This window comes from Nelumbo lutea, chromosome 1, assembly GCF_056320005.1.
Source record: "Nelumbo lutea isolate HS-2025 chromosome 1, American lotus-T2T, whole genome shotgun sequence".
In the NCBI taxonomy this organism is placed as follows: domain Eukaryota; kingdom Viridiplantae; phylum Streptophyta; class Magnoliopsida; order Proteales; family Nelumbonaceae; genus Nelumbo; species Nelumbo lutea.
The window spans coordinates 114,955,564-115,027,652 of NC_142684.1; the positions used below are offsets into that span (position 1 = coordinate 114,955,564).

The 72,089-nt window shown below is 36.8% G+C and overlaps 4 protein-coding genes and 1 long non-coding RNA gene across 5 annotated transcripts; 3 read left to right on the plus strand and 2 right to left on the minus strand.

Annotated features, from left to right (window-relative positions):
* The first annotated feature begins 4,019 nt into the window (after positions 1 to 4,019).
* On the plus strand, positions 4,020 to 10,930 carry LOC148876923 (very-long-chain aldehyde decarbonylase GL1-9-like). Its single transcript, XM_088978491.1, has 2 exons — positions 4,020 to 4,997; positions 9,952 to 10,930. Exons 1-2 carry the CDS (start codon positions 4,767 to 4,769, stop codon positions 10,492 to 10,494), a joined length of 774 nt encoding a protein of 257 aa, XP_088834617.1. The 5' UTR covers positions 4,020 to 4,766; the 3' UTR covers positions 10,495 to 10,930.
* Positions 10,931 to 21,175: 10,245 nt separating this feature from the next.
* On the minus strand, positions 21,176 to 22,587 carry LOC148876924 (uncharacterized). The gene is made up of 3 exons (XR_016110002.1): positions 22,333 to 22,587; positions 22,038 to 22,119; positions 21,176 to 21,933 (listed from the first exon to the last, which is right to left on the minus strand). It is a non-coding gene; the product is annotated as an uncharacterized LOC148876924 (long non-coding RNA).
* LOC148876925 (co-chaperone protein p23-1-like) lies at positions 22,505 to 28,171 on the plus strand. The gene is made up of 6 exons (XM_088978504.1): positions 22,505 to 22,774; positions 26,310 to 26,496; positions 26,593 to 26,755; positions 26,859 to 26,896; positions 26,973 to 27,033; positions 27,894 to 28,171. Exons 1-6 carry the CDS (start codon positions 22,770 to 22,772, stop codon positions 27,965 to 27,967), a joined length of 528 nt encoding a protein of 175 aa, XP_088834630.1. The 5' UTR covers positions 22,505 to 22,769; the 3' UTR covers positions 27,968 to 28,171.
* A 1,932-nt stretch (positions 28,172 to 30,103) lies between these two features.
* Positions 30,104 to 33,982, minus strand: CPB (Subunits of heterodimeric actin filament capping protein Capz superfamily). Its single transcript, XM_088978519.1, has 8 exons — positions 33,692 to 33,982; positions 32,925 to 32,995; positions 32,714 to 32,827; positions 32,382 to 32,464; positions 32,198 to 32,271; positions 31,977 to 32,096; positions 30,479 to 30,574; positions 30,104 to 30,274 (listed from the first exon to the last, which is right to left on the minus strand). The coding sequence occupies exons 1-8, from the start codon at positions 33,818 to 33,820 to the stop codon at positions 30,191 to 30,193; spliced, it is 771 nt and encodes a 256-aa protein (XP_088834645.1). The 5' UTR covers positions 33,821 to 33,982; the 3' UTR covers positions 30,104 to 30,190.
* Positions 33,983 to 52,580: 18,598 nt separating this feature from the next.
* LOC148876927 (uncharacterized) lies at positions 52,581 to 56,807 on the plus strand. The gene is made up of 2 exons (XM_088983351.1): positions 52,581 to 52,653; positions 52,745 to 56,807. The coding sequence occupies exon 2, from the start codon at positions 52,913 to 52,915 to the stop codon at positions 56,324 to 56,326; it is 3,414 nt and encodes a 1,137-aa protein (XP_088839477.1). The 5' UTR covers positions 52,581 to 52,653; positions 52,745 to 52,912; the 3' UTR covers positions 56,327 to 56,807.
* Positions 56,808 to 72,089: the final 15,282 nt, after the last annotated feature.

The following is a 72,089-nucleotide window of genomic DNA, read 5'->3' on the forward strand; positions in this document are numbered from 1 at the left end:
TTATATTTATATTGATTAATAAAAAATGAGGGCAAATAGGGTGATTAGTAATTGATATTAAATGAGTTGAAAAGAGTTAATTTTAAGATATTCAATGCATTCAATTATCTCAAATTAAATCCAACATTTAAGGTATAAATTTGCATTCACCTTCATTGAATCATATATTTAAGGCTTCTTTGTTTCTTCTCATTATTAAATTCTATAATTAAATACATACATAATAAATTAATAATTTCAATAAAATAAAAACTTATACTTTTAAAATCTACTTGGAAAAAATAGTGTTTTCATATAAGTGATGGTAAGAAATTAAACCATTTGGATCAAATGGACCAATCCATGTTGCCACAATTAAATAATAAAATTCAAAAATATATAAAATGCAAAAAATATAGAAATTAAAAAAAATGAGAACGTTTTTAACATCATATATTTGACATATTAAACAATAATAAGTATGATAAACAATATTTTAAAAATTGACCTAGTGGCCGACCCGCTTTTTCCTTTGAGTCACAGGTCACTAGTTTAACTGTCAAGGTCAAATGAGTCAAACCGCTTTGCCTCAACACTATGTGTGTGTAAAGATATATATTTTATCAATAAATAGTATAATTATGTTTTGCATATATCATAGTTATGTTTTACATATATTACATATAATATATGCATTATATTACATTTATTTATGTTTTTCTAATTATGTTTTAAATTTATTATTTATAAAAAATACTAAAAATTACAATTTATGGCCAAAAAAGGGTTTTTTTTTACAAAAATAGCAAGGCAAGGTGTGTAATGGCCTTGGGATGTATAGATCTTGAAAAAGTTACTAAAAAAAAAAGATAACCCCAATCGGACATTGGAGTGCAAAGTTATGGCTTCCAAAAGTTTGTACATATTTAAGTGCGCAACCTACGACTTGGTTATTGGGTCGAACGAGTCAATGGTTGAACTGTCGAAGTTAGATGGTTTTTAACCAAAATGGGGAGTTTCAATAGAACCAAACCTAGAATGAAGGCCGAGTGACAGTTCAATTGGCTAGGTCAACAATAAATTGAAAAGATTGATGATAAATAAGAAATGTTTTTTATTAATGATGGAAATAAAATGTAAAAATTAAAACCAATTGGAAGTAAAACTATTTTCCTATTATCTCTCATTAAATCTCATATCTAAGGTATATTATCTTATTAAATCCTATATTTAAGATATATTTTTCTCATCATTAAATTGTACTAATTAAATCCATAACATTAATTTTAATAATATAAAAATAAATATTTTGAAAAATAATTTGAAAACAAAACCATTTTCTTCCCTCTCCGTGGTGGGTAAGCAATTCAACCATTTGGGGTCAAATCTGTTAATAAATAATGCCATAATTAAATAATAAAAATTAAAATATATAATAAAAAAATAAAAAGAACTAGGCATGTCATTAATATTGAATATTCATTATACTGAACAAAAATAAGTATGAAATGTAAGAAGTATTTTTGTAAGTGGTGAAAATGCAAAGCCAAAATTAAAATCAACCTAAAAATGAAATGATATCATAGTCAAATAATAAAATTTTTAAAAATAGAAAATACAAAGAATCACAAAAATAAATATTATACATCGGATATAATGTTATATATACATAAGATATAACATTATATATTTATAAAAAATAAAATATTGGATACATATATAATATTATACATTTACTGAACAAAAATAAATATTATACATAAGATATAATTTTATTGATAATGGAAACGGAATATAAAATTTAATGTCAACCTATGAATCAAACTATTTTTCTTTTTGGGCCATGGGTTAGTGGTTTGGGTCAAATGGATTAATCGATGATGGGTCAACGATCCAACTTTTTAAAGAAATTCATGATGTCATAATTGAATAATTAATATTTAAAAAATGATATAACACAAAAAATAAAAAAAAAAGTATAGAGCTTTGTCAAAGACATTTTGGAACATTTCTAATATTATATAATCATCTTATTAAATAAAATTAATTGTTAAAATAAAAATGATTTTTATTTAAGACAGAAATGGAATAATAATAATAATAATTTTTATTATAATTTAATTTTTCTATAGGTACATATTTAGTACAAGTATTTCATTTTATTTTTAACCATATTGTTACTTTTATTAATTTTCAATTTCTATCCTGACTATAATATATCTAAAATTCAAGTAATTAATATGAAAAAAATCCATACATGCAAAGCACATGCTTAATTACTAGTTACTATTAAAGTGTCTAAATCTTTTAAGTATTTTCTTAACATAGTGTGATTGATTCTACACAAATTTCACATTTGTCAAAGTAATTTGTTGAAAAATCAGAAATCAACCTTGTTGCTTCATTTTGTTTAAGTATGAAAGGCTAACATGTCCATCATGCCAACTAAAAAAAATCAACAATATAAACAAAAGATGTAGAAGCATTTTCATTTATGATTTCAAGTACATTTATTACAAATAGACCATTATTGAGCAAGGAGCCTCAAATCAAGTTTGTATGGATGTTGAGGACATGAAGAACATAAAAAAGGGATAGCTTTTCCTAGAGGTCAATTTCAAAAGAACATTTCATTTCCCAATGACAAGAGCAAACCTAGAGTTGCCCAAGAAAACTTGCTCACTCTCCTCGACGGGAATATAAGATTGAAAAGAACTTTGGTTACTGCAAATATGTCTTGTAGCACATGTGTCCACTTTTCATTCCTTGGAGTTTGCTAGCACTAGCAATAGGATATTACTTTAAGATGCAAGATGACAGAATAGTAAATGCAAGAGTTAGAGGTTTTAGTGACTGAGGTGTGTCTGAAACATTGTTCTTAATCAAAATCTCATATTCTAGATCAAATCTGATGTAGTACAAGAAATAAGTGGTGGAATTACACAATAAGTGAAAAAATAAGTACTTATTCCTGAATTATTTAAAAAATAAATAACATTTGAGATACTTATTCATAATTTTTGGGATGAGTCAGTCCCTAAAAATTTCAAAATGCCTATACTACCCCTGCAAATGGAGAAAATCCTTTGTCTTCTCCAGAGAGGGGGCGACTGACTTCTGAAATGACCAACAATGACTAGTGGTGGCTCGTTTTCGAGTTTCTTTGGTTTCTCTTTGCATCCAAATTCCCTCTTTCTTTGTATTTTTTAATTTTTTTTAATGCATGGCCTTATTCTCTACATTTTATTCCAGATCTAGTTTTTTGAACGTAAAATCCATTGGAAAAATCGCTAGCAACCAGGTGTTCGAGGTAAATTGGAGTTCAGGCGATAAATCGAAAGAAAATCAGGGTGTTGACAATGTAGGTACAATGTGGAAAAATTTACCATTAAGCCACTCATCTTTAAAAACTGTGGGTTATAGGCTTGTACGGTTGTGCCATTAATGGATGGTGTAAATGTAAATTTTCAACTCCTTTTGAAGCCTAAAGTTTCCACAATTGCATGCATCCATGCGTGTGTACGTGTATACGTGTAACAAACCTCTACCACGTTGTATTTTGGATTTGGAAACGAACGTTGTATTTCGGAAACAAGCGTAGATTTTGGTTCTGGTGAAACAGAAAGATCTTTATTCAGTTTAACGGTGCAAGTCGAAACCAGAAGCGGATCCGAGATCGGCTTCGGTCACTGTAAGGTCCGTTCGAACAGCCTTTTCAGCTTTGCATCGGAAACATATCTGTATACCACGTGCTAAAACGAGAAAGGATCTGCTGCTCAGAAGCCAAAGTCTACATGGCCTACATATTCAATCACGAGTGATGCTCACTAGTACGTCGTCAGGGACGCAATACACGTGGCGAATCCAAGGATCACAAAATACTGTGAGTTTGTCACGTCAGCCACCCAATCCCTATAAGACATGTCAGTTCGATTGGCAAGTGTTCGCTGATGACGTGGTGTTTCCTTATTGGCCAGATGTTGCGAGTGTAAGTGCATTACTGCAGATAGATAGACGATATGAACTCTACTCTCCCTTTCGCCCTCGATAACATCATAAGAATCAATTTTTCAATTTAACGAGGAACCATTTTCGACGTCCGATTGGAATCTTCTGATTCAATCGTTTGCTAACACACCAACAGAAGAAGGAAATCCGAAGTCCAACAAGTAAAAGATTAAAGATAGCTGTTGGTTTTCCAATTCCAGCTATTTTCCCGATAATTATCTCAGATATTTTTACATTTTTTTCAATTTCTTTTTTTCAAAGTTCTTCTCCGGCTCCTCCAAACTCCAAAGCAACTAAAAAAACCGTCCCATCTTATGTTATGTAATGGAAAAGAACCCTAGAGATTTCGCAACTTTGAATTTCCCATGGATCTGCAGACAAGTTCGAATCTTTCCACTCTTCTCAGAACAACCATCGTTGCTTCGTTCTGAATCCTCAAGTTTACTCCCAATGTGCGCTAGATCTATTTGAAAAACCTCTTCTGTATGCTGAAGTTTTTTTCAGGGTTGAAAAGCTCCTCATCGAGCCGGAAGGTCTATAATTGTTGTGCAATTTCGATATGGAACCTGAGCTCAAGTGCAAATTGGGAAGAAACCTGATATGGACTTGTTACTATTGATTGCAATATCCTTTCCTGTTTAGGTTCACGAGTTACAAATTTTGTCCCCGTTATTTTCTCTGCGATCTTGAGTGGAATGCGGTTTCAACGTTTATGATTCACTGTGAAATTCCGCCACCATTTCTTGAAATTCCTGTTTTTCTGCTAATTGAGCAAAAAGATGGTTTTGTGGGAAGGGTATTTGAGTGACGAAGCGATGGGCACTTTCGCGCCGATCGTACTTTATTGGTTGTATGCTGGAATTTATCAGCTCTTGCCGCCGTTGGATCAGTACCGCTTGCATACCAGAAAAGAGGAAGAAGAGAAAAACTCGGTCTCCCTTTCTGTGGTGATCAGGGGTGTTCTGTTGCAACAGCTCGTCCAGGCCACAGTCGCCCAGGCACTTTTCATGGTCAGTACCTGAATTTAGTCAGTGGTGCTGTGTGGAGTATCTTCTTTCTTTCTTCCTTCCTCCCTTCCTTATTCATTGATTTTGAATCATTATCGTGTTTCTCGATTTAAGTATGAGTATCTTTTCTGTTGCTTAAGAATGTTGTTAAAAAAGATAAATATATGGGCCACTCTTTAGATGCGGAAATGGAAGTTTGATTATCATTCTAACTGCATAATAAGTCAATGAATTGCCTATCTAGAGTATGCCTGGTCTTAACTTTCATTAGCGTGCCTAACCTCTAGCAGGTCTATGGCTTCCATGGAAGTATTTGGCGACTCTTAAAGAAATCCCGAACCCCTCTAGGCAGGCAGTACTAAGGAGTAAGTCTCTCGGCCATGGCTACTATGCCTTGGCAGGTACTACATTGGAGTTGATTTCTTGGCCATAGTTACTGAGTCCATCCCTGTATGTTGCTGGTCTATAAATGACTTATTGGTCCAGTCGAAGTTTAGCTGGATAAGTTTATGAAGATGTAAAAGCTTCCATAAAGAAGAGGTATTTGTAGGGCTGTGAATCTATGGAGCCAGCTAACTGGCCATATGAGCAAACCCCTTGTCCACTTCAGGCATGCCCTCTTACCTTGTATTGGACTTTTCATGTCTGAATGGCAACTGTTGACTTTCCTCTCTCTCAATAAGAAAGAATGAAAAAGAAATCAATTTAAAAGAACTAGAAAGTTACTAACTTTTTCATGTGGCATAAGTCCATTAGATTGAAACCTTGCAGTGAAATTCATGGCCCTGCAACCAGCAACCATGTGCTGCTGCTGTGTTGCATTTAAACGGAAGAATTAAAATCCAAACCCGACTAACTGGAAAGTGAACTTGTCAACCTGATATGGGTTACAGTCCAAGCTTACATGAATCTAGTTTGTTTGACCCTGTTCTCTAGGATTAGGTTGAGTTGTGCATGGTGACATTGCACATTTGTTACTATTCTTTTTTGCTCATAGGTCTATAAGAACTAAATTGAACACTTTTTTTTTCTTTTTTTATTCATATGCTGCCAAATATAGTAACATATGGTTACGTAAGTGCACTGCTGGGCCAGTCAAGTTCAATTTGAGGCCTCCAAAGTTTACACTGTTAAGAATTTATCCACTGTTCTCTTAGATAATTTCAAATGTTCTTGTTTGAAGTATGATTTCTTTTCCTGATTGTATATGATCCTGTCGCCTTACAAGTTAATGATGTCACTCTGCTACTATATAAATCAATTTGGATATTTTATTGCCAACTCTGATTCTTCATCTCTAGTGTGTTGCCTCTGTTCCTTCATGGATCTTATACACATTAGCCTTCATGTTTAGGTACTGTTGTTCTTGTTTTGTAGTGAAATCCTTGCCCTCCAGTTCTTTTTGGTCAATCTTAGCCCTCAACTTTAGTTAGTTCCATAATATGTTATTAAATGGTTGCAATGTTCATAGTGGGAAAATGAACATTTAACTGGTTCCTTCATAAACTTGGTGAAGAAAAATTCTTTTCTGTAGGATTATCTGATCATCATCCCCTAGGAATTGGCATAGGTAGCTTCAGAGGGGCTGTTTGATAACGACTGAAGTTGCTGAACTGAACAACTTATTGCTCTGTCATCTAGTGGATAAAATAATTAAATAATAAAATATTCAGGGTATAGAAATCTACCCAACTTCAATTTCAGCCATGAAGGAACCCACAACCTCCTTAAACTTTTCACTGAAAGACTAAACACTAAGCTTTTCTGTTCAGCCATTTAGTTGTATCAAATGGCCTTTGAGTAAAATTGTAAGTCCTTGCCCTCGAAATCAAATGGCATGCTGCAATTTTCTTTGTCTTGGTTCTTTGAATAAAGTGGTTATACAAATACCCATATCCAGCCACATAACTAAAATGCTTCCTGGAGGACGTGGAAAGAATTGTTATTTTGCATCACAGTGGGTAGAAATATTTTTTTATGCTGAAGGTTTTATATAGTTATAATTAACTAGAATGTGGTATCTTTTTTCCTGCTTGGTCCCTAGATACCATGATTGTGATTCAATACTTTATTGATGTTTTCTATGGTTGCAAAATTAGTAGAAGTCATTTTATTTTGGCAGTTATCAGCAACTTGTGGCATGACATGAAAAGGTTTGCTCAATTTGTCTAAGGGTTGAACCCCATCAACAATGTTTTAGTATCATGGACTCACTTGTTGGTCTCATCCAACTGTTTAAAGCCAATCCCATGGGAACATGGTTAATATGTTGGTGCAGATGATTTAAGATGCAAGCTGGATTATTTGTAGGTTATAGGTTAACAGTCTAACTTGGTAGAGACGAGTTGTGAAACCCGGCTGAATATAAGCACCTGCTACTTTACCAACTTACCAAGATGGTCAAACCCAGACTGATGCAAATACCTTTATAGAAAAAAAAGTAAACAAAGTTTAGTAGGTTCCTGATGCCCTTTTTTTTCCTTCATCAAATAGTGTGAAGTCTCACCCTTTTAATATGACTGCAACTGAAGCTAACCAAATATTTCCCCTCCCACAACCAGATGCTTCATTATTCCATCTATACACTTCAGACCTTCAAACTTTCTTTTGTTTTCTTGGCATAGGATTTTTTGTGTTCCAAGTATTAAATAGTTTGTATTTTGAAAATGTCAGCTTGTGTTGCTCGTCTGTCAATTGTATAGTTCAAAAAGAACAAAAAGGAAAAGAAAACCTAGAGTTGAAGGTTTCTTGTTTGCAGAGGTGTCTAGCAATCCTTGATTTGAGGTCTGCATTTAATTCTCTTTGAGTGACACTTGAGTTAATTACGAAAAGATGCATGCTAAACTGCAAATAGTATCTTGTTGTGTTGCATACGTACATCTCAGCAAATATATTGAAACAATTGATTACTGAACCCAATTAGAAATAATGGAATGATCTAGGAGCGCCTTATCCTTGCAGATTATAATATCTATCGGATGCCTTTTGGGTGGACTTGAGTGATATTATTTAACTGATCCAAATAAATGATAGAGTAAGATGATTGTTCCTGGGAGTATATACAAGTATATCAAACCTTAATTTACTAAAATAAAGTTTTTCTCTGCTCTGATGGATCCTTATGATAATAAACATTTTGCTATTGGGAAATATGTTTTAGATGTTTCCATCTATACTTGTGGGCACTTTGTTCTTATGGGCGTTGACATTGAGAATTTGAGATTGAGTATTATCATATTGTTTGTATAATAGAATCATAGGTTTGTTGAGTCTGTAGAGGTTCTAGCTCCGTACTCTTCTTATGGCTGCCACATCCTAATATCTAACATCAAATTTAACATTAGAAAGGGAAGGACCTTGTGTTCTGGGTCAACACCTTTCCATGGAAACTGAGGCCAGCAAACTCAATGGCAGTGATCGACAGACTTGATAGGGAATGGGTAAGACGCAAATCATATTGGGGGATCATCAAGGTTGGTGAGAGAGCAAGCAGACGTCTCATCATTATATTATTCATTATATTATTTATTTATTTGTTTTGTCACCTTCTGTCCTTCGAGTTGTTATATTTAATATAGGGTATTCTACTTCTGATCATAATCATCTGAAATTAAAGAAAGCTTCTATTTAATGACAGATAAAACACCTCATAGTTTCTCCTTGTTGATTACTTGATTGATCTATGAAATCATATAACTTGTAAGCAAATTTATCTCTGAGAATCTCATCATTTCTTTCAGATTTACAAAAATAGAGCAGATTGTCTATGGAGTAGTTTTAATTTTGCTAGCTGATCAAAAAATAATTCTGCATGGACCTACAGGCACACTTGTTCCACACTTGCACCTCTTTATCACCTTCCTAAAAAGGCTGTACACTCTGCCACCATGAAAATATTTACCCTCCATGTTTTAGTTTTTCTTTTCTTTATTTTTTTTCTATTTTCCTCTGTCCAATTCCATATAGAAATGAACTGCTTGATGCTGATTCAACAAATAAGATGAACAATGATCATGAAATGTGCTGAGGTGCTAACCTTCTCTTGCCTGCTTTGTGAATGAAATCTAATCTTGTTCATGCAGGGTCATCAACATGATATTTTTGTTTGTTTGTTTTCAAATTTCATTCACTTATTTCTTCATTGTCACTTTCTTTCTGGTTCTCTCTTCCTTAAGTAGCAGTTCAAGTCCAACTATCAAGTTATTGTAGATTGATATGTAGATGTACATCAAGAGCATAGGACAAAAGATTCTATGTTCATAGCTGTCATGATGTCTTGGTGATTCTAATTGATAATTCCATTTTCCCAAGTGATAAAAAACTTCACAAAGGAGAACCTTAATTTTAGGTTCTCTAATTTAAACATACCAATTAGCAATCATATAATTTGAAGAAAGATAGCAATGCTCTCTAATAAAATAGAAAAGGTACATACATAAAAAGAAACCGGATTGCAATTGAGCCCAACACAAATGACCCCTGTTAACCCCCTGTTTTGCTAATTTATAGCTACTCCATTAGCCAATCTTTGAACCCATTGAACTCTTAATTGTCTTCAATAATTAATTTGTCCAAGTTCATCTCTCTTGCAAGATGAACTCCTTGAAGTACTGCAAAGAGCTCATCTCTCCAGCTGTAGTATAAATTTCATGACTAATCAAATTATTTATCTTTGCTACTGATCAAGAAGGAAAATAAGATTTAACCTGAAAAATGTAGTGCATGTGTCAGAAGCAAATCCATTGAAAGATTGGTTAAATTCACCCATGAAATTTTCTGGTTGTTGTGGTCAGAAAAATATCACCTCTGAACCCCAACCTCCTGGACTAAAAAATATAAAGTTCACTCACAAAAAGGTTCTCCATGTTAAAACTCTTTTCTTGAGCATCTTGATTTCCTTTGCCTTCTTCAGTAAATGACTTCACCAATTGATAGCGACTACTGGGTTTTGGTGCAGTTGACCTCGCGGACAAGTTCATCTGGGATCACGGTTCAGCCCTCCATTCTGGTTCAGCTGATGCAGATCGTTGTTGCAATGCTGGTCATGGATACATGGCAGTACTTTGTGCACCGCTACATGCATCAGAATAAGTTCTTGTACCGTCATATTCACTCACAACATCACAGGTTAGTTGTCCCATATGCAATTGGGGCCCTTTACAACCACCCACTTGAGGGACTCCTACTTGACACCTTTGGAGGTGCTCTCTCATTTCTGGTATCTGGAATGACTGCACGGACAGCTGTGATCTTCTTCTGCTTTGCTGTCACCAAGACTGTTGATGATCACTGTGGACTCTGGCTGCCTGGCAACATCTTCCATCTATTCTTCCAGAACAATACTGCCTACCACGATGTTCACCATCAACTCCAGGGTGCAAAATACAATTATTCGCAGCCATTCTTCCCAATTTGGGATAAAATTCTTGGAACCCACATGCCTTATCATCTTGTGAAACGCCCTGAGGGGGGCTTTGAAGCCAGGCCAGTGAAAGATTAATGTGTTGATGAACCATCTAAGAATCCCATATTCGCATGTGTTGAACTGTTGATGTCCAGCCAACCTTTCTCTGCTTGAGACAATCCCAGATTAGCCGATTTGCACCAAGATGTGGAAAATCACTGCTATAAATTGTTTTGTGGCCGAATATTTCAGCACTAGTGGATCGGTCATTGATATTTAATTAGTTCGTTGGTTTGCACTTGCCTGTCAGTGTTTTTTGTGTAGTTGGCTATGTTAATAGAACTCCAACTACCCAGGGATTTGTACCTTTATTGCCACCAAGTTATTTTCTGTAGTATATTTTGTAGGTATTTTACTGCACTTCTAGCCGTGGGGAATGGGGATTGATGTACTTAACTTTGGAGAACTATTAAGAGCTTCGTTTCGCACAATATATAACCATGTGCACTAACCATCAATTTCTTTTCCATTAGAGGCATCTGTTCTAGTACAATTCAAGAATTGCTCTGTTCAAAACATATTGAAGATGGTTTACAAATATAATTTATCCTAATATTGTTTCTTTCTCCGGGGAATGGGTTGATTAACAAGGGTGCTCAGAGATGTATTGTGTCCATGTTGATCTTGTGGTCATCATGGGAAGGTTGTATTTGGTACCATTGTTGTTTCTACCTCAAATATTTTGATTTGACCAAATACAAATTGGTAAGAAATATGTATCGTCATATCACATTAGTAGCACTTTTTAATTAAAAAAAAAAAAAAAACCATTATGTGGGAGTCTAACGAATAAGGGGGGAAAAAGGCCGATGGTTGAAATGCCAAACTTGATGTAAGAATGGAAATAAATAGGGTTTATTAAAAAATATATATAAATATCACTTTGTATTAATCAAATGGCAACATGTAGGGTGTCTATGAAACTCATGAAAATTGCCCTTCTCATTCAGAACCCACCTAGCACCCTTGATCCTAAACGTAAACCCATTTAATTTTTCATTCCAATTTTCCAAACCCATCATGACCCATCTGACCCGATTAACATTTGGCATATCTATTATTGATATCATTCTTTTAATTTGAAATTCAAATTTAATTATCTTAATTAATGCTTATTAAATTCACCCTAATTAACTCTTTTTAACACTCCATTTACCATAGGGTAAAATATAAAAACCTCCTGTGAAGTTTCTAACAATCATAAAGACCTCTCCTGAGTATGGGTGGATTCAAATCGAGCCGAGTCGAATACTTGGCAATTCAAGCTCGACTCGTAGGAATAGTATCAAGCTCGAGCTCGATTTAAGCTAGAAACTTGAGCTCGAGCTCGACCATAAACCAAGTTTTCTTTTGAAAAATAAAAATTATATGTATAAAATTTTTTTTTTTTTATTTTTTAGACAAAAAATAAGAAATATAAAATTTATTTAATATTATATAGAAAAAATAATTATAAAAATTATTTACTGTTATACATAAAAATAAATATATTATTTTATACAATGAAATTATTTATTATATGTATGTATGTATGTATTATTTAATACTAAGATCACGGGCCTCACGAGCCGAGTTTTACTTGGGTCAAACTCTGCTCGATTACCAAACGAGCCTATATATTGAGCTCAAAGCTCAGTTTAAACCGAGTTGAGCCAAGCTTTTCACGAGTTGAGCTTGAATAACTCATGAAGGGCTCCGCTTGTGGCCACTCCTACAAAAGCTTCTCTATAGTATTGAAAGAACCTGTAATTATCTCCCTCTTATTATTGTCTTGGACAGAAAACCTTGGCCAAATGTATTACTTCCAAAAGAATTTCAGTTTTAATTAAAAAATTCACCAAGTAATATTGGAAAAGAATAAAGTAATTTTACTGTATAAAAATGTAATATCTAGTGAAGTTTGGAATAGCAAATCTGACATTTTTAATTATATTGAAATATGCCTTATAAGTTGTAAGGGTAATTTTGTAATTTGAAGTTTCCATTACTGGGATAAAGATGGAAGAGGGGCAATTATAGGTTTTTGTGAAACTACAAGGGAGGCTTTTGTTAAAGTAAAAATTAAGGGAAGGCTATTATGATTGTTAGAAGCTTCAGTGGAGGTTTTTATATTTTACCCTTTACCATAATTGACTCCATAACTAACCTTATTTAAGGTACCACTTATAACATTAATTAGTTATATTAATTATCCCCATCTCATAATTAACTCTATTAGTTCCATTTAAGTCTATTTAAAACTAGTCCTATGTAAAAGTAATACGTTGCTAAAAGGATTTCAACCTGAGTTGCTTATTCTAAATATACAAGTTATATTGATAAAAGGTACAAATATATATGAAATACAAGTTTATAAGCAATAAGTTTTAGTTTTTAAGTATTAAATAAAACAATAATTAATCAACTAGCAATTATAAATATTTTACATTTCATGTTTCAAAATGCAAAGTTCTAAAATTATTAAAATGACCAATTTAGAAGAAAGGAAACATATGAAGAATCATCCGTATAAATGATATCATTAAATTTACGGCCATCCAATAGTTTAGAAGAATGGAAACAACTTAATTGATTTGAGATATGCTAAAAAAGCCAATACAAAGAAAATAAATCCATTAGAAAAATAAATGAAAAATAACAAACTTGAGACATTAGATTTAAAATAAAAAAAAAATCCCACTTGATTTATCCAAGAGAAACTAATAAATTGATTGGCCCTTTTTTGCATTGAACTCTCTTGCAACAGTAAAAGAACTAATAGAACAATTGATTTTTCATATATTTTGAGCCATAAAACACACACACACACGCACATTTTTGCATTTACACCTTACACCTTGAAGCTTGAGGCCTATGCCTCATTTTGACAAAGGCTTAATCCCCACATCAAAGTTGTGAGGCTTAAGTCTGAAGGCAAAATCTATACACCTCACCTCAAGGCATAGGCTTTACACCTCAAGACTTAAACCTTTTAAACCAATGATGGCCCTTAACCTATAGAATTGAGAGAGAGAGAGAGAGAGAGAGAGAAAGAGGTGAGTTAATGAAAAGAGACAATGAAATAAGTCTTGAGAGTGATTAGCTATTTGGGTTAATTTGTTCAATTTTAAAAGCAATACAAAAATTAAAAATTAAAAAAAAAAACTATAAAAAGATAAACATCAAATTAAAGGAAATAGAGAAATTGATGACCCTCTCAAATTTATTGCATTTAATTGGATGGTGGGAAAAGGTTTTCCTCAAAAAAGTAGATGTACAAATAATACATGGACAAGTCATAATATTTTGTCCTTTTGTCTTGCATAAGCCTAACAGTTTTGGTTGGATCAATAAAACAGAGGATAACAAATCTTGAACTGCTCTATCATATTTTTATTTAATGGGGACAAATCAACTTCAGCTTTGCCAAAAATGAGGATGTGGAGAGGTTTAGGCCCTGTTTGGCTCGATTCTCATTCCCCATAATGAAATTCTAAAATGAATAAGAATGGGTATAATGAGAAAATATTATTACAAACCAAACACTTTTTCCAAAAAATGAATTTTTTCAGATTGACAAGTGCCCTATGCTGCTCATTTTCATGCTTCAGAAAACTCTATGTTAGCAATTATAAAACCGCCAACCTAGATCTCCAAACTGTTGGCATAGATATGTACCGATGAATGGCCGATGGCTAATGTCCGCCGAGGTAAGTTTCCATGGAAGTCCGCTAGTAAACATCTATGGCAGCAACTTTGTAGGCATATAGTTTCTTCAAAGAATGAAAATGCGTGATTATTTTTCATCCTGTAGGCAACCTCAATTTTTGTGATATGGCTGATTTTTCATTCTAAAAAGAATGAGGCCTATGGAAAGAATTTTGTAACCCAAGGCTCTAATTGCCCATTCTTTCCCTAAATGAGTAAGAATTAAAAGAATGGGACCCAAAGCAACGAGCCAACACTACAAGAAAAATGGTCTAAGGCGATGGTTGCATGACTGTCGTCTTAGGTGTGAAGAACAACGCCTTAGATCTAAGGCAACTTAGGTCTCATTTGACCACTGCCTTAGGCTAGTCTAAGTTCTACTTGCCTTCTTCGGTGATGGTCCGAACCGCCGACTTAAGTCCATTTGACCACCGGCTTGTAACTTGTTTATGGCTAAGTCGGCAGTTGCATGACCACCGGCTTTGATATTTCTTTTTTTTTTTTTTATACTAGCTTAATTTCATAACAAATCTCAATTTAATACTTGTTTAATACAAATCTCATGACAATTTAAGTAAAAATGCAATTAAAATCAAAATCTATTAATTGAATTATTAATTATTATAATATCGAAAACAAATTGTCTAAATACAATATCCAATTGACATGTAAAAGTACAAGGAATTTAAAAAAAAAATCACTTTCTCGGATAATGTAGAACATCTTCCAATGCAAATCCACTTAACATAATGGTTGAACCTGCAAATCATAACATATAAATTGTTAGGGAATGGAGTATGTTTATCATAAAAAATTGGTCAATGCTCAAAATACAAGATCAAGTAAAATGATGTGAAAATCTTTAAAAGAATATTGTTTTCTCACTTTGTAAGTGCTGACTTTGGCCAACTTGGAAGTTTGATACTTGAGCTGCAAAAGAATGTTGGTTTAAATTATTTATAAGATCAAAATTTTGCAACCGATGAAAATTAAAAAAAATGCAACTGATAAACAATTTAAAAAATGCAATGTAGGCAAAGAATGAGAAAAACTTTATGGAGGTTTAAACACACCATTAAGAAAGTGAACTAATAGTACAAATGCAAGAAGGTATAAAAGAATATTGCTTTCCTATGATGTGAGGGCTAATTTTGCTCTTAAACTTAGACATTAATCTCAATTATTTGACACTTGAATCACAGTTAATCTTTGCTATAGCAATTAAGAAGAGGAAGGTCTTTGCTAATGGCGCAAAACTATTTTTGACTAGGATGAGTAAGGAGAGCAGATTGAATGGCATCCTTCCAATCCCATAGCCTAAAGAGTTGCTATGGCTCATTGATGACAACTTTGATATAACAACCTTGCCAAAGCAAAGCACCCTAAGAGACGTATGCATGTCTCTTTGAACCCCTTTTCCCTAAAAAAGACATGCATGTGGTCAATTAATAAATCACATGATATGCACATGACCTGTTTGGATTCATTTGCATAAAAATGAATCGGATTAGATTCTTTGCCCATTAGATTTGGGTTGGATCAAACTTGGACTATTTGCTTATGGGCCCATATTGTGTTGAGTTGGATTGGACTATAAATTAGTCCATTGACACCCCTATTGATAATAGTTCATATAGTCAATTAGGGCATTGACAACAATTATGAATGAATTGGTTGCAATAGGAGTTTCACGTTTCATTACAACTGACAACTCAAATTGGGTTACAATTGGCCCAATAGATATCCCCTACCTGTACCCATGCAAGAATTATGTTTTGACATAGGAACTTAGGGGTAGAAGTGAAGGATCCGAGTATTACCCATGCAAGGATTATGTTTTAACATCAGAAAGAAAACGATAGAACAGAGGTGTAACGAGAATCTATTAGATTTTCCCTATTAATAAAGTTCTGGTTCAAATGTTTTGTTTGAAGCAAAATTAAGTACGTAAATGAAACAAATAGGAAAAGAACATAATGATCAAACAACAATTGCTTACCTGGCCTTTAGACTATAGTTTGATGATGTTCCACCATTTGCAATTATCTATTTTGGAGGAGATGACATCCCAAACAATTGCTTACCTATCATTTGCCTCATAACAAGATACTACACAAGACCATAAATGATCATCCTCCCATCAAGGAGATCGGCTTCAATCAGAACAAAATCCGTTCGAATACTGTTCGAACAGCCTTTATAGCCTTGCATCGGGAATATCTCCGTACTTCTATGTTTTATTTGATGGGGAGATATTCCCAATGCAAGGCTATGATGGCTATTAGAATGGACTTTGCTTTGACTGAATTCTGTTTCCCCATCAAGACCATAGATTGTACGTTCCACACTTGTGCGGTTATGATTCCTCACTAAAGTGTTACCCTTTACAAAGTAACTAAAACTAAATAGAAAGAAACACACTTTAAAAGCAGTTGCATAGGTCATGAAATCACCACTTCTATCAAATGGACCAATTCAAACCAATTCGATCTGAATCTGTTTCTCACCTCTCAGTTGTCAAACAGTGTTGCTACTCTTACACATTGAAAGGAAGTGTTTCAAATTTCCAAATACCACCTTAGTGGTTTTTGCAACTCTTGGAGTTCATGCATGCAGATGGTTTCTCCTTTGGTGGCAATAGCTTTAGCTGCCCTCTCTCTCTCTCTCTCTCTCTCTCTCTCTCTCTCTCTCTCTCCTTGTAAACCCCCACCCAATCAAAGAATCTGCAACTCTATCATATAGGAAGTATATTCTCTTGCTTGGTAGTTATGCATATGAAGCTATGACACCCATGCTGAACCTAATTTGCAACCAATTCTACAAGTTCTTGGAATCAATGTAATTATCAAAATAAGGTCTTGGAATTATGGTGGATTTTAGATTTCCCAGGGAATACTGTCATTTATAATTTGTTGGAATCAAGGTGGAAGTTGAACTTTAAGTCAATTATCTCCTCTTAGAATGCACCTAAGAGATCATGAACTAATGGTAATGCTTACTTCAACATATACTTTCACAAACAATTGAAGCCAGATAATATCAACTTAAGAATAACTTCTATGAGATCTCTGAAGCTTTGACTCTTTAGTAAGCATACAACAACCTTCACACCAACTCTAAGATAATGCATTTAAGAGACAAAAAATCAGAGCAGTATAGTACTGCTATATATGTTGAAAGAAAACTTAATAGAGCTATTGAAAATTTCAATTGCTTTTGGAAGTATGGTATTGCAAATGGTTTTATTAGGGGTTCCTAGTGGTTATTTTCAGTTTTCACAAAGAAAGTCATAACTTATTGTTTTCTTGTTTATTCAAGGTTGTAGTTGCACTTGGTTTTTGCTAAAAGGAATTCCAATGCTTTAAAATTAGTTTCATTTCCTTTTTTTTTTCATTTTACTTTCTTTGCCTAATCTCCCCATCCTAGTGGAAGCAACCAGTTCAAGTTGATTAAATGATGCCTTTGAGGAAAGTATTTTGTTCTTTTTTCCCCTTAGTTGACATGTCTTGTTTTTCCCTTGGGTCATGCTTGATAACTTCAATGAAGCCTCACAAATCATATTTGTATTACTTGGTTGCAACATATTACCTAAATTGTCTCTATCACCAACCACCTGATTTGCCTCAAATAATGGCTTTGTTGCATGAGTGGCTCACGTTGTGTGCCACTGGAAACATAATCATCAAAATCACATTCATTTGTGATGGTAAGGCCAATTTCATCAGATATCATCCCTTGTGACCAAAAGAACTTGTAAGTTGTAGGGATGTCCCTATCAAGCTTGAGAAGTGGATTATATAAAGGGGCTGAGATTAAAAATACCCCTGAACATTCACCTTGGACACCAAATAGATAATAATTCACATACAAATATACAAAAAGAGTAGTTTTAAAATTTACAAAGTTATCTTACAACTACTCCTTTGATGTTAATGAAACTTATTAGGAAAAAAAGGAACCAACTCTGTGAAGGCACCCCCACCAATCAAGGAACCACCCGAACCTGAATAAAGAAAATTCTCAGTAACATTCTGTATGCATTGGACCTATTAAGTTACTTTAGAACTGTTACCTCCTACGGTACTACTTAAACAGACAAGATCTGATACACTTCCTTTTTCCAGGGCTGGATGCTTTAAACATGTTACAGAGGAAACATCTTTTAATAGGGCATTCTTCATTTGGAAATTCTTAATATAAGAAGACCTCTGAGGACTATTTGTCCTTGACTTGTCTAAATCAACATCCTGAGGCAAGAATTCAGTTAGTTCTAAGAATCCCAAGATAAACATTCATAGCTTTTAGGTTATATTTTATTCAGAGCTCTAATTGTTGCAGAAGTTGGTCATCTAAAACTTTGATCAACATCAACTGTGAGAGGTAGTATGGGAAGAAAAAATGCCTATATTAATATTATTCCTTTTAATTATTAAAAAATAGTTACTTTATATGAGATCAAAACAGAGCATTCTTTATATGTAGCATTTTTAAGCATTCCAAATCACAATCAATCCGTTTGTTGAAGCGGTGGACGACACCTAGTAGGCGATTCATGGCTGCTGCCTTGTGCCTGAGAGTGTTTGGAAGCTCATTAAAACTTAAGATGGTTAAAAATAGGGGGAAGGAAAAATAAAGACTAGCGAATTCATAACACAATGCATATCCAACAACAGAAGAGAACACCTAAGGCCGAAATGCAAAGAGATTAGTGGAACATGCATGGAGCAAGGTACCGACCAGCTGACATCTTGATGATGAAAACGAAAAGTTCCTTAGAGATACCACATTGATCAGTTAGTGTAGTGTCCAAGAACCCAGAAGTTGAGATCATTTCTTAGAGTTAATTAGAGGAGATAATTTCAAAAACTGATCAGAGCTCTGCATGCATCAAAGAACAAAGTAGCTACTGTAGTGGTGCTGGAAACCAGCTGTTGTGCATAGCTACGTACCTAATCCAGAACAAGAGAGATATTCCCAATGTGTAACTAACCATGGATGATAAGGCCACAAACCTCCTTTGCTTCTCAAAATTTTTCTACTTTGGATGGACAGTGTGCATCTGCTATCTTTGACTTATCTCTCTCTCTCTCTCTCTGCAATTTCCTTGTTTTCTTCTTGTTACTTCCTCTTTGAGCAGTGTGAAGTGTCAACAGACACCATAACCATAGCTCGGGGAAGTAAGAAAGAAGAATCGCCAACAAAAAAAATCTCTTTTAGGTCCAAACTACACACAATAGTGATTGGGCGAATTGGACCAATTTCTTTATTTATGGGACCTCTTGCCTACTCCGCTTGACTAGACCCATGGCAATGGCATTGTTTGTTGTCTCGGAACCTTATCTATGGGTGATCAAGTCGTAGCCATTGACATACTTGATGCATCTCCTGATTTATTGATATCATGAGGATTCAGATACAGTGTAGTTTTGTGCTTTAGATTTTAATTAACTTTCTGGCATTAATGTTTGAACTTCTCTCTGTAAAGATAAAAACATATATAATAACACAATATACAAGAGCTCTACTTCCGATCCGCATAGTTAAAATCAGGAGTTTACAATATTTTTTCATATAGAAAACTTTCAAATCCTTTTTTCTTCTTTCAATTTTCAAACAAGGGTTTTCCCTACACTTATTCATAGCTGGGCTGGGCTTTGCCTCTTTGTTAACAAAAGAAAATGACTAGCTCAAGCCTGAACTTGGCCCAACCATTGGGGCTCGAATCTGCTACCCACAAGCTCTTCTCACATCTACATCCATGAGACATTACAGCTGCGAAGCGGGAGCATCTTCCTTGTCATTCAAGGGGAGATGGAGATGTTCCCAATACACGGTGGTGGTGATCTATGCGTAAGGATGTGAGAACAATTTGTGAGTAGCAGATCCGGAATGCAACTATTGGACCTAGATTTTGAGCCCAAGCCTAAAACTTATCTTATATGGATGATCATGAACTTAATGCCTTGTACTATGATATACACTAATCAATAAAAATTCATGAATTTTTACACGGCGAAATCATTGTTCATGTGGCTAATGATGGATCAATATATTATGTGCGAACACAGATCAAGTTGGAATGTGTTGAAAGTGATTTTTATTAACAAGCTTTTGGTGTTAAGTGTTCTTGATTCTCAAGGGTTGGGATCTCCTAACCTAGGGTGGATTTGAGCCGAAATGAGCCGAGCCAAATAGTATGAGGCTCAAGACTCTTCTACAAGGCTCAAGCTCAAGCTCGGTTCAAGCAAGAACCTTGAGCTTGAACTCAGCTCGAGTAAAAAATTCATAAGCTCGAGCTTGATTTTGAGAAAAAATATTTTATAAAAATAAAAAATTATATATAAAAATATTTTTTATTTGATATTTAAAAAATAAGAATTATAATAATTAATAATTCTTAATTATATATATATATATATATATATATATATTGGAGATGGCTCGTGAGCCTCAAGATAAACTAAGTTCTAATAGGCTCGAACTCGGATCTTTGCTACCCCTTATCTCCTACCAACATAATACATTCCAACCCCTACCAATTTTATCTAACATTTTCATCACGAGATTGAGACCCACCATAAAAGTGATAAAGTGAGATCGGCCATGAATGAGAAATGCCGTGTCAAGTCATGCTGGTGCTTGGTAGGTTGGTGGAATGGAGATAGAATCTACTCATTGGTAGGTTGGTGGAATGGAAATAGAATCTACTCGTTACATAGGCGGCCTCAAAGGCACCTCTTACCATGCATGGGGAACATCTCCCATACTAATTAATTATTATTCGTGGAAGATGTTATCAATGCATGGTGGATGTATATATCTCGGTAGAATGTATTTTATTGGCAGTGATTGGAACTAGATTTTCACTCATATGTAGGAATTTGGATCTATTCCTCACATAGCATGACTGTCTTGGCCGCATGGGGAACGTCTCCCGTACTTATACCTATTAGAGCAAATCTTTTAAATTAGTCGTATTATTCACGAAATTAACAAACGGTACTCTTACGGTTTAGATATTGTCTTGCGGTTTAGATATGAAATGTTGAATTTGCCCTTTACTATTCATCAAAATTTCAAAATAAAACCCGATAGACGAGATCATTGCTCTTCGTGGGAGAGGATGCCGGTGTTCCCCTTCAAACACTTCTCATTTCTCCAACAATGCGAACCCATCATCAACTCATCCTAAGTCTCATATCAACTTAGAAAATACAGAGCTCAAATGGTAAAGCCAAGCTGTTCAAAGGGGCACCGTAGCGGCGGAATCTTCCGGTGGGGATGAGATGAATTTGGCGGGTGGTCGTTCAAGCTACTGTGATCTCAAGAAGCTCGAAGCCGAGTCAAAACCAGCAGCAACGAACACCATGCTTGCCAACAGCCGCAGCAATTGCCAATGCAGCCATGGAAGCACAACTCGTTTGGGGTTTCTGACGGCCGATGGGTTTTGAGGCACTTGTTAAATCATCAATTTGGTTGCTGTGAGAAGGGACACACTTGTGAAACAAATCAGCTATGATTTGAATATAAACGTTCCAAATTGCCTCAAAATCTCTCCGAACCTCTCTAATCGGCAGTGGCGGTGGTGTTTTAGGTACGGGGAAGAGAGGAGATCGAGCACGCCGGTTCCAACAACAGAAGTGGCAGAGGCGCTTGGTGCCGTCTATGCACATCCCTGAATCTGCCCACTAGGCTGTTAAACCTCAACTTACGGGATCGTCACATCCCTGAATATGAATGATCGTTTCCCTTCCTTTTCTTCTTCTTCTTCAACCCGCAGCTCACCTCCTGCAACTTAGAAAATGCAGAGCTCAAAGACAAACCCTATAACAAGACCTGCAACACAACAAGACTTCCAAAGCCCAAAACCGTATTTGATATGAGACTCAAACCTGCCTCACTGCAGCTGCCGACGAGATGAATCAACGAATGGGTATTTTGTCCATTCATGCAAAACCCAGATATGCCAAACCCCTTCCAACAGCGGTGGTGAACATTTAAAAATTTTAAAATAATTAATACTCACATGATGTTACATGTAAATGGAGTGTAATTTTCACAAAAAAGTAATGGAGTGTGACGAAAAATTAACGATAAAAAAAAATCTTAAGCAAATGCAATTGTAAGAAAACTTAAAAATATAGTTTGTAAATTTCGTAAATAATAAGGGTAATTTAAGATATTTACCTATTTATTATTCATGGAGAAATGTTCCGGGTGATTTGTGTCTGTGAGATCGATCGGTGTGAGGCGTATCCAATTCCATCTCTTGATGCAGAAAATTTTTATTTTCGGTGATCCTACAAGGTGCAGTAGGCCGCTTTTATAATAGACGGTCTAGATTGGTCAAGCGATCCTTAACAAACTATCTAGCGACAGCAGAAGAATGAATGGAAGAATCTAGAAGGAGGATAGCAGAGGTATATTACCGTCTATAAGCTCAAGCCGATAACTTCCATCCTCTCTCTTTCATATTGTTGTGTTTCGACTTTCTTATATTTTTGGTAGCGACTAGCGAACTTTCGACCTTCGAGTAAACGAAAAACGCAGAGCGAAGGGTGGTTTCTTCTGCTTTATCAAAGTTACAAACAAAACCTTCCTCAAAATCCACCGACAATAAGAAGATGAAGTACGGGTTCTTCCTTTTATGCTCTTTATTCACATTTTTCCGCTATTTGCAGTAGAAATTTCGTTGTTGTACAACCTGTCTGTTCTGCATCTACAATCAATTTTAGTTGTTACTTTTCAATCGATTCATGGCCTGCTTTATTGATGGTTACAAACATGGGAGTTTGATTCGGTTCAGTAAATATGTTGGGTTAAGCACCTCAGTATCTTACTAGGCAAAGAGAGTGAGTGTTAGGGTTTCAGTGTGCTTCGAGCACTTTGGTGCTGCTCGAATTTAGTGTTGTTGTCTTCAATGTGTTTTTATGATTTTCGAGAACTTTCATGTTGAGTGACAAACTTCCTTTCCATAGATTTTGATGCTGTGGACTTGTATTTGGATGTTTCTTCATGTTTAGAATTTCATTTTGGTGTAATAGTTATTTCTGTAACTTCAGTCTTGTTATTGCTATGGAAAAGCTTGTATTGTGGTTTGAATCCTATTATGGCTTTTGTAGGCTTTTATTGTTTGCTTGGTTCTTTAGGTCTTTTTTTCTAGTTTACTGCTTATTTGGGAAAGGAAAGCTTTTAGATCCATGTTTGTATGCAGTTTGCTGTGATAATGTTTGTCGGGCCTCTAATGAGGCCTAATAATGACTTTCTGACCTTCCAGAAAAAAGTAAGAAACACAAATTGCGTTTTTAAAAATTAAATCAATTCATATAAAAGACCTAGAACCGTAATCAAACGTATTTCAGATTATTTATATTGATACAACATTGGCAACCCCGAGATCTTTAAATCATTTTACAGTCAATATTTTAGTGATTGCATGCATTCGAATTTCTATATTGAAATCCTGTGAAGCATAGCTGTTGATCCTAGGGCAGGAACTAGGTCATTAGCAATGCCTTTTCCATGTAACATGATGGTTTTGATGCAAACTATAAAAGTTATTTTCTTGTTGATTCATGGGCAGAAATGTTATTAGTTGGTTTGCTTGGTTCATGCCCCTTTAGTGCACCAGGTCTACCAAAGGTATCCTTCTATTTTGGTTTGCCACCATATATCTGTTTAATTTTTTAGTGTATCAATTTTCCTTTTCAAAAAAAAAAAAACTGAAAAGGCTCTGAAAGTAATCTGTGGTAAATTTTGTTTTTCTACTTTTGTAGATATCTGAATCTGAATATAGTGGAATTGTTCGGTAATCTGAATATTACAATGTCTGAAAAATTCATTTTACAAATTTACCCTTGAAATTGTTCTTTCAATCACAATAAGTGAAAATGACTAAAATACTATAAAATAATAAAATAGGTTATTAAATAATATTAAAAAGAATAATTTTATAAAATTAATTGGCCTCCTCCTCTCTGCAAATAAACCAACATAGTTCATTGTCTTCCACTTGACACCAAACAGAGAGCAGCGGCAACCTCCCTTCCCTGATCTCTTCCCCTTCCTTCAGCCAATCTTCTTTCATTCTCCCTCTCTCCCTCTCTTTTCCTCACTCTATCAAATTCAAATCACCGAAATCCCTGCTCTTGACAACGGCAACGAAGTCTCACAAGTGACAAGTGGTGGTAAAAGAGGTCAACCTCTTCCCGTTTTGGATTTTTAATCATTGAAATCATCTTCCTGCAATCTTTCCTCTATTTTCTTCTTCAACCAGTCATCCCCTTCCCCTTTTTTGTTTGGTTTGAAACCTCGCCGTCACCGCTGCAACCTCTGGCAGTGGTGACTCTTCCCAACATCTTTCTCTTCCCTCCCCAATACCAGACTGTACTACTTGCATCAAGGGGTGAAAAGTGACACAATGGTGAATCTGAGAAGGTATCCCATCCCTTGCATCAAGCGGATATCCTGAAGCACATCGCACGAGCGAAGCAGGCCGTCTTCTCTGATGAATCAAGAATGAACTACCTCCAAGAAGATGTAGCAGATCATCACAGTGAAGCACATCACTTTTGCTTTCTTGATTCATCAGAGAAGGCGACAACCTGCTTCTCTTGGTCTTCTCATCGCAAACAAGAGCATTTATTTGGGGGTTTCTTATTTTTCCGGATTTCTGCATAAAATTTAAAATCTCATCCTCCAAAGCAGGAGATCAATTGCAAAGGGAAGAAGACAGGAGGGTGCAGTGGGGAAATACATTTTGTCTGCTACCTCTAAACGCGCTCAGAGGTAGTGGGTCCTCTGAATAAATCAGAGGCATTTTCAGTGTTAGGAGGGTCATTTCAGAGACACTACCGAACAACCCTGAAGTGCTGGAAAGTAAAAATTTTGGTGTTCGGAGCTCAGTTCAGCACTACCAAATGCCACCTAACTATTAGGTATACATGCTTTAAGTTATGAGTGATCGTGATACATGCTTTCCTTTGTTAGGATTTTCAGTCATGATTTGATTGATTAAATGCTTGTAGACGATATTTTAATGTTGAATAAAGGAAAAGGATTTATTAATTTCCCTTCCTTTTGTTTTTCAATTAGCTTGTCACTTTCATGAATGAATCTAACTAAGTTACCTTTTATTTAGTGATTCGATTTGTATTTCATTCATTTAAAGCAAGGCTGAAAATATCAATACAATACACCTTGCATTGGTCATATCATATTGTATCTTTTAGTCACCCAAAAACTTTATATAAGGAGTATGAATATTTTAATGGATTTAATTTTTAAACTAAAATATGTATTAACAGACCCCCTTGCCAATTTGTTAGACAAAAAAAAAAAAAAAAGAAAAAAGTAGTTATGATGAAATGAAACTCTCAATACACAAATTATGCGTATTGAGAGGATTGATGCCATGATTTAAAGTAGCCTATTTACGAGACAAATTTTATTAAATGAAATTATTATGAACCAACTTGCAAATTGATTCAAGTCAAACCAATTCATAAATTACATCCATAAGTAGCAGCTTAGGTGACTACAGGTAGAAAGTAGAGACTTTGTGAAGTGTAAAATTAATTTGTTGTTTATAATATAATGAAATTACATCTCCAGTCCAGAGCTTATTGAATCAATACTATTCATTCTGGCCAACTTGAGTAGGAAGTAGGAACAGAACTAGGAGCCCTCCCCCCTTCCCCCTCCCCCTTGAACTTGATGGTTTCCAAAAGGACAGTCTGTGCTATGCCACCATAAACTAAACTGATTCAGCCAATTTGATGTTTGAACTTGATTGAGAGGGGGCTCTGGAAGAAAATTTGGTAAGTGAAAAACAGGACAGGAAGCATGTGTGTCTAGCCAGGTTGACCAGTTTTCCCTACACTCTGGTTTTCCTGGGGAGTCTTTCTTAGGTCAAGGATATCATAGTTTATCCAACCAACAATGGTGTGCTCAGTTAACAAAAATAGTTGTCAGATTTCAAGGCCCTTCAATATCTAGTGTTTATATCGTATAGACATATCCTTTTACTGACATCTGTCCATCAATTAATTGCTTATTGTTGATACAGGTTTTAATATTGTACTTATATTTGGATTGAAATGGCTTAACTATGTAGTTTTTATTGGTAGTATTTCTAATCTACCTTTTTGGACTCTCTGTTTTAGCCGACATCCATCATTGAAATGGGCCCAAAGGTCTGACAAGGTCTACATCACCATTGAGTTACCGGATGCTAAAGATGTTAATCTCAAGCTGGAACCAGAGGGCAAATTCTTTTTCTCTGCTACCAGTGGGGCAGATAAGACACCATATGAAATTGACATTGACCTGTATGATAAGGTTGATGTGGATGTAAGTATTCTAAGTGGAATAGCATTACCCTTCACTTGCTATATGAATGAATCCAGTCATCAACCAAGAGAAATGTATTAATAAGCATTATTGCAGGAGAGCAAGGCTAGTGTTGGATTAAGAAATATATGCTACCTTGTGAGGAAGGTAGAGAAGAAATGGTGGAGTAGATTATTGAAGCAAGAAGGGAAACCTCCAGTGTTTTTGAAAGTTGACTGGGACAAGTGGGTTGATGAAGATGAGGAGCAGGAAAGTAAATGTGGGTCTTAACTCTCTTATTCCTATTGAATATTCATTTTCTTTACATTCTTTTTTCATATCCTACTTTCGTAATCTAATTTATCTGGCAATTGGGATTGCAGCTGGAGCTGATATGGATTTTGGGGATTTTGATTTCTCGGTATGTAGAGACTTAGCATGTTAGATATGGTTGATGTATAGCACGGTGCCTCATGATTTCTCTTTCCTGCCTGCAGAAGTTAAACATGGGAGGTTCTGGACCAGAGGGCTTTGATGATGCTGCCGAGGAAGATGAAGGTTAGTCATGCTAAGTAATAGAAAATTATTCCAGATTTGCCTGATACAAATGAAATACTCGCTCTGTTCTCGACTGCAGAAGAGAAATATTTCTTCCCATCAATTCCCAACATGGCTTCCCAACGTGCAATTTAGCTCACCTAAAATTCTAGTTGTTGGACTGTTTTTTATGTGATATACTAAAAAGATAGAATCAGTAATTGGGTGCTTACTGCTTAGGATGCACAAGGTTTTAGACGGAATGCCCACTGGGAAGATGAGATGCTTCATCAATCCTACCTTCCAAACTTGACAAGTGTTACGCTTATTTGGTTGATGATTTTATTGTTTATGTTTGATCCACTTGTCTTGGATAAAATCTCCAATTCCATGGATGGAAACAACCACCGGGGACTGGGCACAGAGAGGGGCATAGGCTTTTTCTTCTTTCTGAGGGGTTTCGTACAGTAAAAGTGAAAACACACTACATGAACCTGGGGGTAGCGCATCATCGAAGTCCTCAAAAGTGTTTTTTTTTTTTTTGGGGGGGTAGAATGTTGTCCTCGAAGATGACCCTAGCTAGTCTATCCGGGGTATTTTATTCTTGTTGAGCCAATCCCAGTTTGTGCCTGTGCCCGGGGACAAGGCCTTTGACTTTCTCCCCTTGTTTTGTTAATTGAGTTTGGAGGCACCTTCCAGCTCCATCTTCCCATTTCCAAATGCTTGCAGTGGTGCGAATTGCTTCACGGTTTTGTCTATGATCTTGCTTCAGTAAGCTATATTTGTTTGTCACCATAATCAATAGATCTTACTGGGGTATTTAGTTTTGATTCTAAATTTATAGATGTTACTTAATTGGGTGGTCGGTGCCATTTCAACAGATGAAAGTGATACTGAAGAGGTGGAAGCCAAAGATGCCAAGGCAGTTGGTGATGAATCTGAGGCAAAAGAGTAAAGCATGCTTCTTCCCGAAATGAGCATGGTTTTGCACCTCATGCGCCATCAATGACAACACTCTCTGTAAAGAACACAAGTTTTGCTCCTTAACCAAATCTTTTTGGTCTAGATATCACTGATATTATGAATTGGTTAGACTGGATAAAATGGGGCTTTGAATCCCGAGTTATTCAATATAAACTGCATATTTTTGAGTTTTAAATTATTTTACGTATAGAAGTAGGAGCCATCCTATATGGCTGGCAATTATTTCAGGAGTTGTTTGTTTGTTTATTTCATCATCTTGGCGGGAACAAGGCTTGTTGCTTTCTCTCCGTCAGCATGGACAAGCAACTTTACCCAAGGGGACCAGCACTTCTACTCCACCGAAGAGCCGTTCACAGCTAGAAGGATGTGAACGGTGGGGAGGGGGGTGTCAGAAAATTGGCCTATTCAGAGTGATCTGATCGATATTGGATATACTCTCTTTCCATATTCTTATTCTAATAGAAGGGTGACTTAGTCAATTGGGGGTGGGATCTGTTCGCATAATACACTGGAACGTGGGAAATCCATGTCTCACATGAACCACTATTAACAACCTCCTTTAGTGGACAAACGATTTCCGCTGAGGCCTATGGATTGTCCCTTTTTCTTAGATATACGGGTGGTCGGCCCTAACTAATAATAGAAATTTAAAAGAACTATCGAAATATTGGATATTGACAGCAATGACGTCAGGCAGTGTATAATGTAGGTTTGTAAACTGTTATATACCCTTTTCAAGCAATATCCTGCCCACGATAACTCTGCCCACGTTACTGATGCAAATATGTACGCCATAAATACATACAAAATAATATAAAATGTAAAATTTTGCACTCAACATATTTGCATTTATACTCCTAAACTCAGCTTTAGGAGAACTATCCCTTAAAGTTAGCTGTTAGAAGGAAGAACCCAAGAACATATTACCCCACAACATCGGATACAACCGATGTGGATACATTAGCATCCCATACTAACAACATGGGACAAATGGATCATAACATAAACAGCATTCAGTTGTTATTACTCCAACAGAAATGGGGGTTGGGTTCACCTTGCTGCCAATTGGATTTCCTAAACCTTAAAGCAAAAGTAGAGCAACTTATGGAGCTCTTTATGCTGATATTTAAAACTGGATTGCTTAGAGTTGGAACCGGACAAGGAAAATGAATACAATTTTTTTACCAAATATATAAACGTGAAATTATGACTAAAATCCACTTAATAATTTTTTTTAAACTTCACCATAAATTAGGGGTGAGCAAAAAAAAAAAAAAACCAAAAAATCGAACCAACCGAAACCAAACCAAAAGTTCAGTTAACCAAACCAATTGATTCAATTTCAGTTCAATATTTAAAAAAAACAGTACCGGTTCAATTTCAATTAATCAGAATAGAAAACCAGCAGTTAACCGAACTAACTAATATACATATATTTATATATGTTTTATATTTTCTATACATTATAAATTAATAAATATGCATTATATATATTTATAATATATAATATATTTTTTATTATTTAAAATATAACATTATATATTTCTAATATTTTATTATATTTATATATTTTTCAAAACTCAGTAGCCCTGATTCGGTTTCAAAAATTAGCCCATAAATTCACTCCACTATCAAACTCCCCAATATAAAATCTTTTTTTCCAACTGTTGTACGCCTATAACAGGGCCAATTAGGCACCCTTGTCATACGGTCATCAGAACCATGCTACGATTTCCACAGTTTGTGATGAATGGGATACAATGGACATTAGTAAGCATTTCTGTAGGTGCTTTAGGGCTATGGCCCGAATGAAAATAACCCTTCATTGTTCCCAAGGCTAAGGATGACATTCTATTTATAGGATTCCAGACGGTTGAAAGGTTATAGATAACAATTAGGTTATGTTTCGTTTGAAAGAAAATAAGAGAAACAGAAGGTTGACGGAAATTCCTGGAGGAACTCTGAAATTTCTCTCTTCCAAATTTCTTGTTTCTCTTATTTTCTTTCAAACCAAAAACAGCCCGACTCATGCCCCTCGTAGAATGAATCTTCTACCATGGATTCATGATAGAGCCGCTACACATATTTTGCACAAATACTGTAAACATGTAAAACTAACTGTGATGTTATATTTATGAAACAGGGATACAAACAACTTGTTTATCCATCTCTTTACATGCCCATGGTATTGCCCTTAGCTGCTTGGCAATCTCATCTGCACCACTTCAGGAGACGGCCTAAGAGTGCAGATCATCTCTTTCGTCTTTCCAAAATAGACCTGCCATTTACAGTAGTGAATTAAACTCATCGATTCAGAATCTATTTTGAAAGACATCCATACATGTTACATAGCAGAAAAACAAATGAAACCGAAGGCCAAATAACATGTGTTATGGGTTTTACAGTGCTAGTACCGGGAAACAAGGTAGGGCCTTCACAACAAATACAGACAAGATAATCAAAATTACGGGCTGGTGCTTACTTGATCCAGGGAGTTTCTCAGCTTACTCTCCATTTCTTCGATCATCCTTCCCATGTTACAGAGGTGACCCTCAGCAACTGGTAGATCCATATTCATCTTCAAGAAACATAAAATAGTAAGTATTCTTACATTTTCATAATACAGTGGAGCATGGCTCCAAGTATCAATTTTTGTGTATCATTCAATTCAAAGTGATGATCCTCAAAAAAAAAAAAAAAATTCAGATTTCAAGCTTTGAACTAAGCCACCTGTGGTAAGGGTATTAACTATTAAGCACTGAAAATGGCCAATGCCCAAAATCCACATATTCAGCGTTTTGGTTACCCTGAAAACCAATACGTATGATGCTTTGAACCTTGCAGTGGAAAACTTCTGTGAAAGAAATGTCACCCACCGACTACGTGCCCTCACAGCATGCTTGGGGGCTGGGGCACATGCACATGCAAGTTTATAAGAATTGTTGTTTGGTAGGTTCACTTAACTAAGGCAATGACTATTAGGCTAAGTTTGGGAGTGTTTATTTTGTTTTGATCAGCTTCTGCAATTTTGTTCAATTCTTTCTTTTTATTTCTCTGCTATTCAGTGTCTCCTTTTAGCAGGGATCTTCCATCAATTTATTTTTTGGATAAACAATCTTCCTTCAAGGTATTAATGAAAGAATTCTGATTGTTATTAATTAAAGAAAGAAACTTAAACTTCACAAATTGGATCATACCAAAATTACTATTTAGGGCTGTAATCAGATTGGGCCCAGCTACATCTGCATCCGGTCTGATTATCAAATCTTTGGATCCAGATCTGATCCAAAATCTGATATGTCGGGCTTGGATTGGATTTTGATTTAATCCACAACCATTTTATTGTGCACAAAATGACAAAAAAAGTTTAAAAAAAAATAAATAATAAAATGTTGAACTTATTAGTTATACTCACATAGTTATATTACGCATACATAATAATAATTTTTATTTTTTAATCAGTCCCAGATTTTAATCTGATCAGATTATTAGCATCTGCATCCAACCTGATTATTAATCGGATGCAAGTTATGGAATCCAAATCTAGGATAATCAGATAGGACGCCAAATTGGGTATCAGATTTTTTGAGTTGATTGGCAGCTCTAGCTGTAATTGGATCGGATCCAGCTACTTATGATTACTGGATCATAATATCGTATACACAATGGGCCTTTTCTGAACATTTCTTATTTCTTTTCTTTTTCCTTTATAGGATTTCTTTCTGCAATCCAAGTTCAGAAAAGAACAATAATAAAATGATGACTTGTATACCACATCTCTAGTTCTCTACATATTTTGAAGAACTTTGACTGTTAATTGAAATAAAGATAGTCGGGAAAAATGAAACAGAGGAACAGGCTCATTTGATCTGAGGAGTGCTACACAACTCCCAAGTGGTTTAAAGCAGAAAACGCTGAAGAAGAAAACAAGCAATTAAAGATGAAAGCTTCCTACTAAACTATTCCAAATGATGAAATACCTGCCGTCTTATTGATCCTGATAAACTGAATGTGCTTGCCGACTCTTCATTCGTGGTCAATGATAGCATGACTGTACTGGTTAAGCAGTAACGAGCCATTCCATCTTCCTCTACTCCTACCTAATTGGAAAAATTTAATCTTACAAAAGAATCAACAGAAAGGATAACAAAAAGAACGACTAATAAATATTGCTTCCAAGTATCAATACAATGGTACCCACCTCAATTACATGAATAGCATCCCATAAACCTTCTTGCAAGTAACCCCTACGGCCCTGACCTGACCTTGAGCCATCTTCAACAAGTAATTACTACATATTAGAAAAAAACAAACTTTTCCATTTCTTCTTTACAGGTAGAAACATAGTTTAATTTTCTCTGTGCAGGCATATTGTAAAACCTAACCTTTTTTTACTAAGAAGCATGCGACAAAACCTTCATTGTCATCCTCCCACACATATACTGATGAAATACCGCCTTCATAATACCTACCAATTTAGTGGTTAAATTTCTATTACTTCCTCGGAAACAGAGGTGTCTTCCTTAAAACCTTATGCAAGCTCTAATTACATTCCAGCAGGCAGAATAGAGGCGCGCCTCAGTAAATGATATTTTAGAATAATAAAAGTAATCACCAATCAAAAAAAAAAAAAAAGAAAATAATCAAATGTTCAGTTATTCTTGAAACAATTTATTATCAGAACAAACCCAAGGGTGAGGTAGGTCAAAGATCTCACTGGTCACAATAAATTGCAAAGACGCCATTTGCTTCGACTTCAAGTTTCCTCAACTCTGGTGATGGTTGCTGCCCATCTCCCAATGGCGGATGATATTTGTTTGACCAAGGTGATCTACAAAAATTCATCGATTTATAAAATGTCTACGGGAAACCAGAATATCTCAATACCACTTTCAGGAGCAACTATTATTGGAATAGTTAGCAATTACCTATAGGAATCCGCATCTCTGTTGTAGTCACACAATATGAACTCTTTTCCACACTCTATATCGTAGGATACCTGTTCTCTTGGTCCAAAGAAGATTTAAAATATTAAACGGAAGAAAGAGTAAAAGGATTAACCTTCCTTCCAGAAGAAAGAAGCTAGAAATAAGCCAATTACAGGAATTGAGTGGGAATGCAGATGAGCCAAATCAGTGCAAAACAAGGTAAACGCGCTTGAATATAGCATTTGTTGCCTTCAACTTGTACTTTCATAACAGGGAAAAGAAAAAAGACAAACACACCAAACATCAAAAACCGCAACAAGTACTAAATTTTAAAAGGATTCCTCTTTGCAAGCTAACTCGAGACAGTGGAAAATAACATTACAGTGCATTCAAAAAAAAAAAACTACATAAACCAAAATATGAGAAAGAAAGATAAATAGGCTGAGAGGGACGGGCGGGCCTATAAAAAGCAAAACTGAGGCAGATTACAACTAACAACAGTGAGTACTGATCAAGCAATCAACCAACTCACGTGAACGGCATCATTTTGCACAAACAAGCCAAATAACCGAATAACAAAGAGCAAGCGAAAGAACTCAAAACTCTATGAGAAATTAGAAATAAAGATTGTACAAAAGTTGAAGGGAGAATAACAACTTGGATTAATTTCTTCAAGCAAGGAAACTCCGTAAAGCACGAACCGATCTAGCAACAAAAACCAGTCAAATGAGACAGTACTAGAGAGCTGCAAGAGAACAAAAACGAACCTGGAGCGGCTGATCAACTTGTGAGAGGAGATCTGAAGAGTGTTGAGGCAGGAGACTCAAAAGGGCAGAGAGAGCCGTGTCTGTGTGCTTTGGGTGGATCCTTCGCATTAAGTCCATTGCGGTCTCCATTTCTTTTTACAAAGAGTGCGCAGGTGAAGGTGCGTGCACTAGATAAGATTTCTCAGAAAGAGCCGAGAAGGAAAGGACTCCGCAAGTTGAAAGCAAAAGAGAGAGAGAGAGAGAGAGAGAGAGAGAGAGAGATTTCAGACAAGGCGCGCGTTCTTTGATCCTGAGCTTCTCTCGCGGGAACCGTCTTTTATACCTTGAGATTTGTTTTTCCTAAATATGTCACAGGTAAATCGCGAAACATACTATTAAGGTGAATCTCGAGGAGTCAAAATGCTAGTAACCGTTGGATGTTTTGGTTACAGTGATCATTGGCGACAATGACTGAAAAATCGCCTGATAACACAACGGGCTGTTGCCTGCAACACCTTCTCAGGTGATCCATTAATGCCACGTGGCAGATGCAGCCACTCACATTGAAACTCTTTTACTACCAGTAGACTTTCGTTCCTTTTAAAGAAAAGGGGACTGGTCCTATTGACGGTGGATGTTGAAACCACCTCATCCAGATTACAAACAAATCGAAATCCTCACAGCCCCGCGGATTAGTGACGTGTTAACTTCTGATTGTCTTTGTAGGTTGTACACGAATTGATTGACTCTCGCTCGCTGCATGACACGTTGGTTAAACCTAGAAGACCCTTACTGGGTGAAGAAACGTGTCACATAGGGAGAGCCCGCTTGACAGCCCAAGCTGTTTTTGGTTTAATAATTCTGAAGACCCTTACTTGACAGCCCGCTTGACTCTTTCTGCTGGACGATAAACCAATAATAATACACCACGTAAGCTTTGTACACAATTGAAGTTTACAAAAATGCCTTTGAGACATTCTAGTTCTATGCTTGGGCCATTTTAGGTTTGATGAATGGGCTGCTTCTGGCCCATATAGACCCATGAATTATGAAAGCAAGGAAGAGTCAAGGGAAAACAGGAAATATATATATATATATATATAAAAAGAGGAATCGAGTGGTCATGACTCATGAGTTGTTGTGCACGTTATAATCAAATCATGGCCAGCATGAGTAATACCCTACTTATGACCTATGATCCAGCAAACAAGAGGAAAAAAGATACGTTGCTTTTCTTTTCTTTACTTCTCCTATCCTATGTTGTTGTTATTATAGCATGAACATGCCCAGTTGTTTTTAAGTCATATTTACCCGAAAAAATAAAAATATCGCTCAACCAAGCAAGCTATAAAAAGTAGGCAATGCTGAGGTTATTTATTCATGCAGCGCAGAATAGCTCTTTTGATCAAATTGTTTTATCGTTATCGGCCTCTAGATTTGGAAAACGATTCAGCCTTGTAAAGATGATTGCAACCATTTACAAAATTTTGCTGATAATGGACCAAACCAAAGGAGGCAGTGTAGGAAATGTATATGATTCAATTAGGCCCATTCAATTTTGGAGCCCATACGACCCACACAATCAGACAATTCCTGGTCATGTTTCTACAGGCTATACCAGGCCAAATACAAATATTAATAGTGACTGTGACTGAACGCAATTTATCAGTCATCAGATTTGCCAGGGCAAGCCAGGTTGGACCGTCCGTTTGAACCAACTCTCATCAGTACTTGATTGGTTCAACGGACCAGGTTATATCAGAGTTGATTGATCTGATGAAATTTATAAACTCCTATTGGATGGTTGGACGACCAGTTGACTGCTTCCGATGATGACCATGTCACCTGGTCTGATAATTATTTTCTCTCTTTGTCCAGCCATATTTCCTTTTTCCAGTTTTCTTTTCTCTTTTCATGTATGTGATGGATGAGTTGGCCAACTCACCTACTTACACCTCTCTCTCTCTCTCTGTCTCCTATTTTCTTTTCCTTCAGTCATGCATGATTGAGTACCGAAGCCGATTTTTCGGGTTGGATTCGGACTAAGCCGGTCCGAGTTGCACCTGTAGTCTTAAACTCATAGCTCCATTTCTAACCATTGAGTATTGATGCTCCTTCGCAATCACGTCTGTCGATTGATACTTTGAACCATGCAGGAAATGTCCATATCATCTTTTCCTCGAGTCCCATAGCTTTTACTTTTGACTTCTTTATAGAACCAGTGTGAAGACAAATAAGCATTTTCAAGGTGAAGTGGTTAGTCATGAATGAATTGAGAGATAGATGTCAAGGGAGGATATTTTAAGCTCTTAATCTTTCAAAACTTCGTATAGGGAAAAAAAGTGACAATTAGAAAATGTTGTCTAAATATGTGATAATGTTCGTCGAAATTAACTCTATCGAAAACAAAATAAAAGTCATGAAAATTTGTCATTCCTATTATTCAACCTCTTTAAAAAAATCTAAATTAGAACCGTAACAATCCGGCTTTATTTTATTTTGTTTTTGAAATTGGCTATGAATTGCCTACGCATTAAGGAGAACATGATCCAGAAAAGCCCAATTATAATTACAATCAAAACAGACACAACACAAAAGAGATGGAGAGAAAGATGATGATGATGATGATAGTTGGGCTTCGAAGGCTGTTTGGACCCATATATTGTATGGACCTCCATAATTTGCCACTAGGGCTCATGTGATCTACAAGGGAAGAATTGTATAATCTTTTGTCGTTAGTGTTTATATTAAGGCTGCATTTGGCATTCCTTATTTTAAGGATTTGTCTTTTTTTTTTTCTGTTAAAAATTTAGTGTTTATAGGGGCATTTTAATTGTAAAAAGAAAATAAGTCCTTAAAATAAGAAATACCAAATGCAGCATAAGCGTTTATTGAACTCATCATTTTATTAGAAGCTAAAAGCACTTGAGAAGCGTCAATAATAATAATAATAATAATAATAATAATAATAAAGTCGGAACTGGCATTTGGTAAAGAAAGGCTCACAAAGCAGTTTCTCACCCCAAGCAGCCGGTTGAGAATAAGTCAAAAGTTTTGGGTTTTTGGCTTCTCACATTTTGGAAGCCCTTTTATTTAAAAAAAAAAAAAAGACCATTTAAAATGTCATACCAAACACTGGAATGTGCTTATCTAAATAAGGATTTAATCCAAAAAGTGCTTGCTTAAAAGCGCTTTTAGAAAAGGAAAAGCACTCCCAGACGCAGCTGACACCCATCGGCTAGATGAGTATGATCAAACCACCTAGATTCGAATTCGTAATCATATGTTGAAGCTGATTACTTAGCCCAGCTAATCTCATACGCAGATTTGTTCCTCACCCTAGTAGCAACCCATCAAAATATGGCCATAATTAGCGCAAAAGTATGGGCCTCATCTGGTACGTAGGGCCCAGACTTACCATAGACGTTATTTCCAACAAAAACAAATGCAATACCCAAAAGCCTTTTAACGACTAACAAGGAATGCAGCAGTGGACCAGGCATATCCTTTGTTTAGGCCTTAGGTAGGCGACGACAAAGCAAAAGGGTGGAAACTAACGGATCAAATCAAATAGATGGCTCCACATTCTCAGCCCCCCTAACGATTGAATCGCTCGGAGCGTTTCTGCCCAATTGCTGAGGCGAGAGGAAATCATTGATGCAATATGTTATGTTGTTCCAGAACTCTGGGCTTTGTATGAGATTCATGCTTGCTGAACGTCTCTCATGGATAGTTTGATTCAGAGTCTTGTATCCGTTGGACCGTCGTCTATCTTTTGTTTTTTTTTTTTTTTTCTGTTTGATTTCTTCTTCTTCTTCTTCGCCTTTCTTCCTTTCTTTTCTTTTCTTTTTTTTTTTTCCGTTTATGTTATGTGATAAACTCAAGGGCAACCCAAAAGGGCCAATTAGGAAATGCATTTCCATGGGTCCTACCTCGTATCATTGTCTTTTGGCCACGAGCTGAAACTTTCCGAGACCGGGAGGAATGGGCCCTTTTGGGTCCCCAGCCCATCTTGCATCGCCGAGGATTCCTTAGAATTATCTTTCCTGAGTCTATCCAAGGGCCCGTTTGGCTCTCAACACACCAGACCTGATTCCTATTCAGGTTTTTTTGCTTGAACATGAATCTGTTCCAATACTTTGGGGTCTATTACTATATTGGGTAGTCGGATTTTTATGGACTCCTTCCAGAACTAGGGCTACTACAGTCAGGAGGATTGAAATAATGAAGTAAGAAGTTCCAAATGTACAAACAATTTTTATACGTGTGTTGTGTTCAGATGATCACACCCCACTAGAAACGGGTCCCACTTGCCAAGTATCATCTTATTTAGATAGATTAATTTTTGTACTGTTTGATCTCTTAGCTTTTGATTGAAGTTCTTTGGGGCTCTATTGGATAATTTCACAGAGGTGAGATCATCTGGCCGTGCTTGTTTTAACCATGAAGTCCCGGGGGGGACCCGTGCATCAACTACGCCATTCAATGGCACCTCATGTGCAAGCTCTCAGAGGCATTTAATTTGTTCTTGCCTTTTAGAAACAACCACATTGATTTTTGAGACAAAGGATGGAGAGATCCATCCATCCTTCGTCTGCTCAAAGCCTGAAAACTAGTTCCGGTTAAGTCATTGAGGCTTGCTTGATTATTGATAAATCAATTTTTTGGTTAATTATCTCGCATTTAATCTGCTTTTAATTGGTCGATGACTCAGAGGCCAAAGTGGAGAACTTTTGCTGGATGAGGACCTGGATGATGGGTTGATCAAACCGAGCTGGGGGTGGATTAGGTGCCGAGTTGACTGAGCCGAGATAGATAGGTTAGGTGTCGAACTGACTGGGCCGAGCTGGGCAAGTTAGGTGCCGAAATGACTAGGCCAAGCTGGGCAGGTTAGGTGTCGAACTGATTGGGCCGAGCTTTACAGGTTAGGTGTCGAACTGGTTGGGCTGAGCTGGGTAGGTTAGGTGCCGAGCTGGGCAGGTTAGGTGCCGAACTGGGTAGGTTAGGTGCTGAATTGACTGGGCCGAGCTACATATTACGTGACGAGCTGACCAGAGGGCCAAACTGACTGGTGGCGACTTGGATTGATTGTTGAGATTCGTAGTTCTTTAGAGACCTACAAGGAATCAATGTCAGAGGACCCAGGGTGGCTAACCCGGCGAGGTCGCTCTGATGATAAAGTCAGTAATTTCATAGTAGACTGCGAGCGAAAAATCAGAAAAAGTATGAGAGCTAGAATATGCTTACTTGCCCCCCCTCATGTCATTGGGATTGGTGCCTTTATAAAGGCATTGTTTGGCGTGGGGTTCATGCACCATATCCGAGATTTTCGAGAGGTCGCCTAAGTGATCCGAGATTCCAGGAGGCAACCGCCATGCACAGTGACCACCCTCCGGATCGTTCGGTATGTGGGCCAACTTCCAAGGATCGTGGGAGTGTTGGGATATGCATGTCGAATTTATCAGCGAGCACGTCTCGCAGGTTGCCAGGCCGCCATGTCGGCACCTGTGCTAGGCTGCCAGTTCGGCACCTGTGCCAGGTCGCCAGTTCAGTGACTGTGCTAGGTTGCCAGGTCGCTAGCTGGGACACCATCATCTTGGCTAATGCAAGTTGTTGCCTAAGTGGTTCCGAATGTCACCTATTTGTTTCGAGATGGCACGTGTAACAATGTCATTGAAGGGCCAAATCCTCCCTCATCAATTATAAAAAGTCCTTTTCATCTGTAATTCTTTCTATAGTTACAGATCTTCCAATCCTCAAGCAGGGAGCTTGTTTTGGTTCCCCTAATGGTAGCTGATGAGGGCGAATTTGGCCCTCTAATGACATTGTGACACATGGTACCTCAGAACAAATAGGTGACACCCGGAACCACTTTGGCAACAACTTGCCTTAGCCAAGTTGATGGTGTCCCACCTGGCGGCCTAGGCGCAGCCTAGCTGCTTGGCCCTGGCGCGACCTGGCACAGGCACGTCCTGGCGGCCTGGCCCTAGTGTGACTCGGTAGCTTAGCCCAGGGCGACCTGGCCTTGGCGTGAACTAAAAGCCTGACACAAGCACCAACCTGGCGGCCTAGCCCAAGCGCGACCTGGCAGCTTGGCACAGGTGCAGCTTGGCGGCCTAACACAAGCACTGACCTGGAAGCCTGGCCCAGGCGCGACCTGGCAGCCTAGCCCAGGCGCGACTTGGCAACCTGGCACAGGCGTGACCTGACGACCTGGCGACTTGCAAGACGTGCTCGCCGACAAATTTGGCATGCATATCCAAATACTCCAATGATCCTTGGAGGCTGGCACACGTGCCGAACGATTTGGAGGGGTGGTCAACGTGCATGGCGGTTACCTCCAGGAATCTCGACCCACTTAGACAACCTCGCAGAAATCTCGGATATGGTGCATGAAGCCCACGCCAAACAATGCCTATATAAAGACACCAACCCAGAAGCAAATAAAGAAGCAAGCAAGCAACTAAGCAAGTTCTATCTCTCAGACTTTGTGATTTTTAGCTCGTAGTCTAATATGAGAGTACTGACTTAAGCATCGGAGCGACCTCGCCAAGTTAGCCACCCTGGGTCCTCTAACATTTGGTTCCTTGCAGGTCTCTAAAGAGCAACGAAGCTCATCAATTCAGCTCGCCACCTGGTCAGCCTAACACCTCACAAGCAGTTCGACACCTCACAAGCAGCATGCCACCTGGTCAGCTCGGCACCTCATAGGCAACTCGACACTATAGTCAGCTCGCCACCTAGCCTACCCAGCTGAGTCTAGAAGCAGACCAAATGATGAGATACTTAGCCAAAAAATCGATACATCAACAAAAATTTGATTCATCAATTGGTGCTGTCTTTGGGAAACACTACAAAAAGTTAAGTTCTCATCTTCTCGCTTTATAGTTTCATTTTTTTACTCAAAGACTATGCATGAAGTGCTAACAGACTAAGCAGATCTATCAACTTTACTTTCAATTTTGATAAAGCCTCATCAGTCCTCTTTGCGAGGTCCCCCCTACAAAGATGAGCTCATCGTGGCTTCCGCGGGAATTGGCGGCCAATAGACTGCATGAGCGCCCTTGCTGGTCGAGCCTTCCAAGGCTTCCGTGTGAGCTGGCAAATTAAAGTTAGTAGTGCTGCCCCCCGTAGGTCAAGCTCCTAGTAGCTTCTTGTAGGAGTGGGTGACCAACATCACGAGGCTGATGCAGCGTAGTCATAGCACTAAGGCACCCACCTGACGGTCCAGGCGTGAGCTGGTGGCCTGGCATAAGCGTGGCCCAACGGCCTAGCCCTGGCGTGGCCTGGCACTGGCGCGGCCTGACCTTGGCGCGACCTGGCGGCTTAGCCCAAGCGCGAACTGGCGAACTGATAAAATGCCTCGGCACTACAAGTCCTAGTTGCCTCTTTGGCATGGGAAAAATCAAAGATCAAGGAGAATGGACTACGAGTCGCTCCTAGAGCTTAATGGCTAAAATACTACATAAAACCCAGTCGCCTCTTCGGCATGGGCAAGATCAAGGAGAGTGGACTACGAGTCGCTCTTAGAGCCTAAGGGCCAAAATAACGAACTAGCGAATACCTCCTCACCACATAAGACCTAGTTGCCTCTTCGGCATGGGCAAAATCAAGGAGCGGACTGCGAGTCGCTCCCAAAGCCTAAGGAATTGAATCGACGCTTATGAGCTCATCGAATTATTCATTCCGGGAGTGGGGGCAAATGATGAGGGCGAATTTGGCCCTCCAATGACATTGTGACACATGGCACCTCGAAACAAATAGGTGACACCCAAAACCACTTTGGCAACAACTTGCCTTAGCCAAGTTGATGGTGTCCCACCTAGCGGCCTGGCGGCCTAGCCCTAGCGCGACCTGGCGGCTTGGCACAGGCACTGACCTGGCAGCCTGGCCCAGGCGCAACCTGGCAGCCTAGCATAGGTGCGACCTGACGACCTAGCACATGTGCTGACCTAACAACTTGCAAGACGTGCTCGCCGACGAATTCAGCATGCATATCCGAACACTCCCATGATCCTTGGAAGTTGGCCCACATGGTGAACGATATGGAGGGTGGTCAAGGTGCATGGCAGTTACTTCCAGGAATCTCAACCCATTTAGACGACATCGTAGAAATCTCGGATATAGTGCATGAAGCCCACGCCAAACAATGCCTATATAAAGGCACCGACCTAGAACAAAAGAAAGAAGCAAGCAAGCAAGTAAGCAAGTTCTAGCTCTCAGACTTTGTGATTTTTAGCTCATAGTCTACTATGAGAGTACTGACTTAAGCATCAGAGCGACCTCGTCGGATTAGCCACCCCGGGTTCTCTGACATTTGGTTCCTTGCAGGTCTCTAAAGAGCAACGGACCTCATCAATTCAACTCGCCACCTGGTCAGCCCAACACCTCACAGGCAGCTCGCTACCTGGTCAGCTCGGTACTATAATCAGCTCGCCACCTAGTTTGCCTAGCTCGACTCAACTCGAGCCAAAGTTCACTTCGGCCTGAATCATCGGCCACTTGAAAGTAGATCAAATGACGAGGTACTTAGGCAAAAAATCGATACATTAACCAAAATTGATTCATCAATAGCTGTGGATGTGGATGTTGCAAAATGGAGTCCTTTCTCCTTCGTTTCTTTCTATTACATTATTCACAGATTTGACCTCGGAAGACAATTCCAATACCCGAAGATTGAAAACATATAGAAAATTCACAGATTCAAACAAAGATATCCAATCTTTCTTGTCTCTTTCCTTTATAAAGCTCTTGAACTCGGTTCAGGACAACCGACCTTGCCCAGTCTTTCCCTTGGTCCCTGTTCTTATCCTTCTTTGTTCTTGTAGTGTTTTTTCTTATGATGTTCTGTTTTTTTTTTCACTGTTCTGGTACTTGAAAATATGTTGCAAGGGGCAAAGTTTCTACAACAGCTTCCCATTCATTCCCAACAAGATACCGCGAAGCCAGCGTTTCGCAGCTAGCGCGCACTGTAGTTTTCTTCGCTTCCTACGAATCGAATGAACCATGTTCACCGATACGAGAGACTTCCCACTTTCGATGACTCAAACTTTAATAGTAATAAGCAAAATAGTGAAGCAAGAAAAGTGATAACCAATCAAGCTGATAACAGGTTGGATCATAATTTTTATGAGAATGAATTTGCTAGTTAGATTGTTCCCAAAGTAGTTCGAGCTAGGGGTGCAAGTCGGGTAGCCGGGCCGTGTTTAAGCTCAACATAGGCCCAATTCTAGGGCCGAGCCTGAACTGTTCAACTTGGGCTTGGCCTGAACCAAAAAGTTGATGCACTTAGGTTTGGCTCGGTCCTGGGCCGGGCTTGGATTGGTCAATCAGCCTACGTTAAATTAAAATTTAATAAAAATATATGTATAGGGCCAAGCTCAGACCAGGTCAGGCTATTTAAGGACTAGGACCAGACCTGGCCTGGCCCAAAAAATAAAAATCCTCCAACTTTTGGGACCAGACGCAACCTAGGGTCATAAAATCCAAACTCAGCCCATATAAAATTGCAGGTTTAGTCTTGGGTTAGACCCACCCAGTTGTAACCCTAGTTTAAACGAGATGGGAATCCATGTTCCTTTTATCTTTCCCCATTCTCCATTCCATGAAAGATTTCAACTACAAATATACTGTGGGTCGTGTGAAGAGAGAGCATATGGGAGGTCTGAAGTGTGGGATTGAACATCCGCCCATCTACTGATTCCCTATCTAGGAACAGTCTGGATGAGCCACAAGATCTGTCCAAATGGCAGAAATAAGTATGGCAACTTTTTCTCCTCGCTGGTGTGTATATATATAGAGTAGAAATTTGTTGAGGCATTAGACTGTCTTTGGAAATGATGCAGATGAACTGTAAATTTCGGTTCAGGGTAAATTTGCATTTTGGTTCACTTTTGTCTGTATTTGACAACATTACATTTATGCATTGATAAATGAAAGACCAATGCATATTTAGTTTGATAATAAGATGTAAAAGTACATCAATAAAAAAGAAGTAAATTTGTATTCAAATGGGCTTTTGATAAAAAAAAAGGGCATATGCTTTATTGAAATTCATTTTTGCATCCATTACAGCTAAAAGTCTGTTTAGTAAAAAGATAAATTTGTTAGTGCAAAATTAACCCAACTTTACAATTTATATGAATCATTTTACACTACATATTTGGCAACGTTTTTAAATACAGCATAATTATTTTTAAGCCTCGTTTTTTCGTATTTTGCAGGATAATATACTTTGCATTTATATTTATATGAGGTTATATTGGATTTCACAATAAGCAATTTTTCTAAAGAGTATTAATTATTCATATAACCAATACCTTCCTAGATGATGTATAAATTAATTATTTACATCCAGACAAATAAAATATGGAAAACACTTGCCCAAATAAACTAACCTATCTAGGTGAGTGAAGGCGAACGAGACCTTAATTTAAAACTTAATAGATCTTAGCCTTATCAAAATTATTTGTAGTGTATTTTGTTAAAACTATAAATACGTAAACAATTTAGGTAAAGTCGTAAAGATGTCTAAACAACATGTTATTGAATTGTCAGATTATTAGCAAGACATATATAGGCTGACCGAAACACAAACATGGAGAGTCTACCTATAAAACCAACTCGACATTGAGTGATTGATAATCATATTTAAATTAAATTTAAATCACATTCGATTATATATATATATATATATATATTAAAATGATTTAAAATAGATTATTTCCCGTGAATAGATTTTCTGTCAAAATTCAAGATCTTGGGAGAGAGTATTTTTTAACCAAAAGAATGGGAAAATGTTCTTGTCAAATGGGTCATTTTATATTAAAGACAAACCCGAGATTCCTCCATGTGAGCAACTTAACTTATGTGACCTTGAGCACTCGAATGCTTTACCCATTAGTCGGCCTATCCAATTGGATGGGGGCCACTACTTCTTTTAATCATGGTGATATACGGGCCTTAGCAAGTAACATCATGTCATCAATGGATGGCCCTCTCTGCTTCTTTTTGTCTTCTATGAGTTTTATCACGTTACTGAGAACACTTTCACTTCCATTTGTATGGACCATAGTCTGTAGTTTGGATTCTGGACGAACCCAACATTAGGAAAAAGATTCAAACCAATATTTTGACTGTGGCGCTGAAATATCCACTATTATATATTCCGGAAAATTGAGTCACACCATCGACTACAGACATTATTTTTGGCAGAAAGTAAAAAAAGAAAATTTGAACAGTGATTTTTTATTTTTTTAATCGTATTCACTTGAATGGTAGGAGAAAAGCCAAATTCCCTTGGTTACAATACAACTCTTACTTCCACAAAACAAAAATGTCTACGACGGATGGCTAAAAGTGACCTGATCGATCATGATCTAATAATCTCTTAGGTGGGTGGGACCCATCCAATTAGTAGGTCCTGATGCATGAAATGTGATGCAGTACTTCGCACCTATAACACTGCCAGAAAAGGGGTGTTCACGAGCATGTATGATTTTGTTTTTTTTTTTAACAAAACAATTTTCACATCAACAAAGTTCTAGTTTTGTTTTTTTTTTAACAAACAAAATCAAACATGTTGCCCAATAATACAATGTATGCCCTGTTTTAAGTTAGTCAACCAGGTAATTGATCATAATCCCTGTTTCATGGTAAGAGAATTTTTTTCAGAGAGCTGAGTAACCGATACTTTCATGGTGGGTGGGTAAATTGTTTACCCGCCCACTAAAAACACCAATCCCTTCCCACTTTTTTGCCCAAGGAAATAATAATAATGGTTTTCGAATTATCATTGACCTAGATGGTCAGACTGTTCAGTCTGAAAATCGTTCAAGCAATTGGTTTGGTTTCATCTCTGAACTAGAATCTTGCCAAAAACTATTGACTTAATCAACAACCTATTCACCTGTGATATCAAACCATCAACCTATTTGACCTGGATAATGGTTTTTTGCTGTTTTTAATTTTATTTATTTTTAAATTGCAACAGGTCATTTGCATGGACCGAACAGTCAAATTATTGACCCAAAAACCAGTGGCCAAAACAGTTTTGATTGCAAGCCAATTTTAAAAAATGCACAAAAATGAGGGCATTGAAGTAATTTGAATAACTTTTGCTTAAGAAACACTTGCCCGAATAAACTTGCGTACGCAAATACATGAAAACGAATGGGGCCATAGTGGCTAATCTTGAAGGGCCCATCCAGATGGTCCAGGCACTAGTGTTAAAATGTCATTCTTTATATGACACACGGCCATAGAAAAATAAAAATTTACTTCTGGTTTTCTTTTTTCTTTTTTGTAGGAAGCTTCTGGTTTGCTTAGTAGTGCTGAAAAATTTTATCTTCGAGTTTCTTCAAAGAAAAATAAAATAAATACTCCATGATTCAAAATATCGATATATAAGGTAGAAATGTATCCGTACTTTAAACTATACTTTTTTTTTTTTTCAAATTTCAAATTTCAACAGATTTTTATATATTAGTTAAAAAAATTGGATTTTCGAAAATAGAGACCTACATATCATATCAAAATTTTAAACCTTTACTCGAAAAGGTTTGGTGAAAAATGTGAGGCTTGCTTTATTTGTCACTTGTCACGTATTAAGAGATCAAAAAACAGATTGAATGGGTCCTAGTACTCCTACCAATGAAGAGAAATGTTGATGGCTGATAAGCTACCTTTGATTTTAGTGTTTATTGGCTTGGCTTGTTGCCAATGGATGTAGATAGACTTCTATTTTTCTTTGTTTGGTGTTGATTGTTATTAAGACATTCGATACTCCTTTTTTTTTGGCGGGCGATGCGGCTTTTGTCCCTCTCGGGCCCGATGTCCATATAGGTCTACTGGCAGTTTGGAACAAAACATGTAGAGATTACCTATTGGTCATTCAAATTCGTGTCTCTTCAGTATGAGGGACATTATTTTTTTGGCAATAAGTAGACCAAAGGCAACCAGAGAAAAGAAGGTCTACCCGAGTCTAGGCTTACAACTACAAGAGCCTCAAGACGAGGATGACCTTAATACTCAAATCTTCTACTTTGTTTCCTTTTGGAAATAAAGGAAGAAAGTAAAGAAGGGGGCATATATTCCAGATTGTAGCCAAAAGCAATTTCACTTTGTAGCTGTAGCCTTTATGATCTGATAGGAGTCAGGACCATTTGATAGAGAGACACTGGACTCCACTTATATGGAATGCTTGAATTGGACCGCAACATCACCTGAAAAGGGATGGGGATGGTCCCCCCAACAACTTTCAAAAAAACATGGTGAAAACCATGAAGCAACCATTCTCTTCAAAAGAGAAGAAATCTTGGCTTTTTTATATGAATGTACTTTCTGTGCATTTGGATAGGCTGTAGGACACACGTGTCATTCCATCAATCTTCCAACTCATCTGCTTATTAGAATAGCCATGGTTGGATGTCAAAAGGGAGCCTACCCCAGCTATGAATCAAGATCAGTAGGGCAGTAGGGTTTAGGTCCAACATCTGGAACCTTATCAATAGTCGGGTTTGGGTTGGGCCTGTCTATTTATCTCCTATTAGAGAACCCTGGTCTACTAGTGCCTAGTGGATGAGAAGCAGATTAGTTTTGCAATTTATTCTTGCAATTCTTCAGCTTTTCTGAAAATGGTCACTGTTTTGATGGAATTTTATGTCAGTTTACTAGACCTTGCTAACCTTGGGGCTCTGTTTATTTCAACGTGGGGTTGGGGGGAATAATTTTCCACACCAAATTATTTCATACATATTCTCATTTCCTTTTCAGTGAAAATTTTGTTTTCTATCTCTTTCACAGTTTTACTACATTGATGCAGCATTTAATAGAGGGATGGTGGGTGTGGGGGTAATTTTTCAGACCAAAGATATTTCAGTTATATTTTCATTCATTTTATAGTGAAATTTTTATTTTGTACTGCTTTTTACCTTGCAGCTGCATTTTGTTGCATATAAAATAAAGGAAAATGGATTATTTCCTTGGAAAATGACCTTCAATTGAGAAATAAATTTTCTTGATTATTTTTTTGCAGTGTTTTCAACCCATTGTTGATCCGGCCAATCAAACTGTTCAAACCATCACCTGGCCAGGATTTCAGGTCCAGTTTAGTCAAGACCTGCCAGATGGTCAAAATTTATTCAACCCAGTCGGTTCAATTACTGACCTCGTGGGTTGCACACTTAATGCATATAAACTTTTGGAGGTCATAACTTTGCACTCCGATGTCTAATTGAGCTAATATTTTTGATAACTTTTCGAGATCTATGTGTGGTGCCATAGACTCCTTGCCCTGTTATTTTCATGGAAAAAAAAATTTAACCTCAAATTGCATTTTTTTTATAAATAAAAAAATTAAAAACTGAATTAAAATAACATAAATTAAATATAAAAATACATGTCTAAAATATATTTATACATGATTTATTGATAAAATATATATTTACACACATACACAATATATATATATATATACAAATGGAATGGTCCGACCCAGTCAAACTGGTGACCCATGACCCGGAGGCAAAAGCAGTTTGGCCTCTAGGTCAGGTTTTAAAGCATTGCTTTTTTGTTTTTCTAAAACCATTTTTTGTTGATTTTTTACAACTTTTTATATGGAACCAAACACCAAAACATAAACAAATTTCATGTAATCATTAAATTTCCATCATTTTTGTGCAACCAAACAGAGCATAAAGAGATAGGTACTAACGCTATAGTTTTTCCCCCTTGTGACTGGTACATCTTACACCACACATCTGGAACACTGCCTGAGGACCCAACTGGACTGGCAGATTGGGGCCCATTTGGTCTGACAATATTCCAAACGGTGCAGTATTTTGTACTTGTAAATGGTAAAAGGGAAGAAGAGGGGGGAAATTCCAATTTCGTTTTCCCCTCCTTTCTGACTTCATTGTCTAAAGTTGGTATACATATACTGATGTTCGTTTCCATTGTTTCCAAATCATCAAAAGCAGGGCATCCAGATCCAGTAATCAATTAAATCGGACTACTATAGATGGGTTGGTGGATTAAGGGCAAAACCTATGGGCACCCTGATGTCCATTTTCCGTATCCCACTTGCTGTCCCGTAACAGGGCCAGGCCCAGCATAAAATTGACCACTGAACGGATATAATTCGTGAACAAAAAGCTTGCATTGTAAACAGTCCAACTGGGTGTGGATTTTTTAAACCCGTACCCCTGGAAGCAGCCTTTCGGACTGAACTGTCCACATGTGGTGGAATACGTGTTACCTCATTAACGGATTCATATATACGCATTTGGCATACCCCTTAAGTTACGTCATCTGTCATTTGTGTATCATATCCAACAAAATTGTATCCGGATCCTACCAAAGGAGTCATGGTATGGGTATTCTTATTGGTTGTGGAAATGGAGAATGTTAATTTGGGTAGCCCGCCCCGCTAGAGGTGGCAATTTCCCCCGTCCCCGATGGGTACTCGGGCTCCCCGACCCGACGGGGATGGGGATGGGAGGTATTTTGGTGGAGTCGGGGTTAGGGATGGGACTATCTTGAATCCCTGATCGTGTTTGGGGATGGAGATGGGGAATGCAATCTCTGCCCTGATTCGGCCCCGATTAATAAATATATAATTATATATAATATATATTATTTATTATTCATTTATTTTTAAAGATTAAATACAAACATTCAATAATTAATAAACATAGAACTTTAAAGTAAATCGTGAATCCTAGTCTTCTTCTTCCTTTGTCTTCGTCATCGATTCGTCGATCGTCGTTGCTATCACCACTCGCCCGTCGAACATTGGACGTCTATCGTCACCAACTACCAGGCTACCACTCGAGTCTCAACAGAGGACAGAGATTGAGAGATATTCAAAGAGGAAAGAAATAAAACTCACTTCTTCAATCTTCATTCGGCTTTCGTCTATCATTGGTGACCATTGTCGTCGTCGCCCATTGGACTCTCTCTCATCACCGGCCTCAACTCGCAACGGTCCTCTCTCTCTCGGTTTCTAGTCTTTCTTTCTCTCAACAATCCTTAATCTCTTAGCTTTCTTGGGGATTTGGGTCTTCGATGGATAATTCATCCTTATCGGGGTTAGGGATGGAGGGGGATTTCTTTCTCGATGGGAATCAAGAACAGGGGTGATTTGAGAGTCAAGATCGGAAATGAAAAATATAATCCCCGCCTCATACGGCCTGCTCTCATTGCGATGAGCTTGTTGTACCCTAATAGAATTAAGTGTTAGGTGTGGGCTGGAAAATGTCAAATCATGATGAATTTGGGTCGGGAGGATTAGACAAGTATGGACCCTAATTTTCTTTTATAATTTTTTTACACAAAATAGTAACTTTTAACTTTTGGTTTTTCAACCCATTGTTGATCCTGGTTGGTTGTACGGGTGACATGATGATCCGGTCAGGATCTTGGTTTCGGGTCAACCTCTCACCCATTATATTACAAAAAAGGTTGTCTTGCCCAACAACCCGGATAAATGAATATGTTGATCCATTCAACCTATTCAATGTATTATCAGTTTTTTATATTTATTTTCAATTTTTTATATATATTTTTTATAATGGTTTGGGCTAACCTCTCGCCCATTATATTATCATGGATTGACTCATTGGCCCAGATGGATAAATGGTCCAGCCTCTCGACCGGGTTTTAAAATGCTGATTTGATATGGGAAGTGTTTTGACTGTTTATTAGACCTCAGAGTATTCAGACTCCATTGAATAAGCTTTAGGAGGTAGGAAACGAAAATGAACCAGAAAGTGTTTTGACTGTTTTAGAAGATTTTTTTTTTTTTTATAAAAATAAGAATTGATTTTAAAAACACTAGTGTAAGGCACATGCGCAACGTGTAAGGTAAAGACATAAATTAATATGTATAATCAAATTTAACTTTTTAATTTTTATTACTTTCACCAAAACTAAGGCAACAAATATTCGCTTTATAATAATAGTAATAATAATAATCTAAGGTACTATTTGAATAAACGTTTTAAAAACATTTTAATGATGTTGAAAGCATGATAAATCTGCAATTACCATTAATTGAAGTTTAGAGAGTTGGATTTGACATTATACATCTCACCATGAGGTTGGGAGTTGGGCGGGTGTGGAACATTTTTATGTTGATAGGTGATTCGGACTCATCTAGAGAGGTGTGAAACCAATAATAATACCCCACCTCACTCATAATACATGGAATTCAAGTGAAAGATTGAATGGTTATGGGGTTATGGGTCCCATGTATTTTACGTGTAGGGTATTATCATTGGTTCATACCGTGCTATACAAGTACAACCATCACATTCAACTAATTTAGTTGGAAAAATACATATTGGCGTTTGGTATAACATGTTGTATAATTTTAGAAAGCACAAAAATAAATAAATAAGCCCAAAAACATAAAGTATGTCAATTGACCTCAAAAAATACTTGGGTAAATTACAAAGATCGCCTATACTGTGGGGTCAGTACAAATGCCCCCTTAAACTTTCACTTTGCAATAAAATGCCCCTAGCCATTAAGCCAGATAGAATGCACTAAATTATTAAAATATCTACCTGAACTTTTGTTTTTTTTCTTGTCATTTTCTCTTTAACCCTAATTAACCCCAAAATACATCCGTTTTCTCTAAACAAAATCAGTTAAAATAACAGGTTTCTTTAAAATTTATGTTTCATTTCATTGACATGAATGTCTCCCTTCATCTTAAAATGTAAAAATTATCCATTCCTTTCTCTAATAAACCAAGAAAAATCAAATAAAACCTTAAATTCATATCTATGAGCAATAAACTTTTACCATTTTATTTGAATAATGAATCCAACAAGAAATTTGTAAGGATCTGTTAGAGCAAGGGAGAGGACATCAATATTATATTTAGAATACTATCTAAATCATAAATTGTTTAAATAAATAAGATAGAAAGTAGTTTGAGGATTTTAAAATTTAAAAAAACTGAACGAAAATCTTTTGAAAAGTAATTGAGTTCACTTAGGAGGATATTTATAGCAAAATTAAAGTTAGGGGGGTCTTTATTGCAAATGAAGTTGAAGGATCTTTGTTATGGACCCCGCAGTATAAGAGGGTTCTTTGCAATTTACCCAAAATACTTTTCTACTTTAGGCATGGAACTCGTTCACGTGTGATATATAAGCATTATTATCACCCATTCACCTTTCACATCCATTTTCTCCATTTTTTGGGTATGAACCATTTTCTTCATATTTGAACCATAAATACTTTTGAGCACAAAGCTTTAATTTTGGGCTATGAGAAAACACAACATTTGAAAGGTTATCCAACCTTCCTTATAACCCTTGTTTTTTATTCATAAAAAAACAAAACATCAGATTTCAGCCGTTTATCGAATGACGCCTTGCCAAAACAATAATGCCCAGCACATAACTAATCTTCATTTCTCCATGGATTAATAGATTATGTTACACCAGATACCTGAAGGGTTCAGTAACCATCAATGCATGCCGGTCCCACGTAAAATAATTCAAATGTGTGGTGTAAGATGATTTGATAAGGGATACAAGTTAAAAAAGAAAAGAAATATGCGCGTAGCATTGCAAAGCCAACAATTCCCACATCCGACCATGTACTCTTGCCAAAAATTTCGATTAGCCCCGTACCAGCACTATTCCCCTGGCTCTGATTTAAAAAAATTTCAAATACCAAAATAACTAAATAGGCCATTTTCCACGTGGCAAAAGAAATGGTAAAATTATCTGCCAAGTGTAAAAAGCATGGCGCAGCCTTTTGACTTACCATCTCAGAGTTACCACATGAAAAAAGCTACCAGGTTCCATTTGAAAAATTAAAAGCGCAGAAAAAAGGGAAGGCGTAAAGTTGAAAGTGATAATTCATATCCGAGTGTAGCACTCATACCCTGAAACTCATATGATCTTAATCATGTAGAAGAGTCAAAGAATACATGATAGATAGAGTATCTTTTCTTTTCATTTCTTGTATGTTTTCTATATCCACGTTTTTCCCGAAACAGTCCGCATCAAAATCCCTCACTTTCTAACGTCTTTCTCTGTTCTTTTTTATTCAAAGGTTTCTAGGGAAGCGGGAACCCAGGAAACAGAGAAAGACGCTGCTTAGAACCGTTCACTCACCGCTCACCACCTCTGCTAACATACGTTCCTCTCCACTGCTTTCTGCTGCTGCTCTCTCTCTCGCTTCAAGACTCCTTTTGACCGGACAACGGCCATACCACCACCCATGGCGACCACTACGACCACGCTTCTCTTCCTCCTCGTGGTTTTCTCCATCACCACCCTGTTATGCTGCGCCCAGAGGAGTCCTGAAGCACTAGCTGAGATCCAGGCCTTGGTATCGTTCAAGCTCAATCTGCATGACCCGCTTGCCGCGTTGAACGGCTGGGATGCTTCCACACCATCCGCTCCCTGCAACTGGCGAGGCATTGCCTGCCATAACGGTCGAGTTAGCGAACTCCGCTTGCCTCGTCTTCAACTCGCTGGCCAACTCACCGAGCACCTTGGTAAACTCACCGAGCTCCGCAAGCTTAGCCTTCGTTCCAACGCCTTCAACGGCAGCATCCCTTCTTCTCTTTCTAAATGCTCCCGTCTTCGCGCCCTCTTCTTGCAGTACAACTCATTCTCCGGTCGTCTTCCGCCGGAGATCTTCAACCTCACTGACCTTCAAGTTCTCAATGTAGCTCAGAATCTTCTCTCCGGAGGAATCTCTGGTGATATCCCGCAGAATCTCCGGTATCTGGATTTTTCTTCCAATGAACTCTCTGGCGAAATCCCGAAGAACTTCTCTGCAACATCCAGGCTTCAACTCATCAACCTCTCGTTCAACAGGTTCACCGGAGAGATCCCGGCTAGCTTCGGGGGACTTCAACAGCTTCAGTACCTGTGGCTGGACTGGAATATGCTGGGAGGAACTCTGCCTTCCGCACTTGCAAACTGTTCTTCGCTCGTGCATTTGAGCGTTCAAGGCAATGCACTTCGAGGTGTAATACCTTCGGCTATAGGAGCTCTTCCCAGACTTCAGGTTCTCTCGCTTCAACAAAATAACCTCTCGGGTTCGGTTCCTTCTTCTGTATTTTGCAATGTGTCAGCTAATCCTCCGTCTCTGCGAATCGTTATGCTTGGATTCAATGCTTTCACGGGCCTCGTTCCACCATCAAAGGCGACATTTAGTGCTTTGCAGGTGTTAGATCTTCAGAACAACCGGATACGCGGGGGTTTCCCGCTCTGGTTGACGAATGTGTCGACCCTAACAATGCTGGATATTTCCGGTAACTCATTTGCCGGCACATTACCAGCGGAGTTCGGTAACCTCTTCATGCTAAAGGAGCTGAGACTCGCAAATAATTCATTTAATGGTGCTGTTCCAATGGAGATCGGAAAGTGCAGTTTGTTAAGCGTTTTTGATATTGAAGGGAATGGTTTTTCCGGTGAGGTTCCCGCATTTTTGGGAGAATTAAGGAGCTTGAAGATATTATCTCTTGGGGGAAATTTCTTTACGGGTCAGATTCCGAAAGCCTTCGGAAGTCTTTTTGAGCTGGAAACGCTGAATCTAGGACAAAATAACCTGACCGGAAGCGTTCCGGAAGAGCTAATGCAGTTGAGCAATTTGACTACTTTGAATCTCAGTGGAAACAGATTTGATGGAGAAATTCCTTCGAGCGTTGGAGATTTACGTAGGCTACTTGTTCTGAATATGAGTGGTAATGCATTTACAGGAAGGATACCGTCTAGCATTGGAAGTCTGTTGGACCTCAGGACTCTGGACTTGAGCCAGCAGAACCTCTCTGGTGAGTTGCCGCTTGAGCTTTCGGGCTTGCCGAATCTGCAAACAATTGCTCTGCAAGAGAATGCATTATCCGGGGTTGTACCTGAAGGTCTCAGTAGTTTATCGAGTTTACAGTTTCTGAACCTCACATCAAATGGCTTCTCTGGAGAGATTCCGGCAACGTATGGATTCATTCGATCTTTGCTTGTTCTCTCCTTATCCAACAATCACATTTCGGGCAAGATTCCGGCAGAACTTGGCAACTGCTCTGATCTTGAAGTCCTTCAACTTGGTTCAAATCGTTTGACTGGTCAAATTCCAGGTGATCTTTCTCATCTTTCTCATTTGAAGGAGTTCGACTTGAAGCAGAACAATTTATCCGGTGAAATACCGGAAGAAATCTCCAAATGCTCTTCTCTGACTTCTCTATTATTAGACGAAAATAAGCTAACGGGCTCCATACCAGATTCACTGTCTAACCTGTCAAACCTAAATGCGCTGAGCCTCTCAATGAACCACTTGACAGGGATTATTCCTGCAAACCTTACACATATCTCTGGTTTAAAATACTTCAATGTATCAAGAAATAACCTCGAAGGTGAGATTCCAGAGATGTTGGGTTCACGATTCAATGATCCTTCTGCTTTTGCAATGAATAGAAATTTATGCGGGAAGCCATTGGATAAAAAATGTGAGAGCATCTCCAAGGCTAAAAACAAGAGGAGGAAGAGGCTCATTCTGCTGGTTGTTGTAGCTGCCGGTGGAGCTTGTTTTTCGACGTTATGTTGTTGCTGCTATATTTTCAGTCTTTTGTGGTGGCGCAAGCGGCTCCGAGATGCGGCGGGAGATGGGGAGAAGAAACATAGCTCGACATCTGTAAGCTCAGGAGATGGTAGTCGTGGCAGCGGGGAGAACGGAGGGCCAAAGCTTGTCATGTTCTACAATAAGATCAGTTACGCAGAAACATTAGAAGCAACGAGACAGTTTGACGAGGAGAATGTGCTAAGCAGGGGTCGTTACGGGCTGGTGTTCAAGGCCTGTTACCAAGATGGAACAGTGCTTTCAATCCGCCGTCTCCCTGATGGATCAGTTGACGAGGGAACTTTCAGAAAAGAAGCAGAATCGATTGGAAAGGTGAAGCATAGAAACCTAACTGTTCTGCGAGGGTACTATGCAGCATCCCCTGATATTCGGCTCCTTGTCTATGATTACATGCCCAATGGCAACCTTGCCACACTTCTCCAAGAGGCATCCCACCAGGATGGCAATGTGCTCAATTGGCCAATGCGCCATCTGATTGCCCTTGGGGTTGCCCGAGGCCTAGCGTTCCTGCACACAGCCAACATGGTTCATGGTGATGTTAAGCCACAAAATGTGCTCTTCGACGCAGACTTTGAAGCCCATCTCTCAGATTTTGGACTCGATCGTCTAGCAATTACTACACCAGCAGAAGCATCAACGTCGTCCACTTCTGTTGGGTCACTGGGGTATGTATCGCCAGAGGCAGTTTTGACAGGGCAAGTGACTAAGGAAGCTGATGTATACAGTTTTGGGATTGTTTTGTTAGAGTTATTAACAGGAAGGAGGCCGGTGATGTTCACACAGGATGAGGACATAGTGAAGTGGGTGAAGAGACAGTTGCAGAGAGGTCAAATATCTGAGTTGCTTGAGCCAGGGCTCCTTGAGCTTGATCCAGAGTCATCTGAATGGGAAGAATTTCTGCTAGGGGTGAAGGTGGGACTATTGTGCACAGCACCAGACCCCCTCGACCGGCCTTCCATGGCTGACATTGTCTTCATGCTTGAAGGTTGTCGGGTTGGGCCTGACATCCCCTCCTCTGCTGATCCCACCTCTCAACCATCCCCAGCATGAACAAAATGTAGTAGTGAGTCTAGTGACATTGAGACCAAGGGAAGAGATGCATTGCAACTTTCTGACAGAGGGCATATTATAGCTATATCTGAACGTTGAGGAGCATGAGGTCCTGCCCTCTTAGCTTCTTCAAAATTTTCAACTCTACCATCACCAAGATACTGTGTGCTGCCCTGGCAACTGCAAACTAAATGAGGATGCTGACATATAGTTTTGATTGCTGAAGACAAAAGTTGTCTTGGTTGGGAAGGAGCTCATCCACAATCTCTACTTTAAGATGTGGTTTCATCTTTGTATTTCAGCTTCCATTATTTTTTAATTGTAGTTAACATTTCTTTCTCATTGATGAATTTATCAGTCTCTATATTTAATTCATCAAGTTTCTGTGTATCTCAAACTAATCTATTTTGTTTTAATCGTGTTTAAATTTGATTTATTGAACTATTGTATTGTGAATTTGTGAGTTAGTTTTGATGCCAAACTTTTCCTGCCTTGGTTATGGTTCTTTTGACTTATTTTAAGTGTCTAACTATTTTTAGTTCTTCAATTTCTGGTGATAATTTTTAATACATTTCCTATCTCAAGTTAAATCTTCCATTTATTTGAACAAACAAATCCCGTATTATTCATTCTTCACTATTGTCAACTGACAAATGCAATATTTGCTGCTTTTTTTTTTCAAATCTTTAATATTTATTGGCAGTGAAGATGATGAAGTAAATTGATGAGATGTGAAGAACTATCAAGCTCATGGAGAGGTGTGCTTGAGTAACTTACCCACCAAAAAATAGCATGCAGTAATGAATAAGATATCTCAAACTTTACAAAACAATTATGCTTTACATTAATATTATATTATGCTTTCAATCCTGATTCCATTATCTATTGTTAGTGTGATGAATCCATCAAGTTTGCATCCTGCTTGGTCATCAATTTAGACGAGAGTTGCATCAAGTCACACAAAATGAGCAGCAAATGACTAGCTATTGCTTTATTAAGGCAGATTGTTCCTTTTCTTTTTATTGTGTTTTTTCATGTTCTTTACTCCTCATTACAGTGGGTAATGAAAGAGTAACAAATTGGTAGAATCTCAGAGTTGTCTCTGTTTGGTATTGTTTTAGACTGGGCCAGCATTTTAGTTGACTCTTTTTACTGGGTCCAGCTGGTTCTGCAAATACTGATACTGATCCAAAGGATTTGGCATATTGCTTCCTTGAGACTGATTTGGATTTTTATGTTCCAACCAGCGGAGCTTATCCTTCATCATCATCTATGCCTTGTCTCAACAATATGAGGTAGTGGAGCTTACTATATGGTAGAAACCACTGGATATCCATCTGACATAGTGCCTGTGATAGCCTATTGTATGATGCAGGGATGGTTTCAATCAAATCATACACACAGAAAGTTATGCTATCTTGCTTCCAAGGAAAAATTAAAGCTTAATGCAAGATGTAGAACAATACAAGGCCTTGCTGAACATCATATATGAACAATACAAGGCAGTGATAGCATGGTGAATTGAAGCACCAAGATATCTCTTTGATTCCAAATTGGTCCTAACCTCCTCAGTGTACTGATAATTCACTTTTTGGGTGATAACTCCTATGAATAAAAAGAGAAGTATTATTCTGTCTTCCAATATAATCCATATGTTTTTAACAGGGCAAACTTCAATGAAGTATAATTTTTCTTGGCTCCTAATCATCAAATTCTTTTTCAGCTCACCAAGTTTCTTACCAAGATTCTGTGGTTGGTATTCTATTTTTGAACATTTTTATGCCAAGCTAACCTAGTGAATGAACTCCAGATTTCAGATTCCAACTGCTCATACGCAAACAACCTTCATGACAGGATTTTTTTTTTTTGTTAGCTTTTATGTGTGGGATGCATTAAAGGCAATACTTGTAGAAAATACATGCAAGGCAACAAGAACAAAGATAGGAACCAGAATTTTGTTGACTCAAACTGTTTCCTTTCCAATGGATCTGAATCGCAGTAAGTTTCCTGAATCATATGATGCTTTAAGAAGTGAATTCTTTGTTACTTTCTTGTCATAATAATTCTGTTGCTTGAAGCATCTTTGATCTGCTGCATATAGCAGTGAACTCAAGAATATCATTTTTTTTTTTCATTTAACCTGTTCGTTAGAACATAGAAAAGCCTTGGTTAGTCCATGCTGGACAATACGAATGATAAAATGCTAGATATTTATTTCTATCAATGCTTGATCTGGGTCCAGTTTGCTTCATGCTGTGAGTTGTATATGCTAATTAATTTTGATGGATTTTGTACTAAACTCCATATATAAATTAGTGAAGGAGATGTTGAGCGAGTTGTTGCCCACTTGGAGACTGGTATTAACAGAAGAATTTGAAGGCCTCTTCTCTTTAATTAAGAAAATTATTCACATTCGTAGTGAAAGTAATCAAGCACCCAATGGCATAGTAAACTGGGCTTGCAGCATCAAGGATGGAATAGTTGGGGTTGGGAAACACCTTACCAAAGCAGGTGAAAATCTTTATATTCAATTGCAAATTTTATGAAATAAGAAACAGAAACTTGAGGGAAAGTTTTATGAAATTGCTTAAGAACTTTCCCTCGATTTTGTATTTCTCTCTTATTTTCTACCAAACCAAATTGTCATTTGGAATGGTTGGATAGTTTCCATGTCAATCATTTCATATTAACCTAAATGGCCTCTCTAGTTTGTAATCTAGAACTTAAACAATTTATAGATGGGTACTTTGGAGGGGGGGGGGGGGGGTAGCAGTTTTCCTTTCTTTGGAAAACTGTGTATTGTTTGCAGCCCATAATTACCAGGAAACCTGATTCTACGTGAATAGGCATTTCTGTGGATACCTGTATGAGGGTTTTGCAGCATCCGTTCAGGATCATATCCCTTCTCTCTCTCTCTCTCTCTTCCTTCTTTTCTTTTTCTTTCAATACTTACTTCTCTCCTTGGAAACTATGTTGCAGATATAACATCTTTCGCAGGGTTTATCATTTGGATCGTTGACATGGCCAATCCTAACCAGCCTTCTGACCCTTAATCTTCTAGATTGGCCACATCAACACTTTGCCACCCTGGTCATTCTCAAATATTCATTCTTTCTCTGCAACTTAAGGACAAGGATAGGATTGTATGTATAATCATCCTTTCCATGAATTATTATGATGGTTTTTCTGACAAATTGTTGGATATGTTCTGGTTAGTTTTTGCTGGAATTTTTGTTTATTTGCAGCAGCTTTAGGATTTGTAGAGCTATTTGAATTAGAATCTTAGCTTTTACAGGTGTACTGTATGCTGGGAACCAACTCGAATAACAAGAAATAAATGGGAAAATCTTTTAGTAAATCAGTCATTAAACATCCTATGAATGACTTGCTACTTTACCATATGACTATTCTATCTAGAAAAAATAATAAGATATCCGATTCAGCCACTTCAGCTGTAATCAAACGCCCCCTTATCAAAGCTGATGAACCAGTCGTTAGATCTGGACCTTCAGTACTTTAGAAACAGTAATTTTGATTATTTGAGAGAGAGAAAAAGTAACATACATGGTGGGCCATTGGGCTAGCATGGAGTTATGGGCGAGGGCATTGGATAGTCTAATCTTGATTCTTGGTTGGTTGCTTGAGATGGATCATCTCCATCTACCATGGCATCCTCCTGAGTGTTACAATTTCCCATCCTGCAGTCTGCAGCCTTTAAGTTTGCAGTTTGCAGTAAGAAATTCAGTGTCTGTTGGTATGTTTTTTGTTTGCTTCTTACCTTGTATCTTTTGTTGTTGACAAATTCCTCCCAGAGGATTAAAATCTAAAATCTGCTAGTGAAAGAAATGGCACTGTAGCACAGCATAGAAGGGACAATCTCCAGACTTCAAATTCAGAAATATAAGGAGTGATTTTTTTTTTTTTTTTTAATAACTAAAATCCAACTCGATTCAACAATATCAAAGCCTTGTTCGAACTAGTCGGAATTGGCCGTTAACTATTCCTCACCATTCTACTTTACCACTCGTATCTCTCTTTTTAGGGTCTGTTTGATTGCCGAGATGGACGGTTGTGTTGAGTTGAAACGAAACGAAGACTGCTGCAACCATCCGCCCCGACAAAGGTGGATTGGCATCCTTCAGTTGTTGGTTCTGAAACTGTTTTAAGGATGTCATTTTTTCTGTATTTGTTTTGTGATGCGGGAGGGAAGCACAACTATTGTAAATCTGAAACATGGGATTTAGGGTCTTAATAAAACATTGTGACTCCAGTGAAAATGTAAAAAACCGGTAGTAAGTTTTTCTCCTTTCTCTGCCTACATGGCTGAGGCATAATAACCACGTGGCTCTTCATTTGTGTTCTGTTGGCCCCTAGAAAGGGCACAACTGTCATATGTACATTGTTCAGCTTACTAATTGAGGAGTGAAAAATGGACCAAATTTTATGATCAACCCAATTTTCTCGACAACCAAACATTGGAAAAAGAATTTTCTCATATATGATATATATTTATTCTAGGGGTGATCATTTCCAGCCCAGCCCGAATTAATCGGAAATTCTGATCTGGCCTAGGTTTTGTATTCAGGCTGTATAAGGGCCCAATACGTCAGGTCTGGAACCTGGGCCATGAAATGATGACTCCAATTTGTTCTCACTCAGCAGCTAAATAGTAAATACAGTTATACAGGATAACAAAATGAGAAAGCAAAGCAAAATTTCTTTTTCTCATTCCATTCTGAGGTGACATTCTGCATAGTCTTTTTCATCTCTCCTTTGGAGCTTGTAATTTAATACTAAATCGCTCACTCACTAATGTAGTTATTTGTTTACAAACTAACTAGTTGGAATTTTTCTTACAGTCTTGCAGGTGCCACAGCTGTCTTGCCAGAGTAGATGCTCAAATTCCCACAAATTGTACAAACCAAGTTATTTGGCATTTTCCATACAACATTGCAGGTCTGGTAGGTGTGTATTCCAGGATTTCTCACTAAGTTTCACCGACATTACAAAATTTTCCCTTCAGCTTGATTGGTTGCACCATGAATATTGAAAATTTTCACTTTAAAAGAGAGAAAAAGTGGAAAAGCAAGGGGTAACAGGATTCAAGCCCTAGTCTGTTTCTGTGACTCCTTTGCTTCTCAAGATTGTAATTTGTGAATAGAATAAAAAGATAAAAAGTTGAAGGAACACAAGAGGGCATGAAAGGAGAAATCAGGGGTGTGGTGTATAGAGCAGGGTGCCTGCAGTTCCGCAGATTTGATTTGGATCTTATGGAGGGGTGCCAACTGCCAAGTGACCATCTCATCGATTACTAGCCTTGGGCCACAAAAGGGCATGAACAGGTTTTTTAGCTGTTGCGCTTACAACTTCCTTTCAACATCAATAACTCTATTCATCCATCTTCTTGTTTTTATTTCTCCAACGGCTAACTCCTTGCAACTCTAACATGGCGGCCCCCTTATCCTCACTTTGTCCCACCAAAATTTTCTTGATTCAAGTTCAACTTATTAGAGCTGTTAATGGATCGGGTCTGGTTTGGGACAGGGTGGACCTCTCCCAAATCAATTAATTATTAATCTGTTCCGTAAAACAAAACCCAAAATCGAACCAACTATTAGGCAGGATATTCAGGTCTTACCCCATTTTACTTGATATCTATAATTAGCTATGATATCATAACAACTTATAATTTCATTTTTTTTATAATATATAACCTTAATAAAAACGACACTAAGATAGTGAACTGTTTGTTTGTATATTGATAAAATAAGTGTTTTTTATTAAACTTATTAGAGTCAATATAGTCGGTTCGGTTCAATCGGGTAGATCCGCTCCATTAACATTACATATAGGCTCACTTTTGTCTTTTTAACTATTATTTGCTCGAAGAGGCGCACTCTGCGACTGATGTCGGAGCTTTGTCGAGGAAGCCCGGTTCGCCGGAGTCAATCATGCAGTCAACCCTCGGAGAAAGAAACGGCAGAAATGGAGTGGGCACTGGGCGGGCCCCTATTTATTGTTGGCAGAAAGCACTCAGGGAAGGGAACCCAGAACCGCAGCAATGGCAATGGAGGTACAATTTACAAACTAGCCGTTATTGCCTTGGACGCCGGTCACGTGGGAAGAGAGAAACTGTCATTTCCAAAATTCCAAGTAAAAGTGGCATCAGGATCCATGACCCTGTCGGTGTCGGGTAAGAACCGATGCCGCTTGCTTCGGATGCCTGATCCCACTGCCACGTTGGATTTTACTGATATGAGGATTCATACTGTTAACGCCACGTGTTCACTGAAATTTGCAGCGAATGAAAACGACACTGATGGCTTTTGTAGCTTGTAGTGGGCTTTGGGGCCCACAGGATAATCGGTATATGGGCCCACCCGACTGAAGGAGTTTTCGAAAACCACGTAATCACTTTTGTCACGCAGAGGAAAAATGTTAGGCCCACTAGCAGCCTTTTTGCAGGATGGCCCACTACCATTAGCATCTCTCTGTATTACAAAGCAGAACGTATGCCTGCTAGGCTGGTAATGACACGTGGAGAACACATCCTGAGTTCGGATCGACTACTATTAATGGCCAGTTAGTAAAGGAAACCGTACTGTCTGATGTAGGAGCAGATCCGATCTCTCTTTGAGCGTTAACTCGGTGTTAGGGTGGGCCCAATTGACAGTCCGCTGGCTGAACATTGGTGTTATTGAGCCTGAAAGATGGGTGTGGCCGTGTGGGTTGAGTTGCAACTTACGACCCACCAGCCACCACTAGACGTGTTCATGGGCCGGGTAGTCCGATGGCCTGGCCCGATCTAAGTTGGATTTTGATAGGATTTTAGGCTCGGGCCTAAAATATTGGGTCCGCCCTTTTTCAGTCTGGGTTTGGGCTTTTTCAAAAAAAGCCCAGTCTGAGTCCGATTTAATAATAAAAATATATTTTATATAATAAAAAAGTATAGATATATAATACATTTTTCTTTATTTTTTTCTCTTTTTTCAAATAATAATGAGATCTTTCATTTTATTTTTTTAGGTTTTGAGGTCTTTTAATATAAATCAATTTGTTTTTAGTTGAACTAAAAAGGAAAAATATTTCTTCTAAATTTCTAGTTAGGCTCAGACTCAGGCCCGGGCTTTAGGCTTTATATGAGAGTCGAGCTCGAGCTCGGGCTCAAGACATAGGCACGATGGTCGGGTCAGGCTCGAGCTTGAGCATATTTTGTTAATGTAGAGGCCAAGTCCGGCCCGACCCATGAATAGGTCTACCCACCACCCACCCACCCCCGTTTAATTCAACCTATTTACTATATACATCTATATCTATACTACTATAAAAAGTACAAATAGCCTCTAAAATTCATAGAATTTTTATAGACAAAAATACCCTCTTTTTTGAAATAGGGTCCCTTTATTATAAGGATAGAAAGTGTAATTTGAATACTATTATTCAATGCATTCAATTCATTCTCATTAAATTTCACGTTTAAGGTATTAACTCCTATTCACCCTCATTGAATCATATATTTTAAAGCATTAACTTATTCTCATCACTAAATTCAACTAATTAAATTCATACAAAATAAACTAATAATTTCAATAATATAAAAAACTTAAACTTTTAAAATCTACATGGAAAAATATTGTTTTCATCTAGGTGGCAGTAAGAAATTAAACCATTTTAGGTCAAATGGGCCAATTCATGTTGCCACAATTAAACGATAAAAATTAAAAAATAGATATAATGCAAAAAGAAATATAAAAATTAAAGAAAAATTGGAAACATTTTTAATATCATATATTTGACATATTAAACATTAATAAGGGTGTAGAACTTTCTTTATGACTATACTACCCGTATTTTTGAACTTAATCCCTCTTTAATTCCGAGGGTTAATGATGTAATATCATTTACAATTTTTCACATCATTAAATTCCCTCTCATTAAGTCTTATATTTAAGGTATTAGCTCACATTAAATATTGTATTTAAGGCATTTTTATTTAATAGATTCTAATAATTAGGTCTTTATTAATTACTTTTTAACAATCTGAAACCCATGTTTTTAAAGGGTTAAATGTTGAAACCGCCCTTAAAGTTTTTGACCATTGCTGAAACATGCCCTAAAGTTTAGTAATTGTAATCACCTCCCCTAAACTTTCTAATATGTACAGTCGCAAGTAGACCCATTCTCTTATAATCCTCCAATAAGAGGCATAAAAATGTCTAAAATAACCATGTAGTTACTTTTACTAAAACATTTATTTTCCTAATTTTCCCTTCATGTCAATCACTACCCCAAACCCTTCTAATCTTTTTTTTTTTTCATAAAGTCTATTGTTTGTTATGCAAAAACCAACCTTAATAGTAATTGCATGGGTATTTTGGACATTTGTCTGCCTCTTGTTAGAGGATCCTAAGAGAGGGGGTTTACTTGCAACTGTATTAAAAAGTTTAGGGGAGGCAATTGCAATTACCAAACTTTAAGGGAGATTTCACCAATAGTTAAAAATTTCAACGGAGGTCTCAGCAATTTATCCTTTTTGAAAACTAAGAAAAAAATGAAATCATTATTCCATCAAAGTGCTGGGTAAGCCAATTCAACCATCTAAATCAATTGGGTGAATCCATGATGTTATAGTTAAATAATAACATATTTAAAATAGAAACAAATTCACAAAATAAAAAATGTAGAAAAATAGGTCATTTCTTTGATATTTTATATTAATCATATTAAATAGTCATAAAGAATAATTCTTTTTATTGATAATGGAAATGAAATACAAATTTTAAAACCAACCAAAAAGTGAAATTGATTTCCTATTTGGTCAAGGTCAACGGTTCAACTTTTAGGTGAAATGTGCCAATATTTGATGCCATAATTAAATAAATAAAAATTAAGAAAGAAATAAAATGAAAAAAGAAACATAAACTTTGCAATAAAACCATTTTGGGTGCATCTCTAATATTGTAATTCATCATATTAAACAAAAATAAGCGCCATAAATAAGAATTATTCTTATACATATGGAAATATAAAAAATGTCAAAAATGTAATTTGAATTTAGCCCATTTTTAATTGTAAGGACAAAAAATGTAATTTGAACTATTATTTTTCACCTCATTCAAATCCCTCACATTAAGTCATATATTTGAGTTGCTAACGTTCATTCACTCTCATTAAATGATACACTTACGATATTTTTTACCAATAAACTCTGTTGTTAGGTCTATATCCAATAGTTTTAACAATATAAATCTCTTTTTTTTTTTTTCAAAATTGAAATTGTCCCTCTGTCTAGGTGGTGGGCAAGCAAGCAATTCAACCATCTAGGTCAAATGGGGTCAAACCATTATGTAATTAATTAAATAATAAAAATTAAAGAAGTCAAAAACACAAAAAAAAAACATAATTTTTGTAGAAAACTCTTGGGACATGTCTAATATAGAATTGTTTTATATACATAGAAATATATACAAATTTTAAAATAATTGTGATGTATACTACTATCTTCATCATCTAAAATTGTCACGTGCTTTTGCATGTACAAATTTACTAGTATGATAAAAATATTACAACGTATATGAATAAAGTACATATATATCCCAATTAAAACCCACCCACTCATGCTTGTGCTTAATATCCCAATTAAAACCATGAGAAGAAGGAAAATAAGATGGGTCTCGTAGGAACTTGGGTGAAGGTGGAGGGGGCGGCATTATTAGATATGCCAATGAAGAATGTTGTTAAAATTTCTTCAATTTCTATGGTGTTGCAACATCTTTGCAAGCTGAATTTTTTGTTCTTCTTGATGGGCTTCTTTTATGCATCAGTCACGGAATTGTTAATTGTTGAAATAAAAGTAAAAAGTGATAATAAAATTCTTGTTCAAATCATCAAACGAGCTATCTCTCATCCTTGGTCAGAGGCTTATTCCTACAAAAGAATAAATTTTATCCTTGGTAAAATGAGATTTGTGATTTCTTACACCTTGACAGAAGGAAACAGATGTGTTGATTTCTTTATGCATGGGGATTATATTAATATCCCTTTGTTACGAATTGACTAGTAGATTTATTATCAAATAGCCCGGCTATTAATTAAAATAATCATGTTGAATTAGACCTAATAAGCTTTGGACTCGGTCTTCCCTAACCCGAGATAAGCCTGAGCTATGATAGTCCTGCTTGGCTGCTTGCTCCACTCCAATTTTTTATACTTTATGGTTTTCTATGGATTGGGTGACAATACTTTTCTTTTTACGTTATTAATTACTAATTAGGCTCAATTCGGAAAGAGTGCAAATTCATAATGTTTAATGCAAAACCCCATACTTATATTTTTAAACCTTATATTTACATTTAACATTATTTGTATTTACATTCTTCTCAAACTAAACCTTAAAGTCTTTTTTATTATATTTTTTATAATATATTTTGAAAACTTAAGAGCCACTAAATGTTTTGTTATTTTGTTGCTAATACATCACATATGCATTACAAATTCTCACATATTTAAAAGACTTAAATAATGGTTACAGAGGACCAATATGGCACAGGACTTGTGATTTTCGTTGTGTAGTCTCGTATTGCGCCTCCCGCGACCAAAAAACAAAAAAAGGTTCAACTGTCCATGTCAAACGATTTGGATCGTAATATTATAAATCAATTAAAAATAAAAAATATTTTTAAATAATAAAAATATCATATAATTAAATGAAATATAGAAAAAAAATCCATGAAAAACTAAAACTATCTAAATGCAAAAATAATAAAATACAGAACACACACAAAATATCAAAAAATACAAAAAAATAAATTCTAAAAATATAGAAAAAAACACAAAAAAAATAGAAAATATAAATTAGGACGTGTTAGTCATATTCATACATGTGCAGAAATACAAAAAAGATCCAAAAATTGTAGAGAAAAACACAAAATTTGTAAAAAAAAAAAAGAAAAAACACAGAAAATTGCAAATAAATACAAAAGATACTGAGAAATACAGAAAAAACAGAAAGTAGGATGTTTTAGTCATATGTGTTAAGTCACATGTTTATAGAAAATACAAAAATAAAAAAAAAAACAAAAGAAAAATAGAAAATTGTAAAAATACAAAAAACACAAAAAATTACAAAAAAAAAAAGAAAAATACAGAAAAGCACAAAAATTGAGTTCATATAAATATAGAGTTCACTAAACTTACAATGTTTTCCTAAAGTTCAAACAATTTGCTTATTTAGTTCATATAATGATAGAGTTGACTAAACTTCAAACAATGTTTTCCTAAACATTCATGCCATTATAATCTGTTATACTTTAGAAAAGGAGGGAAAATTGAAAGTACCTTTGAGCCTCTTGAAAATCAAATTTCTCTACTCTAACCAAGTCGCTTTTATTTATAGCAATTGCAATTAGCTATGCATCAGAAATTGCACTTAATGAATCTGTACAAAAGAAGAAGTAAAACCAAATAAAAGCAAGACTTGCTTTAGAAATGCCCTTACCTTTACAAATGGAAATGAACTTTTTTACATGGTTAAATCTCAGAGTTTCCTTCGGACTTCTTGTTTAAAAACACTAGAAGATAGGAGAAGAAAAATTGCAAAAGATTCCATAGATATTGCCATAACATCATACATTCATAATTCATCAATCACAATGCTTAGGTACTCAAAAATAGAAAAGATCACAATCACGGGTGATAAAAAGATCAAAAACCAAGTTCAACATATAAATTGTACTATCAAATCATCCAAATTCTCAAGGCATGCTGGCCTTATTTCTTAATGGCACCAACTACCAACCAAAGCCAGGTTGTATTTCATCATCTTGATCTTCATCTTTGGGAGGTTGTACGTCATCTACATCTTCAAGTTGGGTGTTGACTACATTTTCTTCCAAGATTCCCCATTGCTCAATGAAGAAATCATCATCACCATCTAAAGAATGAAAACAGAAAATTAAACTCAAAAAATAGCCAAAAGAATCAAATATGGAAATTAGACCTGTTCACGGGCTAAGCTTTGGGCCCAACTTTACACTGTCTCGGGCTCGAGCTTCGAGCTAGGCCCATTAGAATTTTAACAAAAGCCAAGCCCAAGCCCAACCCACGAACTGGTCTAACGGAAATGTATATGAGATAATACCAATAATAGTTATCATCAATCCTAGCTTTTTTTTTTCTTGATGGTTCTTCAATTATTGGAAATGTTGTCTCATTAGCTTTAAACATATCATCTATCTTACAATCATCAAGTAACGGAGGATCCTCATCATCATGCATTATCCAATCTTCCACAACATCAACGTGTTCATGCCCAATTGGGTCAAGACTTTTAATTTTTCTCCTACAAAATAACAAATTATAAAATTAGATGCAATGAAAGCATAAAAAAATAGGAAATTATGAAACATAGAACACTTACTCATCCATCATATGTAAGTTGCAATGAACATATACCAGGTCATTGAGCCATTGGTGCTCTAACCTATTCCTTCTCTTCATGTGCATAGTTTAAAAATTCTTTTCAAACTACACGTCTAGCTAAGGATCTAATCAACAATTCTTTTCAAATTTGGAGTGACACCACCAAATCTCAACCACCATTCACCTATATGCAATGAAATGGAGTTGATTTAATTTATAAAATAAAATTAAAATAATAAATATGTTATAAGAATAAAACATTTATTACCTAGAAGCATTGTCTTAAATGTCTTCACTAAGAAAGGTCTTCCAAAATTACTGCAATAATATTAAAAAATAGTAAACTCTTTGTTCAGCTTTATCTCCACATCATCTGATTTTATTGTAAGTTTTTAAGTGACATAAAAAACTACTGAGATAACGATAAGCATTTGACTTTATATTTTGGATCATATTGAAAGGTCGGGTTGAAATAATACCCTGCAAGATAAAGCCTTTGACCCATTTGTCTATTCCATCTTCTATTAATAATCTGCACGATTGGGCCATAACCAACTTTCTTATAATTGAAATACTTTTTCAATGATTTTTTTGCTTTCAATATAGCATGATACATGCACCCCATTGCAGGCTTAAACTCAAAATCTACAAGTCTCAATACACTAATAAGAAGTAATGTGAAACCCAAAATCATTTTGCATTGTTTTTAAAATTCAGAATCTAATACTATTTTTATTTCTTCCATCCCCTTTGCATCTTTTGCATACCTAGAGTCATTAAAATTTTGATGTGTTACTAAATTTTGCAAATCAAACATGTACTTCAAAATGTTATCCCATGCAATGAAATTAGATGAAAAGCGAGTAGCTCCAAGACGTATTACCTTAGTCCTATCAAGTCTCGTCCTTAGCATTGATAGTACAAAAATAAAATTATAGACAAACTTTGTAATTTTATATAGATGTTGAACCACATTTGCAACATAATCTATTTCCCTAATTTCCTTTAACATTAAGTTCAGACAATGTGTTGCATAAGGTGATCAGCAAATCTATGAAAATTATGCTTTCAACAATCTTTTTGCAACTACATAATTTGTAGCATTGTCAGTGACTACTTAAACAATATTTTCTGATTTTATCTAATCAATAAATTCTTTAAACAAAAGAAACAAATTCTCTGCACAGTTCATTGTTTCAAAATCATTTACAGACTTCACAAATGCAGTTCCTATAGGATAATACACTAAACAATTAATCAATTTTTGGTTATATGTATTTGTCCATCCATCAACCATTATAGTGCAACCATATGTAGCATAATCCTTACGGAGTTAATCAATAGACATTTGAACCTCTTAAACCAAATCCTTCAACAACTTGGTCCTACAATTATGATATGAAGGAGCTTTGTACAACCATTTGTTGCATATGTTGCAACCATTATAGTGCAACAATATGTTGCATGTGCATCCAACATAGGAGGAAAATATCTTGAATACAAAGAATTCAAAGGAATACAAGCATCACACAACCACTTCATAACAACACCATCCATATACCTAATTGCTCCCTTAGATGCCAATACACTCTTAATACTAGGTTTGTGCACTTGGAATGGTCCGTGGAGCAAAACAGCAAGTTAGTAGCCCTGAAGATGCTTTCCCTTTCTTGGTGATGTAGTTAGTTTTTTTTTTTTTTTTTTTTCTCTTGATAAGTATCTTATGTACTAGGTGGATCTATTTCCTTAATCTCAACATCATCACCATCATCATTTTTTTCCACACCGTATTCTAGTGTCATAAACAAAATTCATAGGCTGGTTTTCACTTATTTTTCTTTCATTGATTCCATATAATGATTGCTCCATTTTGTATTTTACATCATAAGGTACTTTATGACAAATTGTAATATCACCTTTCTTTTAGGCAAGATGTTGTTTCATCAAATTAATCCCTCCCCCTTTAAAAGACATGTCATTGACTTTGCTCCATTGAGAGGGTCAACTTTAAGGGAAACATGATCCCAAGAAAGAATAATTTTTGCTCTAGCATTGGATGAAATGGACTCTTGTGATGAAGTTGGATAAAATGGATTAGTATTTAGAGTTTGGGATTCCAACATCTTAATTCAACCAAAGAAACCCAACTAAAAAACAAGTCCCTTAATATAAACACAAAATATAAAATTTAGAATAATAGATTCATTGACTAAAAGAATCAATCAAAATATAAAATCCTTTTTTACAAGCACATTCATTTACACAAAATATATGCAATGTAATCTTGCTTTAATAAATCCATGCATGAATCAAGAAGGATTTGAATAAAAAGCATAGCAAGAATCAAGAAGAAACAACTAATAAAAATGAGCAAGGAATTGAAAACAAAAATTAGTAATACAAAATTGAAAAATCAAACATAACAACTAAGTAATTGAAGTCTCTATGAAGGAATTGAAAAAAATTAATAATACAAAAGGGATTTCATTTAAATAACTGAATAAGCAAGGAATTGAAAATTGGACATAGCAAATAAGCAAGGAATTGAAAAAAATAATGAAGCAAGATTAATTTAAGCAAAAAAGATTTGAATAAAAAATCAATTAATTTAAGCAAACCAAAGTCTGTGACTTTGTGTGAAGCATTTTATACCTTCATGGTTTCTTTGCCCCTAGTAATGGTGGTGTGATGGTGTTGGGCTTACAAAGAGGGGAAATTGCTGCTGGTGGACTATAATTTGGTCGCCGGTGATTGCCGCTACAACTACGACTGAGGAGAAGAAAAATAGAAAGTAGCTACTGCCGTTGCAAAGTAGAAACTCCGACTAATGACTTGGTGTCTAAAGTCTAAACAATGACAGTTGTTGCAAAACTATTGGTTGCCGCTACAAGTCCTTGCCCTCGACGGGTTAAGCTCAGATTGACAAATAAAAAGTTACAAACACTTGTCATTGTAGATGAAGCCTCAACTGCCATTGTTGGTCGCCATGAGTTGTCATAGGTCGTGGCCACCACAGGTCATCAGAGGTTATGAGTGGCTAAGAACTAGTAAGGGGTAGAACGAAAATGACTTTCGTTTGAATCCTAACCTTACAAATTGACTAGGTGGGGATATGAGAGGAATTTATTTATTTTTTATTTTTATTATTTTTTAAATATAGAGAAAAAAAGATATATAACCTGCAAACCACTGTATGGGTCTAACGGTTTAGTGGTTTGACCACTCGGCTCAGCGGTTTTCTAGCCTTTACAATGAGTTTTTGGACTTTACCGGTGTATAGTATAATTGGAATTGGGGACCTAAATGGTTACCAGTTTTCCAGTCCGATCCAGTTTTGAAAACA

Bases quoted from the DNA above. Each gene is read 5' to 3' on its own strand.
- LOC148876923 (XM_088978491.1), top strand. From the start codon at position 4,767: ATGGTTTTGTGGGAAGGGTATTTGAGTGACGAAGCGATGGGCACTTTC. The intron at 4,998-9,951 runs GTCAGTACCTGA...GTTTTGGTGCAG, and splicing joins TCGCCCAGGCACTTTTCATG to TTGACCTCGCGGACAAGTTC.
- LOC148876925 (XM_088978504.1), top strand. The intron at 26,497-26,592 runs GTAAGTATTCTA...GCATTATTGCAG, and splicing joins ATGATAAGGTTGATGTGGAT to GAGAGCAAGGCTAGTGTTGG. The intron at 26,756-26,858 runs GTGGGTCTTAAC...TTGGGATTGCAG, and splicing joins TGAGGAGCAGGAAAGTAAAT to CTGGAGCTGATATGGATTTT.
- CPB (XM_088978519.1), bottom strand. From the start codon at position 33,820: ATGGAGACCGCAATGGACTTAATGCGAAGGATCCACCCAAAGCACACA. The intron at 32,272-32,381 runs GTTAGGTTTTAC...TACTTGTTGAAG, and splicing joins ATGCTTCTTAGTAAAAAAAG to ATGGCTCAAGGTCAGGTCAG. The intron at 30,275-30,478 runs GTAAGCACCAGC...TGTAAATGGCAG, and splicing joins TGAGAAACTCCCTGGATCAA to GTCTATTTTGGAAAGACGAA.
- LOC148876927 (XM_088983351.1), top strand. From the start codon at position 52,913: ATGGCGACCACTACGACCACGCTTCTCTTCCTCCTCGTGGTTTTCTCC.